At 44.2% G+C, this 71,665-nt stretch overlaps 2 protein-coding genes and 2 non-coding genes across 4 annotated transcripts; all 4 read right to left on the reverse strand.

Moving 5' to 3' along the window:
• Window positions 1-6,383: 6,383 nt before the first annotated feature.
• On the reverse strand, window positions 6,384-9,287 carry RASL11A (RAS like family 11 member A). The gene is made up of 4 exons (XM_054015576.1): window positions 9,019-9,287; window positions 8,438-8,494; window positions 8,239-8,318; window positions 6,384-7,226 (listed from the first exon to the last, which is right to left on the reverse strand). Exons 1-4 carry the CDS (start codon window positions 9,140-9,142, stop codon window positions 6,774-6,776), a joined length of 714 nt encoding a protein of 237 aa, XP_053871551.1. The 5' UTR covers window positions 9,143-9,287; the 3' UTR covers window positions 6,384-6,773.
• A 17,439-nt stretch (window positions 9,288-26,726) lies between these two features.
• Window positions 26,727-31,245, reverse strand: RPL21 (ribosomal protein L21). Its single transcript, XM_054015391.1, has 6 exons — window positions 31,216-31,245; window positions 30,324-30,402; window positions 29,388-29,449; window positions 28,269-28,381; window positions 27,609-27,759; window positions 26,727-27,019 (listed from the first exon to the last, which is right to left on the reverse strand). The coding sequence occupies exons 2-6, from the start codon at window positions 30,388-30,390 to the stop codon at window positions 26,930-26,932; spliced, it is 483 nt and encodes a 160-aa protein (XP_053871366.1). The 5' UTR covers window positions 30,391-30,402; window positions 31,216-31,245; the 3' UTR covers window positions 26,727-26,929.
• LOC128830687 (small nucleolar RNA SNORA27) lies at window positions 28,081-28,210 on the reverse strand. Its single transcript, XR_008443646.1, has one exon. It is a non-coding gene; the product is annotated as a small nucleolar RNA SNORA27 (small nucleolar RNA).
• LOC128830729 (small nucleolar RNA SNORD102) lies at window positions 28,577-28,653 on the reverse strand. The gene has a single exon (XR_008443670.1). It is a non-coding gene; the product is annotated as a small nucleolar RNA SNORD102 (small nucleolar RNA).
• Window positions 31,246-71,665: the final 40,420 nt, after the last annotated feature.

Raw genomic sequence — 71,665 nt, forward strand, 5'->3', positions numbered from 1 at the left:
CATCCGCCAACTCCTTTAGCACCCTCGGATGCAGCACATCCAGCCCCATGGACTTGTGCTCGTCCAGCTTTTCTAAATAGTCCCGAACCACTTCTTTCTCCACAGAGGGCTGGTCACCTCCTCCCCATACTGTGCTGCCCAGCGCAGTAGTCTGGGAGCTGACCTTGTTCGTGAAGACAGAGGCAAAAAAAGCATTGAGTACATTAGCTTTTTCCACATCCTCTGTCACTAGGTTGCCTCCCTCATTCAGTAAGGGGCCCACACTTTCCTTGACTTTCTTCTTGTTGCTAACATACCTGACGAAACCCTTCTTGTTACTCTTAACATCCCTTGCTAGCTGCAACTCCAAGTGTGATTTGGCCTTCCTGATTTCATGCATGCATGCCTGAGCAATATTTTTATACTCCTCCCTGGTCATTTGTCCAATCTTCTACTTCTTGTAAGCTTCTTTTTTGTTTAAGATCCGCAAGGATTTTACTGTTAAGCCAAGCTGGTCGCCTGCCATATTAACTATTCTTTCTACACATCAGGATGGTTTGTTCCTGCAACCTCAATAAGGATTCTTTAAAATACAGCCAGCTCTCCTGGACTCCTTTCCCCCTCATGTTATTCTCCCAGGGGATCCTGCCCATCAGTTCCCTGAGGGAGTCAAAGTCTGTTTTTCTGAAGTCCAGGGTCCGTATTCTGCTGCTCTCCTTTCTTCCTTGTGTCAGGATCCTGAACTCAACCATCTCATGGTCACTGCCTCCCAGGTTCCCATCCACTTTTGCTCCCCCTACTAATTCTTCCCGGTTTGTGAGAGCAGGTCAAGAAGAGCTCTGCCCCCAGTTGGTTCCTCCAGCACTTGCACCAGGAAATTATCCCCTACACTTTCCAAAAACTTCCTGGATTGTCTGTACATCACTATATTGCTCTTCCAGCAGATATCAGGATGATTGAAGTCTCCCATGAGAACCAGGGCTTGTGATCTAGTAACTTCTGTTAGTTGCCGGAAGAAAGCCTCGTCCACCTCATCCCCCTGGTCTGGTTGTCTATAGCAGACTCCCACCATGACATCACCCTTGTTGCTCACACTTCTAAACTTAATACAGAGACTCTCAGGTTTTTCTGCAGTTTCATACCGGAGCTCTGAGCAGTCATATGGCTCTCTTACATACAATGCAACTCCCCCACCTTTTCTGCCCTACCTGTCCTTCCTGAACAGTTTATATCCATTCGTGACAGTACTCCAATCCTGTGAGTTATCCCACCAAGTTATTCCAATCACATCATAGTTCCTTGACTGTGCCAGGACTTCCAATTCTTCCTGCTTGTTTCCCAGGCTTCTTGCATTTTTGTAAAGGCACTTAAGATAACTCGCTGATCGTCCCGCTTTCTCAGTATTAGACAGGAGTCCTCCCCTCTTGCACCCTCCTCCTTGAGTTTCCTCCTGGTATCCCATTTCCCCACTTACCTCAGGGCTTTGGTCTCCTTCCCCTGGTGAACCTAGTTTAAAGCCCTCCTCACTAGGTTAGCCAGCCTGCTTGCAAAGATGCTCTTCCCTGTCTTCGTTAGGTGGAGCCCGTCTCTGCCTAGCACTCCTCCTTCTTGGAACACCATCCCATGGTCAAAGAATCCAAAGCCTTCTCTCTGACACCACCTGCGTAGACATTCGTTGACTTCTACGATTCGACAGTCTCTACCCGGGCCTTTTCCTTCAACAGGGAGGATGGATGAGAACACCATTTGCACCTCAAATTCCTTTATCCTTCTTCCCAGAGCTATGTAGTCTGCAGTGATCTGCTCAAGGTCATTCTTGGCAGTACCATAGGTGCCCACATGGAGAAGCAGGAAGGGGTAACGATCCGAGGGCTTGATGAGTCTCAGCAGTCTCTCCGTCACATCGTGAATCCTAGCTCCTTGCAAGCAGCAGACCTCTTGGTTTTCCCGGTCGGGGCGGCAGATAGATGACTCAGTCCCCCTGAGGAGGGAGTCCCTGACCACCACCACCCGCCTCCTTCTCTTGGGAGAGGTGGTCGTGGAACCCCGCTCCCTTGGACAGTGCATCTCATGCCTTCCAATCGGTGGAGTCTCCTTCTGCTCCCTTCTCTCAGATGTATCATCTAGTCCACTCTCTGCATTAGTACCTGTGGAGAGAACACGAAAACGGTTGCTCACCTGTATCTGCATTGCTGGTACATGGATGCTCCTCTTTCTTCTTCTGGAGGTCACATGCTGCTAAATTTCCTTACCGTCCTTCTGTCCCCATTGCGCAGCCTGCTCTGATTCTTCAGAATGTTGTGCCCGTAGAAGCATATCTTGATGTCTGCAGGGCCGGCGCTTCCATTTAGGTGACCTAGGCGGTTGCTTAGGGTGCCAGAATTTTGGGGGGCGGCAATTCGGCAGCGGGGGGTCCTTCCGCACTCTGGGTCTTCGTTGGCAATTCCGCGGTGGGTCCTTCACTCGCTCCGGGACCCGCCGCCAAAGTGCCCCGAAGACCAGGAGCGCAGAAGGACCCCCCCACCGCAGAATTGCCGACGACGACTGGGAGCGCAGAAGGACCCCCGCCTAGGACGCCAAAAACCCTGGCGCCGCTCCTGGACGTCTGTCCAAGAAATCTTCATTTTCTCTTATGCAACGCAGGGTCTATACTTGTTTCTCCAGACCTCGAACCTTCTCTTCCAATATGGAGACCAGTTTGCACTTTGTACAGACAAAGTCACTTCTGTCCTGTGGAAGAAAGACAAACATAGCACATCCTGTGCAGGTTACAACAGCTGAACGCTCATCATCCATATTTCCTTCCTTCTTCCTCAGCTGTTGCAGTAACTACTCAGAGAAGCCTGCAAGATGAAAGCCTCAGTACGCTCTCCAGAGGCGAACTCCCTCTGTTAGCCTCCGCTGTTCGCTGCTCAGCTGGTTTGCTGCTGACTGACTTTTTATAACAGTCAAGCCCACTCAAGGCCCACCTGGAACAAAGCATTCCCAATTCACACTTTTCAAACAATCAAGCACACTGTCAAACTGACAAACTGTCCCGGCAACAGACACTCAGATACTCACCAACACAGCCCCCCTAATGCAGCACTTAGCGTAACTCCTCTCGGACAGATCCCAGGTAAACTCCCTCTGTTAGCTTCCACTGTTTGCCGCATTATTATTATTAATTAGTGATCCAAATGGATATAATTTTCAGATCAATTATTATCAATTCAGAAATGTCTTTCTATCTTTCTCTGGCTGAGAATACATCTCCTTTGTCTTGCAGTCAATCCAGAATCTGAGATCATGCCTGTTTAAAACTGTCTGATATGTTCCTTTAAAGGTTCTAATTCATTTTACTCAGTACTTTACATACTAGTTGTAAGTGGCTTAGTTCTAAACGTTTTGTTCCATGTAAATACAGCTCACTGAATGACTCCAACAAGTTAGAGATATGTCCTAGACATATTGTCTGTCATTTTATTGTTTGATGCACACGTACAAACTGAATAACAGAAGCAACTTGTTTCAGAGGGGTAGCCGTGTTAGTCTGTATCAGCAAAAACAACAAGGAGTCATTGTGGCACCTTAGAGAGTCTCTAAGGTGCCACAAGAAGCAACTTGTTTAGTTAAACTTTGTGAGGTGTGGATGGGGAGAGAATTTCACAAATCAAATATAGTATACCACAGTGGGGTTCAGTTGTGTTTCCAAAAATAAAGTCAAAGGACTTAAACAACAACAAAACTCTTACTACAACCTTTTCCTCTGAACTATATCTATATTTGTAGTTTGTCTTTCATTGCACTAAAACTATTTACAAACACACAACAGTAGACACTTATAATATACCTTAATAAGGGACTTCCATTTTGGGGACTTTCATATGCATGTCATCATGTGGCATTTATTTTTGTCAGGTTTTTTATAGGGCCTTTCCATAGCTGCTAATTAACCAAAGGTATTTGTGCCCAATTTACAATCCTAGTTCAGGATTACAATGAAGTATGTGGGAGAGGTAGACTGCCATAGGGCCTGCTCCTGCTTCTTTTCAATTCAATTGAAGCTATTTCATTCGCAGGAATAGACATTTAGCAAGCACTGAGGCCAAAGCCAGCCTTGATTTTTTGTTTTAAATGTTCCTTTAATGCCCCTGTGACAGGTATGACAATTTCCTGGACAAACCTTATTGAAGTAAGCTTATTAGGAGTTTATTGTATTAAAAATGCAAATGTTTATGTACTGTTGTATATAATGTCTCTGGGGGGTGGGGGTGGGGGAGGTGGAGACATGACTAATGTAAAGCCTGGGACGTGTTATGAACTTCAGTGGGCTATTTGAAACAACATGCCAGACAACAATGAATGTAGTTAAGTGGTGAGGAGGCTGGTGGCACCTTAAAGACTAACCGATTTATTTGGGCATAAGCTTTCATGGGTAAATAACCCACTTCTTCAGTAACTCCAGGCATCTGAAGAAGTGGGTTTTTTACCCATGAAAGCTTATGCCTAAATAAATCGGTTAGTCTTTAAGGTGGCACCAGACTCCTCGTTGTTTCTCTGGATACAGACGAATATGGTTACCCTTTGGATACTGTAGTTAAGTGGGTTTCCCAGGAACAATCTTGGGGGAGGTGTATGCAGACATACCTCCTCTATTATGCAAGAGCTCTGCTTTTTGAAGCCTCACCCTGAGGAGAGAACCATTGTCTGTTGAGTGCCTGTTACATGAGGACAAGATCAGAAGCCCAAACTGTGTAAAGGAGTGACTCACAGACGTGCTTATTCTCAGCCAAGGCAGTTATGAACTTGTAACCACACAAAACCCCCTTGCTGGGTTTTGAAGCACTGACTCCTACCAGAGCCCTTGCTGGAGATGGGGTGATTTCAGGTAAGCTTATTAGCATGCATGGTTCTTGTTTTAATATGGTTTCTCTATAATGCTTGCACCTTAGCAATAAATGTGCTTGCTTAGAAAAAGTTGTGCAGTACCTTTATAACTGTGGGCAGTTACACTGTTCACAGCCTCTGAGGAAAAAAAGCAAAGCAGGCCTGCTCAGGCAGTCTGAATTGCTGGGGAATTCACACAGTGTAGACAGGGAACTGTGCAGCCTGAAAACACTGCAGTCAGAAGGGGACAGATGCATGTCTCTGCCTAAGAGAGCTGATAGCTACAGAACCAGAAGCCAGGGAGAGGGTGCTTTTGTTGGCCCATAAAAGAGGAACAGTGGTGCAGTTGCCAAAGGGGTTGCAAGGAGTGTATGTTGGATGAATTCAGCCCTGAGTAAAGGCTGCAGGATTTGGGCCCTGTGGGATTTTAAAAATGGCATTCCTTTGCAGAGCATCTCCTCTTACTTAATGCTGTGGTCTATACTCTACCCCAGAGCTACATGTGCAATTCCCTCTGATGTCAATAGGATTTCCATCTATAAATCCTAGTGGGTTGGGGGGGTGGGGAGGGGGGAGAGGAAGCATAGTGTTAAAACTCTGATGAGTCTGATGCCATAACAATGGCTGATATAGACAGAGAATTATGGATTTCATTGTAGCACCAGCAGAGGATAGGTTGTGAAAGTAAAATATTTGTAAAAAATAGGAAGGAGAAGATGGGAGGGGGAAAAACGACCACCTGCATAACAATCTTTGGTCCCAAACCTGCAAACACTGCTAGCTATAACTTCTATTGAAGCCTACCAGGAGTTATGCCTGAGTGAGCATTTTATATAAATAGCTGGGAGAGTATAGCTGTAGCTTGCCAAAATGGTGGCATGCTTTAGAAGCATGTTCCATTAACTAAGACCCTATTTCGTGTTATAATACCCTTTAAAAACAGTTATTACAACCATTCTGATATAGCATAGTTTACACTAGATAAACTGTCACATATAAATCTACTGCCTTGCCTTTGCATACCTGTGAAAAAAGCCTTGAGAAAAAAACAAGTCATTCCTTTAAATACAACCACTTCTCTATAAATAGAATGTATGTCAATCAATTTTGTTCTCAGTAGATCTACTGCTATACTACTCCAAGAGCAATATGACAGCAATGCCTCCCACTTATGGACCTTCACAGAACCTCCAAAACCAGCACTTTGGCCCACAGTGACTTGCAAGGAAACATTCATCCCTGCTGAAAATACATGGAAGCCAATGGATATACACAAATGATTACTTTAGGGCAGAGGATATACACCAGTGATCTCCTAGTGCAAGGTGTGTGGTAATGCTTGTATAATATAATGCATATTGTGAACAGCACAGTATAACAAAAACGACAAGTTAGTCAAAAGGACTTGGTGCCTCTCTACAGATGCTGGCAAAATAACCCAAATTCTAGGCACACTCTCAGGTACCAATTTATCAGCGATGAAGGAGGGAAGGCCTGATAAATGTTCTATTACAAACAGGACTATTGCAACCAAAGAGTTTTATCATTTCACCTTTAATAATACTTTCTACACATGTAAAGCTAGTCAGCCAAGGAACTCACAGCATTTGACAAAAGGTGTGATGTTATCATCCCCATTTTACAGACAGGGAAACGGAGGCACAGACACAGCAATGTAGCCTAGGTTAAACAGAAAGTCACCATCCAAACCAGGACTAGAACCCACGGCTCCTGGCTCAATCCCTTTCTCTAACCACTAGCAAAATCCAGTTTGTTTCAGCACAGTAGTTCTTACAAAAGAAAACAAAAAATTGCATACTTCCACCCACCCATTAGTGGCATGAGTACAAAAATAAATATATTTTTTAAAATTCACAGTTTATAAAAATAAGTCCATTTAGTAGCACATGACTCAGTGTTGGGGTTTATTTGACTTTGGAAGATAATGCCTGTTTGAAACGTCTCTTTAGATCTTGCATGTTGGGAGACTTGGGTCGAGGGATGATGGACGATCTCCTTTTGTCTCCACAGCTGCTGTGGTGTAGTTTGCTAACCTCCTTGCAAAGATACTGAAAAACATCGCACACCCCATGGTAGTTTTCACTAGTGGAGATTTCTAAAAACACAGTGCCCAGTTCATTAGCCAGCTGTATCCCCTCATTGGTCTGTACCTGCCTTGCATGGAGGAGATCCCCTTTGTTTCCCACAATAAGGATGGGTATTTTAGAGTCTGGATGGACTTTGCGTATGTGCTGATAGAGAGGACGAATAGACTGATAGCTACTGTAGTCTGTGATAGAATAGACCAAGAGAAAGCCCTCTGCCCACTTCACACATCTGGAAAGAGAGTCCAACATCTGTACAAAGCCTTCTTGCACCTGTAAAGGAATGATTGGAAGTTAGATAATGGAATGATGAAGCTTAAATTGTACTATTTTCAAACAGATTAATAAAGCAACAAGACATCTGACCACACTGCACAATCTAATGAACTTGATTCCTATTAATTAGGAGGCAGGTCTAACTATTTAAGCAATGGCTCAACTTCTGAGTCTTTATTAAGGACTCGTCTACATTACCCGCAGGATCGATGGGCAGCGTCTATCTAGTCTAGAGGCGATAAATCGACTGCTGAGCGCTGTCCTGTCGACTCTGGTACTCCACTGGAGCGAGAAGCGCAGACAGAGTTGACGGGGGAGCATCAGCAGTTAACTCAGTCGATCTAAGTACGTCGACTTCCGCTAGGTTACTCACGTAGCTGAAGTTGCGTATCTTAGATCAATTCCCCCCCCAGCCTCCCCACCCGTGTAGACCAGGCCTGATAGAGCATAACTACTTAACGCAGACTTAAAGAACAGAATTGTGAAAACTAATGTTTCATCTTGAATCATTTTAAATTAAATCAAATGATTTAATTGCTGTACATTTAGCTTAGTACTTAGGCTGCTAGTATAACATGACTAAAACCAGATTCCCCCCCCCCCCCTGCAGATTTATTAAATATGCTAGAGTAGCTTGCTTGCTTGAAAAACGTGTGCTAGTGATTTATGTTGTCTAAGTACATTATCATGCACGTTCTAGTAGGTCTTAAATTTAGTATTTTAAATAAAGTTTTTTTTAAACTGTCTGTTAATAAACTTTCAACATAATAAGTTTGATATAACTGCATTCCAAACAGCCATTACAGATTCTTTTGTACAGGCTTAAATCCATTCTATTTATGGAAATGTTTGCTAATGTACCTTTAATCACAGCTATTAGTCATAAAATAACTGTAGGCAGTGATGCATGAATGGTTCTAATGATTAGGAAAGAAAGACTGCATTTCTACTGACTTTCAGTGGAGTTTGGATCAAGTCCCCCATTGCTAGCTCAGAAGCATTTCTGTACCTGAATACATCCTGGCGTGTCTTGGATCTGTATGGAAACTTGGTCTCCCTCTACATGAACAAGTCTTGAATACAAGTTTCCTGAGAAATAAATAAAGATAATTAAAACTGTTGCTTTGGGGCAGGGGGAAGAAATTCTAAAGAAACATGGTAGCTAGCATGTAGATTCTGAAAACAGGCATTAAAAAATAAATCCTCACCTGTATTGGGTTCATAGTCTCCAATAAACCTCTTTGTTAGGAATCGAACAATCATAGCTGAAAAGAACCAGATGCTTTTATTAATAGCCGCATGGCAAAACACAGTACAATCACACTCTAACCCCTCTGGCACTCCCAGGTATGTACATCTACAGGTTTATCAACGGATGTTAATGCAGAAAGAGCCTTAAAAAAAATCATTGTCATATTTGGATTGGAGGGGTGTACAGCTAGATCAAAGCCAGTCAAACAAACAAGAATTGGACAATAGGCTTGGCCTGCCTGGCTACTGGAAAAACTCTGTGGCTATGAAGGAATTCGCCAGCTAAGCCAAGAAGCATCTCTGACTTCGGCGCTTCTCTCCTGACCAAGTGCCACAAACAACCCAGACAGACTCAGCCAACATCCCTCTGTTTTCAGGAATATTCCTTCCTTCGCCTCCGGGATCTCTCCACGTGCGATGGAGCCCAGGCTGTCTCTCGCTCCCCAGCCCCAGCTACGGCCCCTGGATCGCGGCTCCCACCCCCCGCGCCTCGGCAGGCGGGAGCCCCCCAGGCAGCGGCGCGCCCAGCTGAACTCACCGCTTTTGCCCACGCTGCCGGCCCCCAGCACCGCCAGCTTGATGTCCCGGCTCTGGAAGAAGTCCGAGGGGCACTCCAGGATGGGCGCGAGCAGGAAGTTAGTGGACATGGTCGGCAGGCGCATGGAAAGGGAGGGGTAGATCCGGGCTGGGAACAGCAGCGTGTGCCCCACAAGTACCGACACAACGGAGGGAGCCCCGCCGGCGGCGCGAGGGCAGCTGTTGCAGCTGCTGAAGGAGGAGAAGATGGAGATGGAGATGATGTTGCAGCTGCAGTGCCGCTGCCTGAGCGCCTCTGAAGCCCGAGCTTTTAAAGGGATCCCGGCAACCGCTAGGAGCCGCCTCCTCCCCTCGCAGCCCAGCCCCAGCCCGGCGGCCGTCGCTACGTACGCACATGGCGGGGTGTGCGCACACAGCGCACACGCCACTGGCCGGCCGGCTGCAGCAGCGGGGGCCCTCCCCCGGGCTGGCTGGGGCGCGCCCCGCGTGCCTGGGGCGCAGCTGTCCGCGGTTTCGCGCCTTTCTTTTCAGACGCCTGCTGCCCGGGGCCGCTGGTCGGGGGGCTTGGGGTGACCCATTGTCCCCAACGGGGAACGTGCACCAGCAAAAGATGAACCAGTTCAAGCCCGGATCCTGCAAACTCTTCTGCCCCCTGACTGCCGGGGGCTGCTCATGTGCGAGTTTGCAGGTGGGGGTAAATGTACCTTTGCTTATACTGCTAAAAAGACACCAAAGTGAGCTTAGAGAACTAGACATATAAGGCTGGAACTGGGACCTCAAAGGGCCTCAAGTCCAGCCCCCTGGGCTGTGGCAGGACCAAGTAAACCTAGAGATCATTCCTGACAGGTGCTTGTCCAACCTGTTCTTAAAAAAACCTGGATGCTGGGGACTCCATAGCCTCCTTTGGAAGCCTATTGCTGAGCTTAACTACACTATTAATTAGAATTTTGTTCCTAATATCCACCCTCCATCTCCCTTGCTGCGGACTAAGCCAATTCCATCTTGTCCTGCCTTCAGGGGCTATGAAAAATAATTGATCACCTCCCCTTTCTAACAGCCCTGAACATATTTGAAGACTATCAGGTCCCCCCCATCTTCTTTTCTCAAGACTAAACATGCCCATTTTTTTTAACCTTTCCTGGTGGGTCAGGTTTTTTAAACCCATCATTTTGTTGCTCTTCTTCCAGCACTCTCCAATTTGTCCACATTTTCCCTAAAGCGTGGCACTTGGAACTGGACACAATATTCCACCTGAGGCCTCACTAGTGCCAAGTAGAGCTAGACAATGACCTCCCGTGCATCTTACCTACCACACTCCACATTTCCACAGGACAAGCGATGCAGGAGGTGTGGCGATGCAGGAAGTGTGGCTATGCCAATGAGATATTATCCCACGTCCTGTGTAGCTGCAAGCCCCATTCCAGAGCCTGGCAGCTGCGACACAATGCCATCCAAGATTGCCTGGGCAGAGCCATCCCCAGGGCCGTCCTTACCCATATGCATACGCAAAGTACACAGCTCCGTTCTTCCCCAGAGTCCCCGCCCCTGCTCCACCCTGCCTCGCCTCTTCCCACCCCTGCCCTGCCCCCACTCCTTGAGGACTCTAGAAGTGGTCGGGCCTGCACTCATCGGTAAGTAGAGTGACCCAGCCCCAGCCTGGTCCGCTCCCCTGGCTTCCAGCCGCAGCGCCGGCGAGTGCTGGGGGGCGGTTCCCCCTTCCCCCCAAGCCTGGGAGCCAGGGAAGCGGAGCAGACTGGGGCCGGGTCACTCCACTGAAGTGGCCTAAAGCTCCCCTACCCCCGTCCCCCAGGGAGGCCTGGGGCGGGGCCCCACACAGCCCCCCGCGGACGCCTGGGGCCAGCCCCCCCGCCACTCCTCCCCACGGGGGGGCTGCATAGGGCACCAAAATAGCTAGGGACAGCCCTGGCCATCCCGCCACCTGTGGGGAAGGTAGCCATGAACTCCGTCATCCCCGGAACCAACAGCCAACTGCGACCAGATATCATCATCATTAACAGGGACCGGAAGAAGATCATCATGGTGGACATCATAGTGCCCTTCGAAAACAGGACTCCAACTTTCCATGATGCCCAATCTCGAAAGCTGGAGAAATACGCCCCTCTGGCTGACACCCGGAGAGCTAGGGGCTACGAGGTCCAAACTCACGTGCTGATTGTCGGAGCCCTGGATGCATGGGACCCCGGTAACGAACGAGTGCTGAGAGAATGTGGAGTCAGTCAACGATACGCTTGGCTGATGTGGCAACTCATGGTGGCAGATGCCATCAGGTGGTCAAGGGACATCTACATAGAACACATCACCGGACATCAGCAATACCAGGAGGGATGAGCTGAAGTGCCCATGAGAAGCGCAGTCAGGAAAGTAACTCAAATACTTTTCTGATGGACTGTTTTTTTTCTCTAAATGGACAACCTATCCTAAATTCTCAATTACGGAGGGACAATCTTCAGTCATTGATATATTTTGCTTTCCGCCACCAACTCTCTGTAAAACTTTTTTCATGAGTAATATACCTGAATGCATGGATGCTAGATATCTAAACTATTATTAAATTGATTCACCTAAATTTTGATTATTGCTGATTATGCACTATATGTATCTTACGACTTTAAAAATAAACTTTGTATTTGTGGGTAATCTAAGCACTATACCCAGATGTACAGACACTCTTTTCTCAACCTATGTATTATATAATTATTTTAACATTAGCTTTAATAAAACATTTAAATCTGTTTCTCTGGGGTCAGAGGCCTGCAGCTGCCTGGCTGGCTAATTAGCCTCATCCACTGCACCTGGGAACAGACCGGCACCTTAACTGGCTAATCCTTAGAAAAGGAGGAGCGGGATATAGAAGAGGGAGCTGTAATACCTGCTAGAGCCTGGAGCAAATTCTGGGAGGAGCAGCTCTAAGAAACAGAAGGGAAACTGGGGAAAGTCCTGTTATCACAAAAAAGGCGCTGAGGTAAGAACTTTTGGGTTGATGAGTTTGTGGGGTGAGGGACAGACTTGGGAGAAAGGGACTTAACCTATACAGACTGTGTGGAGAGGTTACAAAGTGTTGATTCTGATTTCTGTTATGAGGATTTGAAATAAAACCCACAGCAATTAATCTGACTGGAAACTACCTTCCCTGGATTCTGTGAGAAGGCCCCAGGGATGGAGCTGGCTCTGCAGGCACTAGCCTGGGTCCAGCTGGAAGAGAGTGTTGTAGAAGGCCCCGGTCTTTTACAGCACCTCAGAATGATTTTAGCCTTTTTCACAACTGTATCACATTGTTGACTTATATTCAGTGAGATCCACTATAAACCTCTGAACCTTTTAGCAGTACTACCACCAAGCCAGTTATTCCCCATTTTGTATTGTACACTTGATTTTTTGCTTCCTAAGTGAAGTACTTTGTATTTGTCCTTATTGAATTTAATGTTGTTGAATTCAGACCAAGTCTCCAATTTGTCAAGGTCATATTGAATTCTAATCCTGTCCTCTGAAGTGCTTGCAACTCATCTCCGCTTTGTGTCCTCTGCAAATTTTATAAGCACACTCTCCACTCCATTATCAAAGTTATTATTGAAAATATTGAATAGTACTGACCCCTGGGGGATCCTAATAGATAAACTGGAAGAGTGTAACAGTGAATCATTGATGATTACTCTTTGAACACAGTTGTGCACCCACCTTATAGTAATTTCATGTAGACCAGGGGTTCTCAACCTTCTTCTTTTTTTTTTTCTGAGGCCCTCCCCCCCAAAATGTGCTGTAAAAATACCAGGGCCCAGCAGGTCAACCCTATGTCACTCCCAGCTTCAGCCCCGTGATGGGTTGCTGGGGTTTGGAGTTTCAGCTGTGGGGCCTTGTGGCCCCCCTGCAAGCGCTCATGGATCCCTAGTTGAGAACTGCCAATCTAAACCATATTTCCCTAGTTTGCTTATGAGAATGTAAAGTAGGACAGTGTCAAACCCCTTACTCTATTGTGATACATGCTTTATTTTAGTAATTAGGAGTAAATCATACTTTTTCATTTTTTTATATAAAGTTATAAACAATTCATTTTGTGTTACTTTTATTTTTCATATCCAGATAAATCATTCAATAACCAATATTGGAAATCCAGGCTCACATTAATTAAGGTTCACCTGGGTGGAATTTGAAAGTGCTCAAAAAAAGGGGGGGGAGAGGGGGCTTAATTTAGACTTTTTAAAAAGTGAGGCAAATATTGAAAATGAAATGCTTCTATTACTAGAAATAAATAACACAATTACTGTCACACTCAAGCCCCAATCCTGCAAGCAATTGTGCACCTGCTCATTTTTATTCATGTGAGTAGTTGCACTGGCTTCAATGAAATTACTTATGCATGTTCAGCAGGTGAGAGTTTGCTGATCTGGGCCTTAAAGAATTCATAAAAGGGTGAATATATATTTTTTTAACATTAAGGAGTATGACACAAACCAGCAAAAGCTGACCTGTAGAACTAAAATGTTAGAAGGTAGTCTGTCAGAACATGATTTTTTAAAAGGTAGTAAATTTAAAAAATCAAGTTGATAGTATCCCTTTAAGTTTGTGTCTTTGTTCACCTATAGGTTGTGTTTGATACAGCTATTACATTACAAGAGAGGGATCAAAGTAAGACTTATCAACCCCCTAGACCGTGACTTCATAGTTAAAGTTCAGGGCAACTGCATCTGCACTCCCCCTCTATGATCCATTGTCAGGCTTCCGGCTCCCCAGCTGTCATGTCTCCTGGGTGGAGACATGTTTCTCTTCCTCCTGACCAGGGTATTCCAGGTTGCACAGCTCCCTGCCTATACTGATATCCCAAGAAAATTAGAGCGCCTAAACAGGCCAGTGTCTGTGCTTTGCTTTCTCTTCAGAGACCATAAACAGCATAATTGCCCATTGTTAAGGAACTACACAGCTCTTTCTAAGCAAGCACCTTTATTCTTAAGGTGAAAGCAGGGGAGCTGGAAGAATTTGTATAATGGGGTGTGTGGAGAGCTACTGAACCCAACTGTTAACCCTGTATATGATGGAAAAAGCCCACTCCATGCAATTGGGGTTCATCTATAGATTTTTCCCTTCCAGAAGTAGGTATATCCTCCTTTCTCCTCCCTCACCTGTCTTTCAGCTCTTCTAGTTTCGGACAAAGCAGCAATATTGATGTTGAACCGACTCAATTCACAAGCAATAATGGCTGTATGTCGCTCTGGTCGGTCGCCGTTTAAGTTGTCCATCAGGGTATGTACGTTCCAAAATTGAAAAGTTTCTTACATTTTCGACCACTGAGGTGGTGATCCTGCTGGATGTGGCTATCCAGCCAGAAAAAACAAAGGCAAGACTATTTTTAGAGTACCTTTTCTAACCCCTTACCATGTGGGGTGAGCAGAGTGGATCCTAAAAAGAACTGCTCAGTTGTGAGTGCAGCTGCTGAGATGCTCAACCCGCCTCAATCCTTGAGCAAGACTGTATCACAAACCCACTGTCTGTGTCGGTCTGTGACTAGGAACTTCTGGATTTCACTGTCCTGTTCCCGTTACTGATTGCCACCAGACTTTTGACTTGTGCAAATGTTGTTTTTCCCCAAAAAAACTGGAAGATGTCTATCTGTGCAGGACTTCTTTTAAAGTGGGGAGACTGGTGCACAACAGTCCCCCCACTATCCTTGACAGATAGAGGACTTGAAACCAATGGCACGGATACCATGATGATTGGCGATCCTCTATCTGCTGCAGCCTTCATCCACCTTCACAGCCGTTGTAACATTACATAACAGTTTCTCCTCCATTGTGCAGTTATCCTCTATCTGCTCTGTTGTTAGGGACTTCTTGGCTCACACTTTGTCTGGAACCTCGCCCTTGACCGTTCTGCCATGGATAGCCCTAAGGGAGTACATGACTCCAGGCAGCATTGCTTTCGGGGTCATTGAGACACGCAAGCCTCTCCACCATTACAAGGTTCCAGTTGGCAACAATGAGCGGTTTATGACTCTTTGAGGCACACCAAAAATCAACAGGTAACTATTGTGAGCGCCTATGCATCAACACTGGATCCCAATGAGAATATAAAGGAAGACTTTTATTCTTAGTTGGAAACCATTTTATTGGAGACCCCTACAGAAGACAAGATCATCCTTCTGGGGGATTTCAATGCACGTGGTGGACGAGACTCAGACCTGTGGAAAGGAACAATCGGGAAAGAAGGAGTTGGCAAAAGCAATTCAAATGGAATTCTGCTCCTGACCAAGTGTGCTGAACATGAACTTATTACGAACACTCTTTTTTTTTTTTTTTTTTTTTTTTCCTGACAAAAGGAAAAGTTCAAAACATCTTGGAGACACTCACAGTCAAAGCACTGGCATCTTCTCGACTACGTCATAGTTCGTGCCCGAGATCATAGTGACCTACTTCTCACAAGAGCAATGACAAGTGCTGATGACTGATCATCGCCTTATTCGATCCACAATGAAAATTAAGATCGCTCCCAAATGGAGGCTGCAAAAGAAGCAGGTCAGGCGCAAGTTGAAGGTTCAAGATTTGAAGGACCCTGTTAAGCGTGACCACTTCCAAACAATCTTAGAAGAAAAGTTCCCATCAGAATTTCCAGAAGAAATTGAGGAACATTGGAGCCAGCTGAAAGCAGTAATCATCAATGCCTGTGAGGAAACCATAGGCTACCAAACCAGAAAACATCAGGACTGGTTTTGACAAGAATGATTCTGAAATTGAGAAACTCATCAATGAAAAGAAAATGGCATTTCATGCTTGGCAGAATGACATAAATTGTAATATAAAGAGTGAAGCCAATGCCAAGGCAAGGGCCATAGGTGCCAACTTTCCCGGCATCAGTCTTTTTATCTGTCTTCCTGCCTGCTGGTTACTTGTTATAATAGGTCCCCCTCTCGGGGTGAAGCTTTAAAAGGCTGAGTTCTTGCATAACCGGAGTAAGTGTGTTTGCATAACGTGTCCCCAAGATTTTCTGGGAAACCTACTGTGATGAAGGGTGGATTTTCTGTAATATTTTTATGATTTGTATGTGTGCTTCAGCTTCCTGCTTTACTTTGCAATGTTACTCAATGATTGGAAAATGGTTAAATCTGCTTTTAGGGCACAGCAAGAGACATGAGGTGTTGAGTCACATAGCTGTCTGGGATAGAATGAATGGATCATTAAAGGACCGGCTGAAACCAACCCATATGAATGGAGAATCTGCAAAGACAATGGGAACCCCAGTAACCAGGACATTCATACCTGGCAACCAATCTGAGAAAGGCAAGGAAGCAGAGCAAGGGCTCCAGCTCAAGAACAAAGGGGAAAGGTATCAGGTGGCTGGAGGAAAGGGTTGGCTTTTGGACGAGACAGCAGCTCTCACATGGGACTGACAGAGAGATGGAGGGCCAGAGCCAGAAATAGATTTCATAGCAACTTGGCTGGCTAACTGAACTAGCTTGGCCAGAATGAAATATGTCTTTACCTTTGTTTCTGTTTACCTAAGGACTTCCTGATGCTGTGTCCCAGTTGACACACATCCTACTCTATTTTGAAAAGGCAGCCTGGTGTCACTGCAAATACTTGCTGAGGAGCATTGGTCCCTGAAGATTGTAGAAGTCTCTGACCAGGAGTCTAGCTTAGTTGGACTTGCTGGGCAGAGCTCACCATGTGAAGCAGGTAGGCTTGAGCTGAGAGGCTCAGGGCTTGTCTACACTGCCAGCTGGATCGACGGGCAGCGATCGATCCAGCGGGGGTCAATTTATCATGTCTAGTATAGATGCAATAAATCAACTGCCAATCGCTCTAGCGTCAACTCTGGTACTCCACCTCAATGAGATGCACAAGGGGAATCGACGGGAGAGTGTCTCCTGTCAACACACCACAGTGAAGACACTGTGGTAAGTAGATCTAAGTATGTCGACTTCAGCTATGTTATTTACATAGCTGAAGTTGTGTAACTTAGATTTTTTTTCCCCCTTCTCTCTCCCTCCCCCTCCCCCCCCCCCCCCCGGTAGTGTAGACCAGCCCTCAGTCTTGGTATCGAGACCAAATGGCCTATCTTTTAAGGAAGAGTGAAACCACTTGGGAAGGAGGGATGCCACACAGAAGGTGTTCCTCTAAGGGACTATTTAAAGGCTGGAGCATAGTACAGATCCTGTGGGTCTGTGACACCTTCTTAACTTGAAAAGTTCATTCTTGACCCACTTCTTCAAATAGTCCTTTGACGCTCATGACACTTCCCATGGTTTTAGACGTTGAATACGATCCCACAATAATACATAGACATTTGCATTATTAATACAATGAACTCCTAAGATACTTAAACTTAATTCAAGGTTTGTCTAGGATATTGCAGGAAATTCTGTCACAACTATATAGCCTTGTCACACAGTGTAAATCTTTCTTCTCTGTGCAAATGTCAGGTCAAAGCATTTCATCTGTTTGCCATCTCAAGGCAAAGTATTTATGAATACTACTATTTTATTACAAAATTGGAGATTGGTCCAAGATCCAATCTGGATGTATACATTCCCAGAGTTCAGGAGTGTTGAGATGCAAGGTTTTGGTTCATGCTCCTGTATCTCCATTATTATTTTATCTTTAGCCTTCCACTCATAGCCATACAAGTATATACTTGTATAGCTTGTATCTTTTTTTTATTTATACATTGACTCATTCCTTGATACTTTTGAATGAGATACATTATGGAAGTGTATTGAACTGTATTGCTTTGTTGAAATAAACCAGGAGTCTCAAACATGTGGCCTGCAGAGTTATTTCCTGCGGCCCACCATAGCTCCTCTCACCCCCTGCCCTCCCGAGCGCACCACGTCCCCGCTCCCCCACCTACCTCCCAGCGCTTAGGACTTTCCAGGGGGGGAGGAGCAGGGATGTGGCATGCTCAGGGGAGGAGGTGGAGAAGAGGTGGGGCAGGGGTGGGGATTTGGGGAAGGGGTTGGAATGGGGGCAGGGAAGGGGTGGGAAGAAGCGGGGCAGGGGTAGGGCCTCATGGAAGGAGTGGAGTGGGGGTAGGGGCAGAGGAGGAGGCTCTTGTATCTTTGTATGAAAAGGTGTCAGTGATGTGGCCCTCAGGCCAATGTACTAGTCCTCATGTGGCCCTCATGGCGATTTGAATTTGAGGTCCCTGAAATAAACACATTACAGAAACACCACACTGCGTAACCAATTTACATTTTGTTGTAGAACGAGATTAAAAAAAATTATATTTCTCTCTTGCCAATACCACATCTTTGAGTTGCCTCTTCGCCTTGCTGGCTGTAGAAAATATGTCCACCTGTTTTGTAGGAAAGTGGACTGGAGGAATGACAAGAAGGACCATAAAGACAGGCGAAGTGATATCCAACAAGACTCCCACACTGAATGGTACTTTTAGAAGTTAAAAGAGAACCCTATTAACTTATCTAGTCTCTCCCTATGTCAGAGCAGGATTATTCTCTAAACTATATGTTCTCATCCTTTACCTGGGCTAGTTTTAAATGTCTTAAGACATGGGGCTTTTATTGCTTTGCTTGGGAGACTTTCACAGTCTGTTCCACTGTTGAGAAGATTATCTTTATTCAGGACAAATTTTCCCTTTCTTCATAACATCCCATTACTCCTAGTTATTCCTCTTTTGAGGTCAATAACATTACTTGAATGAGTAATAACTTTGTGTGCAACTAAGGGTGTGCAAAAAGTCAGACCCTGGCTAAGCCAGGCTAATGACCCACAATGTGGTGGAAAGTCAATTGGCGATAAAGCTAATACATATCAAAATTCAGTCAACCCCATTACATCAGAAAAGGCAGATACTTTAAAAGAGCATCTTCTGGGACTCTCAATTAATTTTGCTTCTAATTTGCACTGTCTATTTAAATTATAAACTTCTTGGGGTGAGGGGAGGGTAGCACTGTATCATTCTGTCTTGTACAATGCCCAGCGTATTGTTGCCACTTAACAAAAATATAATATACCAATAATAGGCCTAGCGGTTGCAGTGATGACAATGTTACAAATGCAGTGGCAGTCAGACACGATTAATATTGCAGTTCTTGAACAAAGGGTTGTTCGACTCCCAGCAGTGAGTAGACAAACTGACTTTTAATCTAACCAAAATATGCCAAGAACCCAATTGGATGGATCCAGAATAGAACTAATTTTAAATTTAAACTAGTATGGGAAGTCTGATCAGTGTCAGCTGAGTTGCATGGAGATTCTCGGAGAATGGAAGAGCATGAAGGGTGCATGAACTCATGTTTGCTCTCTACCCTTTCTCTCCATCCAAGAGTTCAGATGCACAGAGGTGTAGAGGAGGCTTCAGAGGGGCCATGGCCACGGTCCTCAGGAGTGGTGGGGGAACTTAATACCATTCAACCAATGGAAAGTTCTCCTACAATCGATTTAACAAAGCAGTGGAAGATTCCCTATGTAGGAGAATGCTCAGGCACTGTAGGGTCAGGGCTGGGCTGCTGTTCTCTAACTACTCCCCAGGGGATGCATGGTACCCGAAAGGGGCAGGGTGGGGAAGAGTTGGCAGAGCCCTGGCTATGTGTCCATGCTCCAACCAGCAGAATTTGTCAGCTGCGCACGGATGAGGATTCTACACCCCTTCAAGGGTATCTGTTTGTGTTCCTCCTGTACCCTGACAGCTCTCGGAGGCTTTGTGTGTCTGTCAGGTTGCCTCCATTGTTCCACACTGCCCCCCCCCCCCCCCCCCCCCAGTGCAGAGCCATTTCCTCAAGGCAGCGGTAGTCAATTATTTTTGATCAAGGTCCAAATTTCTTGGTCAAGGTCCAGACTCCAGAGAAAAATAACAATAATGATAAGTAAAGATTTCAGGGTCCGTTCAAAAGCATCTGGCAGTACAGATTTGGCCTGTGGTCCACCTATTGATTACTGCTACCTCAAGGTATAATCCAGTCCATTTTAATTAACATTGCACGAATTGGCACAAAGTTAAATTAGGCTGCCTAAGAAATATAATAGGGAATCAACTATTCAGCTATTTCCAAAGTAGCAGAATGATAGTGTCTATTTTTAATTTGAAATGTCAACAAAGCTTTACCATCACCCGAGCAGACCTTTTCCTTTTGTACCAAGATTTCTGTTCTATTGCTAAAGCTTTTTAGTTATTTTCCAGTAATTCATGTTATCCACTTCTATTGTCATATTCCATCTTTTGTCTTTGGCCTTGCACATAGTGCAAACAAATGCTATTTTTCTATAACCTCCTTTAAGTGTGCTATTTAAGGTGTTCATGCAAAGTGCCCCTTGACAGAACATTATCAAAACGTGTCCATTCCATGCCTGATAAATAGGAGAGTTAATAAATTGCAGCCCCAGGACTTCGACTCCCCTTGTTTTATACCAACCAGGGGAGTTTGTATTGCTGTGTTGAGCTAGTCATCCTTTCTCAGTTTCTATCTACAGAGGCATTCTATGAAAGAGAAGTAACGTTGACCTCTTAGAGAGAGCTTCACCTAGCCTAAATAGGAAACCCTGTTAGCTCTAAATGCCTGTCATGGCTGTTAAATGATACAGCAATGGTTCCCGAACTGTGGCTTGTGGCCCACTGGAGGTCCATAGACAGACAGCTGATTAGGTGGTGTGAGCTTTTGTTTCCAGACTCAGAGGTTCAAGAAGCTGAAGGTGAGGCAGAGGCAGTTGAATGTTGAACTATTTTTTATTACAGACTGCTGTCACTTAAGAATAGAGGAAACAGAAGTCTCCTCAGTGACTGGAGTCATTGGGACTGGAGCTGCCAGCCACCTGCAGAAGAGGAATGGATTGTAGTTGTAGCTGTGTCAGTCCCAGTCCCCTTGCCTCTCAGGAGGAATGAGGCAGTCTGACAGCATGTACAAGGGAGCAGTTATATCCAGGAAGGAGAGGAGGGAAACAAGAAGCAGGCAAGTATGTGCAGGAGGGACACAATTGTTGCAATAGCTGAGTGTCTCTCAAGCCTTAATCTTGCAAGTATTTGCAAGCTGTGTCAGGGTGAGCACGGTTGCTGCACTCAGGATGTTTTGCACCCTAGGCGAAACTTCCACCTTGCGCCCTCCCTGAGCCCTGCGGCAGCTCTCCACCCCCCCTCCACCCTGCGGCGTGCCCCTCCCTGGCAGCTTCCTCCTCCCCCCCGCCTGGGGAGCCGTACGGCAGCTCCCCCCCCCGCGCCTCCCCCCTCAGCTCACCTCTGCTCCGCCTCCTCCCCGAGCACGCCGTCGCTGCTCCACTTCTCCCGCCTCCCAGGCTTGCGGCGCCAATCAGCCGTTTGGCGCTGCAAGCCTGGGAGGGAGAGAAGCAGAGCGGGGCGGTGTGCTCAGGGGAGAAGGCGGAGCAGAGGTGAGCTGGGGCGGGGAGTTCCCCTGCGTGCCACGCCCCCCCTCCCCTTACTTGCTGCAGGCGGCCCTCCCTGCCCCAACTCCCTTCGCCGAAATGCCGATGACAACCGGGGTGGCCGAAGATCCGGCCGCCGTGGTCACCGCCAAAGAAAATGCCGCCCCCCCAAATGCTAGCGCCCTAGGCGACTGCCTAGGTCACACCAGCCCTGGCTGCACTCCAGCACAAAGATAAGCACAGGCTGGGGGGGGGGGGGGGGGGGCAGGCAAGGTTAAACATTAGACATAATCTTCTGCACTGAGCAAAACGTGTTAACTCCGTTATGTGTCTTCTCCCTTCTCAATATCATGAGGTAAAAAAGGAGCAGAATATGGGGAAATGTTCAAATCTGAGTGAGCAGTTATAGGTTTAAATGCTATTCTCAGATTGCAAATGAGGTTTTTATTTAGGCATTCCCATCAATGGCTGTACTCCTACTATTAGTCTGCACTAACTTTATGGCCATACTGCAGCATTCTCTATGCAGAATCAGGTTGTCCTGATTATCACTTTAGTTCATATATTTCTTTAACTTCCTGTTATAGTGGATTCCTACAGGCAAAAACCCATCTTTCCTTTTGCACATATTTTAGTTTCACACAACTACACCATTACCTGTTCAATTCACATTGGTCACAAACATATATAATCTTCATTATAGAGAGGAAAATTCCATACACAAGACTGATATGAACAGACATAAGATTGTGTACTTCCTGAAGCATGTTGCTGCTTTTAATGGACTATAGTTAAAGCACAACAGCATGCTCAAGGTATTTTTGTATATAGAAAAAGAGAGCTCTTGAGCAAACCTTCACCTCTTTTGACTTAGCAGAAATGGTCCGTTTACAATCTTAGCTTTTAAGACTCCGTATCTATCTAGAGCTGAGTATACTCTGGGGGATATTGGGTCTGAATTTTAAGGACTTCTTTTCATGCTCAGTTCAGGATCTGAGGATTCTTATCAAAACAATCTATTACTGTTGTGATGTAAGTGAAGATAATTGTCAGTATTTCTTATTTTCTTCCTTTCAAAATGTATTCCTCCTCATGTTCCACCTCTCTGCAGTGCCTACAAAACCCTGCCAATTGGCGTTCTCCCTAGTCATGGGTCCATTTTTTTTTTTTTTTTTTTTTAAATTGAGTTAAGTTGCTGAATAACATGTTATTTTACTGATGTTAGCCCTTTTTCCCCCTAGTCTTGTTCACCCCACTATGCCACGTTCAAAATTAGCATGCAAGCTCCTTTGAGCCAGAGATCTTCTTTCTGCTGCTGTTCTAACTCTTAAGACTTTTTAAATACAAAGTAAATGTTAATAGTGTTTATAAATGAGTCAAAATGATTTAAGCAAGATGTGTTCTCTTCACATTGTTTAGTGAACACTGCACTATTTTGTACCAAATGAACAGGTGCAATATGCTGCTAAAGAATTCATTTCCTTATGTTAAAACTAAAACAATAACCTGATTATCGCTAATCAATTTTCAGAGTGCAGTGGTTCCCAAACTGTGGTACCACTATTCCAGATGCTTGGTTTCCCTTCCTTATCTCCATCTATTAAACTGCTTACATGGAAAAGTAAATTTAAGAAAGTATTTCACATAGTATTTAGCAGCTGTCTTTTAATGCAATCACTGCAGTTGCCTTGGGACTGTTTGGTCCCCAAAGGGAGATGACTGACTCCATGCAAATGAGAATGGGAAGGGAGGCATCTATGAGGCAATTACTTTTAACATGTGATCTGCACTACTTTAAAAAAAAAAAAAAAAAAAAAAAGTGAGGGCAAAAGGGCTTTAACCCACCTAACTTATTCGTATTGTATTTTGTCTATTTCAAGGATAAGATGCTTATGGGACCTATCAGAGGCAAACTGGAGTTAGCTTTCCAGACCAATGCCAACTATTACTAGTACCACAGGTACAATAAGCCGGTTCTGTTGCAATACTATGATATATCTCACAAGACAAGGGCACATGGTGGAAAAGGATGATCAACTTGTTCATAAATAGAAGTTTAGCACATGTAGAAAATACAATCTTCTGACCACTACAGCTTGGGTAATATCTAAACTTCCTGGGCTGGGGATGTTCAGATTTGTGGGTTTGGTTAGTCCTATTAGAGTTAGGAACCAGCACTATCAGAGAAAACTACATAGGTTAATATTTGGCTATCATATGCCTATAAAGTATACTTATCTAACAAGTTGTCCATTATACTGCTAAAGTTATGTCACCTACTAGCAAAAGCTTAAAGGTATGTATATATTTTTGTTCATTCTTTCAAATGGAGTACTAGCACTTTTTATTGTCTTTGATACCTAATTAACACTGTCTCGATATTTAGCTGACATAAAATTTGAGGAATATATATTCCTCAATGTCCTAATTATAAAGAAAAATGTCAGTGATCAGCATTCCCTTTAATGGGCCAAATTCTACTTATTTACAACTGTTAATTTCTTTGATGTTAATGCTATGGTACAAAGGAGGGGAGAAACTAGGACCATGAACATTTGTTACAGGTGCTGACACATGCATAACAATATAATCAAGTCATACTCCACTCTCCACTGGCTTGGAAGTGAGACTTTTATAGTTGCATTTGATTACAAATATAATCAAAATACTGTACTTATGCTGGCATGCATTGATATTTTAAGATCTGGGTCTTTCCACCAGAGCATGATGCACATTTTGTAATCTTTTTTTATAAATAGGTATATCTCCATATATTTATCTCAGAGCTGGAAGGGACCTTGAAAGGTCATCAAGTCCAGCCCCCTGCCTTCACTAGCAGGACCAAGTACTGATTTTGCCCCAGATCCCTAAGTGGTCCTCTCCAGGATTGAACTAACAACCCTGGCTTTAGCAGGCCAATGCTCAAACCACTGAGCTAGCCCTCCCTCCCTTTTTATTGAAAGTGAGGTGATGTATCTAGACAAGTGGAGACCAGAAAATAGAAGCATGGCTTAAAAGAAGCCCTTGTCAGCCTTGAGCTTTGAAATCTATAAGCTAGATTTAAAACAAAAAAAAAATCTACAGACCTGGATGGAATTAACATATGCACTACACAACTGTATAATACTTAAAGAGGGGTTATCAAACTTCATTGCACCATAACCCCCTTCTGACAAAAACTAGTTCATGACCTCAGGATGGGGGACCAAAGCCTGAGCCCCACTGACCTGGGGGTGGGGACAAAGCTGAAGCTCAAGGGCTTCAGCCCCTGGCAGGGGGCCTGTAACCAGAGTCCCAGCATGCAGGGCTGAATCCTCAGGCTTTGGCCCTAAGCCACAGCAAGACTAAGCCAGCCAACCCTGGTGCCCCCATTAAAATGGGGTTGGGACCCACTTTGGGGTTCTGACCCCCAGTTTGAGAACCTCTATCACTATATTTTGAGCCAAGTGATGTGTACTTAGTCAGTGGATGGAGACAAATGTGGCAGAGGAAAAAGGAAGAATGATTGGGGGGAAAAGGGATGCAGGGAGAGGAAGATGAGGTAAGAGGGCAGATGGGTTGGGGGCAAAGGTGGAGAAGAGGTTGAAAAGGAGATGGAAAAGAGATGGGAATTTGAACAAAGTGGGGGAAAAAAGCAGAAGCTGAGCTGGTAGGGACAAGGGGGGGACCAAGAGAGTATTGTATGACTAGGGGGAAACAAGGCTGTGAATAGTGTAGGTAAAGGCACTGACAAGATCTGGAAGGAAGCAAGCAAGCAGATGAAGAGTTGGGTGTGGGGAGACAAAAGGATTGAAGGTGAGCTGTTCCAGAGGCCAATTCCATTCTTCAGAAACTTCTTGTTTCTCCAATGTTTTGCCTAGTAGGCACTGCTTCAGCATGGGGATGATATGGTGCTAGTTGTACAATTGTGATTCCTCTGTGCAACCCCTGCAGCGCAAATCATTAAGTTGGTGTGGAAGACAGCAGGACCATCACCATTCACCCCATAAGGAAATATGCTACAGCCCCTGGAGGCATGGGGGCATACTGCCTGAGAACCAGAGAGCTTCAGGATACTCTTGAGTCCTCAGTATAGAATTCCTCCAGTACTTTTGTTGAAGCAGTATAGATCTAACATCAGGGCTGATCCCACCAGAAGCAGATTGCCAAAGCTGCTATTTTTAGTTGAATTTAATGTCTACTACAGCAGCACAGCTGTAGCACTGCAGGTGCACTACCATAGTGTAGATGCTTACTAAATCAATGCTATCAAAGTAATTAATCCACTTCTCTAACTACATGAAGAATTTCTCCATCAACCTGGTTAGTATGAACCACTAATCTAACTACCTCACACAGCATGAAATCTTTCACTGCCAAATGACATAGCTAGCTCAATCTAAGTGTAGACCACGTACAAGTATTAGATTGACTCAAGGGAAGCTTTAGTAATGGATGAATTAGGCTGCAAGTAATAGTGGAGCTGTGCTATGACACTTGTAAGTATGTAAGAGCACAAGGAAAAGGGGGGATAAAAGGTAGGTTACAGATATCTAAAGTCCGCTATCAAAACTGAAAGCTGGCTTGCAGGAGAAAATTGGGGGCTGGTTACTTGGGAAGATTTTTAGGTGCTAGGCCTATTTCCTATACAAATTTCATTTCAATTTCACTAGCTCCTGGGGACCTTAAGTATGGTAGGAATCTTCAGTACTGTGGATCTGATGAGCACAGGAACAAAATCTATTCCTACATCTTAATATATCTGAATACCATATACAACCTTCCCTGAGAACACTGAAGTCCACTAAAGCAGGGACTCTGGAGCACCTAAGTTTTTGAGTAACGGCAGATATCACCACACTTAAGGTCTACAGGAGGGATTTGCTCTTGGACCCACCTTTTGGATATGCATACAGCTTTGCTTTTTACAAATCTTGTTTTGAGAATTATAATGTTGAAACACTAAGTTTACACACAACTCAATAGATTGATGTCCATAAGTCAGCTAAATACACCTAAACTGGTTTCTCTCTACTAAGACTCATACAACTGAGTCACTTTCAGCTAACAATCAAGTAAGAGACCTGAAGCTGTTTTAATTAAACTAAAGATTGTAATATGACATTAAATACTGCTTGCTGTATTCTGTTTGAGTGCCTAATAAGGCAATATGAGAATGCAATCAAAGGAGAATAATCATTGGTAAGGATACAGAGGTCACCATGTCAGACTTTAACAGACCTTTGGCTGAGGCCCTGGCAGGGCCCCTGATTTTTAGTAAAAGTCACGGACATGTCATGGGCTTCCAGGAATTTGTGTGTTGCTTGCAGCCTGACTTATTAAAAATACCCAGGACAAAATCTTAACCTTAATCATTGGCATAAGCAAAGCATAGTGGTTAAGGTACAAGTGTTTAATAGTACATGTGATGTACAGAATGTGTTTCCTTTGTTACCCAAAACTGATCATTAAATTACACTTTGGATTATAGAAGATTAATTTTCTAAAGCATATGTTCAGAAAGCAGCCTTGAAAGCAATCAACCATCACTTGCATTTTGTCCTAAAGAGACTCCTTTATTTTTTTTAAGTTACACTATGCCATGAATTCATAGGGGATTGGCTCCAGCAACTCTGGCTCTTTGCCATTGGTTCTCACAAAGTGTGCTTCTCTGGGTGGAGCAGGCTGTAAGCAAAAATAGCAATAATCATTAATGTGACAAACACTCAAAGTAAACCTGACATACATTTTTTAAAACATTTATTTTGCAGTTACATTAGCAATGTGTAAACCAATTCTATCATGTGTAATGTGAAGTTTGTCTTTTCATAGGATTCTATTAAGCTAAATGTATTTCCAATCTGACTGCTTTAACAAAATAGTCTGTGCTACCAAGTAGTTATGGGAGGGGCTCCTCCATTGTAGAGAGAGGGAGTAGCCAAGTCAACAGAAGAATTCTTCTGTCAATCTACTGGTGTCTACACTGGGCATTAGGTCACCTTATCACCACCACTCAGGGGCTTATGGATTTTTTCATCTCAGAGAAATGCAGCTGGGTTAACCTAATTTTTTCCAGTACAGACCTACCTTAAACAAATATTCAGTGTTTATCTACTCTATTTCTCCCACTTAGGCCTGGTCTAGTATCGACACAAACCATTAGTTGATTGGCCCCCTCCTTCATTAGTGTCTGAGGAACAAACATTCATTTACATGGTCAAGCAGTTTGAGTCTTAAGTATCATGGGTGTATCATTAGTTCAGTTAATAAATACCTGGCGTTTCAGTTCAAACCAAGTGCCTTTTTCCTTTGCTTCCTTTTTCTTCTTTTCATTTTCTGTCACACGCTGCAGGAAGCTGTCTCTGCTCTTAGAATGCTTAATATGCTCAATACGCACATTAATTCTCTTGGCGAGAATCTTGCCCCTGAGGGAAGAAGCCTGTTTTGAATCTATTGTACTTGCACATGGTTAAGTGTTATATCATCTCAGGACTAATACTCTTGAAGACAAATGATTCTCTCCTCTGTAATACAGGGACAAATAGTTGTATCATCTACCACTATTACAGTTCAATCCAGTCAGTAGGTCCAGGGATAAATAGGCTATGTACCTTGTTGTAGTGACTACACTATATTATGCACAGCTGAGTAAAATTAAGACCACATGACCTTTGAAAAAATATTTAGTATAAATATGCTAGCCAGCTGAACTCTTCATAATCTTGTTTAGAGTGCCACTCAGAGTCCAGTGTTTCCCCTGACAGGATCCAAGCCAAACAATCATTGTTTGCTTGGGTTTTAAAAGGACTTATTTTACCCCAACTGAATGACCAAGGAAGACAAGAAATGTCTACTTGGCAAAGTGAAAGAGGGGGTGTCACTAGTTATTTTCAAAAATCAAATTTCTCACACAGAGGAAAGTTAAGACACTTACTTAACCTGTTTGTTTACGATAATGCCAACAGCATGCTGAGTAATGTTAAATACCCTTCCAGTCTTGCCATGGTAACACTTGTGGGGCATACCTTGTTGAACAGTACCCATGCCCTGTTAAAAACATATTAGAGTAAGACCATTAAAATAAAGTGAAACCATTCTACTCAGCTTTAATATGGAGAATAGAGAATAAATTTGACATTCTTAATTTTATGGATATTTTGGAAAATGTTTACAGGTTTGCTTTGAGCTACTCAAATGGTCACAAGATATCTGAAATCTATTAAACTTCTGACAATCCTGGCTTGCTTTCAGTGCCGGTGAAATGATTTGCTCATTTTGCTATTACCAAAGCAATCACATGAGACAGTCATCATCAAGCTCCAGAATGTCAAGAAGCTTAGACTTTTGCATCCTTAGCTTTCTCAAACAGGCAAATCTTCTCAAAAGTTTGCATATTGGAAGATAAAAGTAGAATTCTTCTATGAATAAATCAATATCCAGTGCAAAAGCTAATATAAAGCAACACTACAGTTGATTCTGGAGCACAAGTTCAGAAAATACGTTATGGTACTCACTGCAACTGAAACTGTCACATTGCACCTATTATATATGCAATCAAGTACATCCCTTAGTTTATTTCCCATATTTTAAAATGTGTTTACTGCTTCCATCTCTGTGCATATACTTTTAATATAGACTCCCCAAGCAACTCTACCTGCATCTAGGATTTTAGGTAGGAGCTAAGACAGATCCCCTTTGCACAATACCCTAGAAGTAAAATTTTGGCTGTTAGGCCAATAGAGAGTTGCAGACTGAGTTATTACTGCTATTTGTGTATCAACATCCAGGGGATGCCCAATCATGAACCTGGGTCCACTGCGTCAGGCACTGTACAAAGAGTAAAATCTCCTCAAGATGTCCAGCTGCCAGACATCAATTCCCAGTGAACATGCAGGATGGAAGAGACAGCTGTTACAGCAACCAAAACCGTCCCTTAATTAGTATTTACAGTTTCAGCCATGTTTTTAAAATGTATACTACATTGTTTTGGCACTGAATTTGTTTTAGACCACCTTATTTCATCTTTAAATTATGCTATACTATTAGAAGATACCTTGATGTCCACAATATCACCCTTCTTGTAGATTCGCATATAGGTGGCCAGAGGGACAACTCCTGGGGGAGGAAATAAAGTGATTTCATAAGAGAATCATTTTTACTAAAAAGTAGTATTTCTCAAACTCATCTGAAAAAAGCTTAAGTGACTAGAAATGGAGAAGCCATCCATCTTTTCACATTTAAAAAAGTGCAATTTAAGACACTATGGCTTATTCAAGTTCAGTTTTAACCTGATCAGTGTAGCAGTTACAAGACAATCGTAAGATTATTTTTTTCATTGTCAGCTGTGTAATTGCTGTTGCCATTGCCTTTTGGTAAGAGCAGTATGAACTTGTTGATTAATGCTATAGTTTTAAGCCAGTGCTCCCAATACTTATAACTATTTCTCACTTCCCCCTTCAAAGCAGTTCTTATCCCATCTTTACTAAAAATGATAAGTACTGTATTCATACTATATCCTATTTTCAAGCAGTCAAAAGATTAGCTAATCAAAATCTGAGGAAGTACAAGATAAAGACAGGTACCACATGGGGAAAAAAACATTTACTCTATAAAAGCAGTGGACAGCATTTTGTTCTGCATTTTTAGTTGTCTCCTTAAATACGTTGTTCTTAATAGACCTCTACCCGGCTATAACACGGTCATGGGGAGCCAAAAATCCCTACCACATTATAGCTGAAACCCCATTATATCGGGGTAGGGGCGGCAGGGCTCCGGCAGTGATTTAAAGGGCCCGGGGCTCTCCGCAACAGCCGGAGCCCTGCTACTACCGCACTATACGTGAACCCATGTTATATTGGGTCATGTTATAGCGGGGTAGAGGTGTACAATGCTGATGAGAAATGGTTAACAATACTTAAATGTCTTATTAGGAATGGCTAAACTCATTAGTGCTATGAATGCAGGTATCCCTAACACAAGCTGTACTTACCATGTTTGCGAAATGGCCTCGAGAACATATAACGTGTCCCTCTCCTTTTCCCCTTTGTGTTTGTCATTTTGGCAAATGGCTATTAAGAAAAGAGACAACTCAGATTATCCACATGTATTCGCCCCCACTGCTAGTCAGGTCTTGCAGCATGCGTGGAGCTAGTATTAGTTTCAGAGCATACTCCAAATGACTGTAGAAACCCCTGACAAAATCCTGCTTGTTGCTTAATACTGCCAATAAGAGCTTCATAAAAGTCAGTAGGGAAAATATGACAGCTTTGCTTAATAGGTCAGAAAAAATATTTTAAACTAAGCACAAAGGTGGTAGGGGGATAGGTATGTTCGCTGGCAGATCAGTTAGAGATCTCACACAGTGCAGACAGGCAGCTTGCCCTGGCGTCACGTTAACACTTGGATGAAGTGACTGTACAGGTACGTAGCCCCTTAGCAGACAAGCCCGGGGCAGACCTACTAGGACGCAGGCTGGAGACCTACCCGGCCCCTCCGAGAACGGGCCGCCTGAACAGCCGCCGCAGGAGGAGGCAATACTCGCTCCCTGGCCCCAGCCCGCCCTCCAGCCCACCGCCGCAGGCAGCTCCCCGCACCTCAACTTGGGGGCCCCCGTGCCCCCTCCCAGGCCTGTGCAGCGGCCTCCCCTTTCTCGCGCCAACTCCCCCCCACCCCGGGCCCGTGCAGCCGCCTCCCTTTTCTGTCCCGGCTCGTGCGAGCACATGCAGCCCCCTCCCCGCGCTGCTGCCGCCGCCTCCCAGACCCGGCCCGGCCCCACCAGGCCTCCATCCGCTGCCCTCCCCACCACCCAGCGGTACCGCAGCCGCGGAGTTCCCTAGCCGGCGTTATAGCAGCGTGACAAGAGCACTACCTCGCACACATACCTACAAAATGGCGGCTCAGGCCGAAAGGAAGGAGGCGGGGCCTCCCGGGCTTTCTTAACGGGGGACCTCAGGGGCTGCCCGCGAATTGCCTGACTATAAAGCAATCGAGGGCGGCGGCGTGGGGGGGCAGAAATCAACAGCAGCTAGCAGTTCACCGAGTGGGTCCCTGTGTGACACACTGGCCATACAGCGCCCGACTGTGGGCCTCGCCATCGATTGAAAACAGGCAACTGTGTGGACAGCCCAGGAAGTGGGCTTTGGGTGGGGCACGTGACATGGTGGAGCGGTTGGGCGGAGGGGGTCCTAGTCCTTCAGCTGGGGGAGAGCTCGATCTGTTGCTGTTAGACGCCTGGCGCTCTAGCGCCCGTGGGAGAAAACAACGTGCTCGTGTCGCCCTGTTCGTTATTAGTCTATGTTAAAAGTCAGGACAGGCTCTGCGCTCTATAAACCTTGTCAGGGTGGCTCCAGTGAAGCCTGTGAGTCATGTCACCAAGTGGAAAAGCCTCGATTTAAATAATCAATTTTAATCAACTTTTCCATTTATATTTCACATCTTTAAAGTGTAATCTCATTAGTTGATCTAACCATTAAAATGTATTGATTTACAATTAAATAGAGCCTCTACATGAGATTTGGTATGTCTTTTTGCTAGCTAGAAGGGTACACTATATACAATTAAATAAATGCATAGCTTAATATTTGTAAAAAGCAACAGAGAGTCCTGTGGCACCTTTATAGACCGGGGTCGGCAACCTTTCAGAAGTGGTGTGCTCAGTCTTTGTTTATTCACTCTAACTTATGGTTTCGCATGCCAGTAATATTTTAACCTTTTTAGAAGGTCTCTTTCTATATGTCTATAATATATAACTAAACTATTGTATGTAAAGTAACTAAGGTTTCAAAATGTTTAAGATGCTTCATTTAAAATTAAATTAAAATGCAGAGCCCTCCCCCCCCTCCCCCAACCGGTGGCCAGGACCTGGGCAGTGTGAGTGCCACTGAAAGTCAGCTCATGTGCCATAGGTTGCCTACCCCTGTTATAGACTAACAGACGTATTGGAGCATAAGCTTTCATGGGTGAATACCCACTTCGTCAGACGCATGTGTATTCACCCACAAAAAAGCTTATGCTCCAATATGTCTGTTAGTCTATAAGGTTCCACAGGACTCTTTGTTGCTTTTTACAGATCCAGACTAACACGGCTACCCCTCTGATACTTAATATTTGTAGATTATTATCGTATATTTTTAGTATATTAGAGAATGGTAAATGATATTGCTTATTTACTAAATAATTAACATTTTGCTCATGAGTTGTGTCAAGCTGCATGAGGATGGTAACTTTGAATTTAATTAAATATTCATAACAGTATGTAAAACTCATGTTTTTTAAACAAAGCAACCTTAAATGTTTTGTGTACATAAACTTCTCTTATCAAGACATGTTTCCTATTTACAGCTAAAAGATTTATTAAATAGATGGATTAACTGTAGTCAGAATTAAAAAGATTATTTCAGGTTAGCCTGAGAAAATTTTCAAATATGCCAAAGTGAAAGTGGCTAGAGTTTAAGGCTGCACTTGCTTATGGGCTTGTCTAAGCCACTGTAGTGCTTCTTGCTTCAGTGTAGATTCACTACAGCAATGGGGAGGGGTTCTCCCATCAGTAGCTAATCTACCTTTCCAAGAGGTCATAGGTAGATCAACAGAAGAATTCTATCAATCTAATGCTATCTGCACCAGGAGTGAGATTGGCTTAACTATGTTGCTCAGGGATGTGGATTTTTCAACCTCTGAGCAACATAGCTGGGTTGATTTAACTTGTGAATGTAGATCCTGGCCCAAGTCTCTTGCAAATGAGACAATCTGCTAAATTATTATGCTGTCCTTCAAATTTTAAAAACTAGTAGATTTCATCTCCTCCTTCTGTGTTTTTTATCATAGACTGGAAGAGTAAGACAAGTCTATCTGCTTTTTACAACTCTCAGTCAATTTCTCAGCTTTGAATTAATTAGTCAAAATAAAGAAAATATTCTTTCTGTGCCTGTGGAAGAGGCTACTGCTTTCAAAAGCTGGTTTGGCACTTTAACAAACTCTGGTCCCCAGGTGCTTAGCTAGTGATTTCCACCAGTTCAGTGGTGTGAATTTCTTTAAAACATTATCAGCAAACATATTCTTTGAATGCTTCACCTCCAGCCCTGAAATTTATTACGGTTGGCATGAAGGATGGGTGATTATTAGACATCCAAGTCATAGCAGCAGCATCTTCAGCAGTTAGGCATCTATTCTGGAACTTTAGGTTGAGAATAAGGTGGAGTAAGTGCTTGATCCATATGCTTCTTTACTGCCTACAGTTTAACTCTGTAGGCAGAAAGCATTCTTTCTTCAATGTCTCTTGAAGTTCTTTCCAAATTTAAACAGCTTGCTACTGTATTGTTGAATCTCCCAAAGTTTGTCAAAGGCTATAAAAAGAGGTTTCATTATATTTAGCATATCTTCTATGTTTCTCTTTAGTCCAGTGTTGAATACTTTGGCTCATAGGCGCTGACTCCGTGGGTGCTCCGTGGCTTGAGCACCCCTGGGGAAAAAAATAGTGGGTGCTTGGTACATACTGGCAGCCCTGCTGATCAGCTCCTCCTCCGCCGCCGCCCAGCACCTCCTACCTGCCGGTGATCCACTGTTCAGTGGTGTGCAGGGGGCACTGGGGGAAAGGTGGAGGAAGAGGCAGAGAGAGGGCAGGGTGCTCGGAAGAGGGGGCGGAGCAGGGGTGGGAAGAGGCAGGGTGGAGCCTTGGGGGAAAGGGGTGGAGAGGGGGCAGGGCCTGGAGTGTACCAGGGGTTGAGTGCCCCCAGGGAAACCAGAAAGTTGACACCTCTGCTTTGGCTATGATAGTTCCATCTACAGACAGTCCTCGACTTTACAACGTTCGAATTATGCCAAATGGCACTTAAGAACATAAGAACTTACGACGTTTTTGAATTGACACCCTGTTTCGACTTAAGACAATTGGTTTCGACTTTACAACGCTCGGTCCCACAATGGAGTGGATTGCCGTTCTGAGTTATGATGTTTCGACTTACAGCACAGTGTGAAAGTGAAATGAATTATACTAAAGAAATAGAAGGAATTAAAGAATGCTGTATGTACCTTTAAGTAGAAATTAGAAATGCTGAAAGCCAGGTGTGCAGGAAAGCAGACATTAACTGCTTAACTTGCCACTTAAGGGCAATTGGTGAAGCATTAGTCTTAGATTGATAAGAGTTAACAAGGAAGCAGGATATGCATATTGTGCTCCATGCATATTTTACAATTTTGCTCTCTCTGTCCTTTTGTTTAGTTTGCACCCTTTTATCTGTATAAATAAGACTGTTTGAATCTTGCATGGAGGCTCACATTATCTGATTGTATTAGCAGAGCGCTGTGCTAATAAACAGAGTGGTCTTGACAAAATTGTGAGTCCTGATTCTAACTTTGACAATTTGGAGGTTCCACCGAGATGGCAACCGTCTTCACTGGGGCTGTGTGATTTCTGACCGTTTTTGTAGGACGACCGTGGTAGCCGGCACCTAGGCATTTGGCCCGAGCGGTCCTCCTCCTGAACGGAAGGGCACACAACCACAGTGAGGTCTACGCCATTGAACCTGTTGGTTCCCACTCTGTTCTGGTAGGGATCCCAGGATCTGGCATCAGGAAGCTGGTCAGGTAATTATTTCTGTGTTTTGTCCGGACTGAGGACTGTCCTGTCTCTGTGTCTATCTGTCCTCCTGTGGAGTGTTTGAGTCTGGGTGCCATCTCCATCCGGGGATCGGCCGACCAAGGGGTTCCTGTCCCCACGGTCTGAGTGAGTGAAATCTGCACAATCGCAGCCGCACCACACCTTGGGTAAAACCTTTGGTGTGAAAGCAAGGGCGATTGAGGCAGTAGCCTGTGGGCTCCTTTTGTGTGTTGCACTGGGCATCGCTCTGACGAACCCGAATTTCCTCCTTGTGTGATTGGTGTGTGTGTAAAGTCCTCCTGTATGGGTAACCAGACGTCTAAGTCGGGACAGTTCCCTAAAGGAACGCCGGCTCATTTTATGTATTTTAGGAAGGGTCTGGGCTCCTGTAAATTTCTGGAAAAATGGTCTAGGCTAACTCAGGGAGATCCCAAAACTCAGTGGCCACTGTTAGGATCTTGGGACAAGGACTGAGTAGACGTCTTAAAAGACAAACTCGGCCAATCTAAAACTAAATTGGCCAGAGGAGAGGTTGATTGTTTCATGCAGTGGTGGGAAGAGGCAAATCGTAGGTGGACAGAATCGAAACTCGCCTCTCTCAAAGATTCAAATGATAAGTTAAAAGCTTTATTGAAAACCTCCTCTCCCACCACCAGACCGAGCGCTCCCCTTTTCCCCGTTCTCCGAGCAGATCCCCCTTCATACTCCTGTCTCTCTGTGAAAAAAGATGAAGAAAACTCCTTGTTAGATTCTGGGGATGATGATGAGGAAGACGCATTAATTGGCTTGGCAGCCTTGCGTCGGATCAATAGACTGTCACCAGATTCCCCAGCTCAGGAACAACTGTCACCAGATTCCCCAGCTCAGGAACAATTTCCAGAGACCTCCAGTTCAGACCCATCTGGATCGTCCGATACCACCCAGGCCCATTCCTCTGATCCCGCTCTGCCCCGTAAAAGCTTACGCTTGGGCCTTAAAAATATCCAGGCTCCCCTCCGAATCCTGCATACTGGGGGCCAAGACAGGGGTCCCACTTGGAGCTATAAACCCTGGACTCGTACAGAACTCCTTTCAGTTGTAAAAGGCTTTCCAAAGCCCCAGGAAAATCCTACCAAATTCGCAGAGGAATTTTTGTTCGTATGTGACACCTATGAACCCTCTGAGGCAGACCTCCTGCAGCTGTGCAAGCTACTTACCCCTAGTGAGCATGAAAAATGGCTCACAGCAGCAAATTGGCTCGCAGCTGACCGCCACTCTACTTTACCAGACACTGGTCCTAATGCTGAATACCGGAAAAGGTGTAAGGAGCGAGCTAAAAATCTATTTGAAGCCATCCCTCGGGTATGGACTCCTAAAACTAACTGGACGGCCATAAACGGCTGTAAGCAACGACAGGGAGAAAACCCGGGTGACTATCGCTCCCGGTTAACTGACATTTTTCTGCAACATTCTGGTATACAGCAACCGGATAAAAATGGACAGGGCGCCCTGGCTAATGCATTTGTTAATGGCCTCCTACCTGCTGTTGGTAATATGCTAAAACGAATAAGTGTTGGGTGGGAGACCGAAACCATGGACAAACTGCAAACAGTGGCAGAGCACTGCCAACGTACTTTAAAAGGAAAGGAGGAACAATCAGCTCAACAGTTAATGGCCCTGCAAATACAGCATTATTCAGGACAGGGCAAACAGTACCGGGGACGGGGAAAATACCAGGGACGGGGACGTGGTCGAGGGAGGGGCCGAGGAACTGGATTTTCGGGTTATGGGGATGTTTGTAATTACTGTAAGCAGCCCGGACATTGGAAGAACGAATGTCCGAGCAGGCCTAATAACTCTGTAAATAACCAGCTAGACCCCCTGCCGGCACAGCCAGTCAGTCCCCAGCCTTACTTTGTCCCACAGCAATGACGGGATGCCAGGGAACCTCAGGAAATTTTAGCTCCTTTACTACCCCTCACTCCCATGGGTGAATGTGTGTTAACTATCAATGATTTCTCTCTCCCTTTCCTTGTTGATACGGGAGCTTTGCTCTCTGCAGTTCGTACTACTGACCTGCCTGCGGTTCCCTGCTCCGGAAAAACTGTGTCTGCTGTGGGCATTTCGGGAATCCCAACCCCTTATCCCCTTTCAAAACCTCTACCAGTCCAGGTTGGTCCCCTATCTGCAGATCATGCCTTTCTTCTCTCTGACTCCACTCCAGTAAACCTTTTGGGTCGGGATCTGTTATGTAAACTTGGCTGCACCATATACTGTTCCCCGGATGGTGTCTATTTGCAAATTCCCCAGTCCTCTCTGAGTGATTCTGTGGCCTCCCTGCTGTCTGAGACCCCCCTTTCCACCCCAGTCCCTTGTTGCACACTGGTCCCGTCCCTTGAACACCTAATTTCGCAGGTCCCATCCTCTCTGTGGCCAACCCATCCCTCTGAGGTGGGTCACCTAAATACTGACCCCGTCTGCATTACTGTTGACTCCTCCAAACCTCTGCCTCGCCTGTCTCAATACCCTTTAAACCCCGAAGCCGAGGCTGGCATTGCTCCGGTCATGACCGCCCTGCGGGAGCAAGGCATTATTGTTCCCTGCTCCAGTCCCTGTAACACCCCTATCCTCCCAGTTCGAAAAGCTGATGGCAAATCATGGCGATTTGTTCAGGACCTTCGAGCCATTAATCGTATTGTCATACCTGCCTTTCCTGTTGTCCCTAACCCAGCAACAATTCTGGCTTCTATCCCACCAGAGGCAACTCATTTTACTGTTGTTGATTTGTGTTCTGCTTTCTTTTCTGTTCCAGTTCACCCTGACTCCCAGTACCTCTTTGCCTTTTCTTACAAGGGACAGCAATATACATGGACTACGCTTCCCCAGGGGTATACTGAAAGCCCATCTTACTTTTCCCAGGCACTAGCCCGAGACCTAGCTGACCTTGTTTTCCCATCCGGGTCCACTCTAGTCCAATATGTAGATGATCTACTCCTCTGTTCCCCCTCATTATCTGCCTCAAAAACTGACTCTTTAGTGCTCCTTACTGCCCTAGCAAAAAAAGGTCACAAGGCTTCTCGCTCAAAACTACAGCTCTGTCAAGCCTCTGTCACATACCTTGGTTTTCTCCTCTCCCAGGGTTCCCGTACACTTTCTCCCGCCCGCGTCCAGGCTATCCTTAGCTTTCCCCGACCCCGCTCCCCACGCCAGGTCCGAAAGTTTTTGGGCATGGCTGGATTTTGCAGGCAATGGATTCCCCAGTATGCCTCCCTTGCAAAACCTCTCCAGGAACTCACTCGACTCTCTGTGCCTGACCCCATGCCATGGCCCCCTGAAGCAGACTCTGCCTTTGTTTCCCTCAAACAGGGTTTGGCTTCTGCCCCTGCTTTAGGGCTGCCTGACTACTCTAAGCCCTTTACCCTTTTCTGCCATGAACAATCTGGGTGTGCACTTGGAGTTCTCACTCAGGTGCACGGAGGCAAGAACCGCCCAGTGGCTTACTTCTCTGCCACTTTGGACCCTGTGGCCCAAGGCTTACCCCCCTGTCTGCGTGCTGTGGCTGCCGCAGCGCGCCTAGTTGAAATGTCCGAATCCCTTGTCCTTCGCTCTCCCCTTACCCTCATGGTCCCTCACTCTGTGGAAACCCTGCTGTTACAACGTAACACAGGCCACCTCTCCTCCGCTCGCCTTACTAGGTATGAACTTTTACTGCTGTCAGCTTCGTATATTACTGTGAAGCGTTGTTCTCAGTTAAACCCTGCCACTCTCCTTCCTTTGTCTGATGACGGTGATCCCCACGACTGCCTTGCAACTGTTTCTGCTGTCACCGTACCGCGCCCTGACCTCTCTGATGCCCCTCTCCCTAACTCTGACCTTGTTTTGTTTACTGATGGTTCCTGTTTTCGAGACAACCAAGGTCGTCTCCTTGCAGGGTACGCTGTAGTGTCACTCGCTGAGACCCTAGAAGCTGCGCCTTTACCTTCTGTAACCTCAGCACAAGTTGCCGAATTGGTTGCCCTCACCCGTGCCTGCTTTTTGGCAGAGGGACGCTCCGCCACTATTTACACTGACTCTCGCTATGCTTTTGGGGTTGTACATGACTTTGGCACCCTCTGGCAAGCTAGGGGTTTCCTTACTTCTGTCGGTACCCCTATTAAGAATGGCCCCTACATCGCTGCCCTCTTGTATGCAGTTTTACTTCCGTCTGCCCTAGCTATTGTTAAGTGCCCTGGCCACTCGATGGCAGATACTGATGTTGCTAAGGGTAACGCATTTGCTGACGCCTCTGCTAAACATGCTGCTGCCATAGAACCTTCCCCAGATGCATTTCTAGGTTCCCTTTCTGTTTCTATACCACCGCCGTCCCTCACTAACCTCACCCTGCTCCAAGACTCTGCCCCAGAAGTCGAAAAAGACTCCTGGATTGCCCAGGGTTGCTCTCTATATCCTGATTCCCTTTGGCGTTCGCCTACTGGTGCCTTTGTGGCCCCCTTTTCACTCTATCCATTGCTGGCCGACCTGCTACACGGTGTTTCGCATGTCGGAAAGGAGGGGATGGTCTCTGCTGTAACTAAGGCAGGATGGTGGGCCCCGCATTTCAGCTCCTTTGCAGCCCGCCACTGTGCTGCCTGTACCACTTGCCAAAGCCACAATATTGGTAAACCTGTAAAAGTGGCTCAGGGGTTCCGGGGCCTGCCCCAGGCACCATTCTTGCATTGGCAACTTGATTTTGTACAAATGCCTAAGTGTCAACGATATGAATTTATTTTGGTTATGGTATGTTTATTTTCTGGTTGGATTGAAGCCTTTCCTTGTCACAAGGCTGATTCACTGTCTGTTGCTAAATGTTTGTTAAATCATATTATGCCTGCCAAGGGAATTCCTGCCACTCTGTCCAGTGACCGGGGTACACATTTTACCGGACAAATTGTTCAACACCTGGATCGTATATTACATATCACACACCTGCTGCACTGTCCCTACCATCCACAAAGTGCAGGTGCTGTGGAAAGGCGAAATGGTGTACTTAAGAATAAGCTTGCTAAGATTTGTGACTCCACAGGGTTAAGCTGGCCAGCAGCTTTACCACTAGCCCTTATGGAAATGCGATCCACTCCATCCCAAAGGCATAAATTGAGTCCCTTTGAAATTGTTATGGGACGCTCCATGCGAGCTATGGCTACCATTACTCCAGTCCCAGACTTGAACTTGACTCACAGTACGCTCCTTCAATATTGCAAGGGATTAATGCAAGCTGTAAGTCACTTCCATTCACAGGTTCGAGCCGCCTGGCCAACAGAACCCACCTCTGACGCTTGCCACAACCTCGAGCCAGGTGACTGGGTCTACGTACGGCACCATCATCGAAAACACGCCTTGGAACCCCGGTGGAAGGGTCCTCATCAGGTACTGCTTACTACCCAGACAGCTGTTAAACTATCTGGCATTGCAGCGTGGATACATGCTTCGCAGTGTAAGAAGACACCCTCCCCGGCGAACCAATCATCACCTCAGGACTGCGCAGAGTCAATTTTTACTCCGGAAAAAGACGTAGAGGAACAGCCTGCAATACCTTACAATCTACGCTCTCGTAAGGGTTGCCAGAAGCAGACGACGACCTAAAGCAAGGCCCGAGAAGGAGAAGTAGCGAGCCTAGCGCCTGCTGCCTGGTGGACGTGAAACCGTAACTACGGTTCCCTCAGTTGAGGTTGTCAGAACCAGAAGGGCCTTGCCTCCAACATGCACCTCTGGTGGCGCCTGTTCCTTGGCTGCTGGTGTCTTAAGGTCTGGGGAGCCCACAATGACAATTCTTTTATCCAGCAGCAAGTGTGGATAGCTCAGACTCTTAATCTTTCTAATTGCTGGGTCTGCAGCCACATCCCAGCTCACTCTCAAGCTGGTGTTCCTGTCCTGGCAATCCCACTCAATTCCCCAGAGCTCACTGGGGGACTTCGTCCATTTAACAAAATATGGAACAGCAATGACACTTGGGAAGCAGTGGGAATAAATGTATCTAAATGGATAAGTGTGGTGGAGGGAAAAGGTCATTGGTGTTGGGTGTGTAATGGGACAGGGCTGGATCTGGGAAAAAGTCGTTGCCTTCAGCATATTGTGGCAAATGGTGTATGGGATTATTCGAACAAAACTAAAGAGTGGCGGGCTGGGTATGGGGATATGAATTTTTTCTCAACCTGGGATCAAACAGAAAAATCAATTTCATGTTCCCCCTACAGTAATCTTAGTGGAAACAATACAATCTTCCAATGCCATGCAAATAACACCACTCCTCGTAAGGAGAATTACCCTGTGCCCTTCGGAGGATATTACTCCTCCTTTGTAGGCACCTATGTGACAAATGGGTGCAACCAACCCTTCCCAGCCTTAATAGGCCATCATTGGGTTTGTGGGACCAAAGCTTATACTGTGTTACCAGCTAACTGGTCAGGTATCTGTTATCCCGCTCGACTCTTCCCACAATTCCGAGTGCTGGGGTCCTTCCCACGAGAACGCCTGCGTAATTTCAGGCGAAGAAGAAGGGACTTATCAGATGCCCAATGGTATGTAAATAACATAAGCCCCTTGACCTGGGAAGAGGCCATTGGCAGTTCCCTTATCCCACTTGGGGGAGTAATACACCATGCAAAAAGGCTCCTAAGGTTACAAGCAGTAGTTGAAATAATGGCAAATGAAACCGGAGAGAGTTTAAAGACCCTGGCCAAAGAAACAGGGGCGATCCGACAGATGGCCCTCCAAAACCGTCAGGCATTGGACATAGTGCTGGCGGCCAAAGGAGGGACCTGTGCTCTCATTGGAAAGAATGTTGTGTGTTCATACCTGACGACACCAATGAGGTAATAGATCACGCTAGTCACTTAGAACAAATTGCATCTCTTCCCCATGAAGAGCCAAGTTCTTTATGGAAGTGGCTAAGTAACCTATTCAATTTCTCTGGCATAGGAAACTGGTTGTTTCAGGGAGCCCTGACTATCCTGTGTGGAATCCTAATGATTTTTGTATGTTTTCAGTTAATCTCCTGTTGTATCCAGAATTGTGTAAGGTATGCCACTCAGGTGACTATCCCAAAACAGAGTGCTAATATGATGATGTTAAATATCACTGATGAACGAAGAGATAAAGAACTATTAATATGTGGAACCCAGTAATTGTTGGTCTTTGCGTAAGCTTGACCAAAAGGAGGGATTGTGAAAGTGAAATGAATTATACTAAAGAAATAGAAGGAATTAAAGAATGCTGTATGTACCTTTAAGTAGAAATTAGAAATGCTGAAAGCCAGGTGTGCAGGAAAGCAGACATTAACTGCTTAACTTGCCACTTAAGGGCAATTGGTGAAGCATTAGTCTTAGATTGATAAGAGTTAACAAGGAAGCAGGATATGCATATTGTGCTCCATGCATATTTTACAATTTTGCTCTCTCTGTCCTTTTGTTTAGTTTGCACCCTTTTATCTGTATAAATAAGACTGTTTGAATCTTGCATGGAGGCTCACATTATCTGATTGTATTAGCAGAGCGCTGTGCTAATAAACAGAGTGGTCTTGACAAAATTGTGAGTCCTGATTCTAACTTTGACAACAGTTTTCAGGAACCAATTGTGTCATAAGTCCAAGGACTGCCTGTATTTTGTCATGATTTTCTTCACAAATTATCAGAACAGGGCAGTTCTAAGTAAATATTTCAAAACAGTCAACTGCTGAATTCCATCGTTCATCTTGAGGGAGAATTAGTTTGGATCCTCCTGCTCTCTTCAGTGAAGCTGAATCAAAGTGATTGTTATGGCAGCATTTTTCAATTTCATTTTTTTGCTTTATTCCTGGGGTAGCACTTAAGTCTTTGGTTAAAACATTCATCAAATGAGCACTTTACCCATATGTTGTAAGTTTCAGGTTCCCTTCCTTATCTCCTAGATTTCTTCTCCTCTTTACTACATTTGCAGCTTTGCCCGTAACAAAGCTATGCACTTGACACTTGAATTTTTGTTCATGTTTTGTTACAGCTTTTACTGCTACTTCTTTTAAGTATTCTGTTGTATGGGCATTTTCTGATGTATCAGTTGTTTCTGTAAAATAAACAACCCCATCTTCTGTTGTCACAGGAGCACACATTACTGGATCATTGTGTACATTGCACTAGCTATCAAGACACAGATTAATGGATTTCTTGTCAATGAGGTTGGTGGTTATTTTGCACACTGTTCAATTTCCTTCTCATATGTGGTATCTACCAACCTTCCAGCAATGTCCACTCTGCTGGGTGGAGTGTAGCCTGTATCAATGAAATGTTTGTTCTGAAAAAGATGAAATGGGAAATTTGTTGCACAAATGATCCAAGCAATCTTTTGATCTTTAGAATCTTGCAGGAATTTGCTGGTCCTGATTACAAACTCATTGTTTTACTGGATAAAGAAGAAAGTCTGTTTAGTTTTTGTTTTTCGATACAGGTAATTTACTTTATAATGTATGTTAGTTGCAGCACTGCCGGTGGTACTAGCAGATGACTCTGAAGTTGTAGACATTGCAAATGATGGATGTTCAAAACTCCTTATGTCTAAGCTGGACTCTGAAACAAAATGGTTAAAAAAGTCACTCTCTAACTCACTGACTGTTACTCGTGCACTGCTTTAAAAAAAAAAAAAAAAAAAAAAAAAAAAGAGATTGTTAATGAAATATTCCTCCTGATGCTGCTGTTTTTACCACTATTTAAATGACAATTATTCTAAACCTAATTTTATAGGAAAAATAATCATAAGGATTATCTAAATCTAAACCCTTGTCTCTAGTGCCATACCAAACAGATTGTAAACAAAATCACTTTTTAAATGTACAAGTTCATAAATGCTTAATAAAATTTTACTTTTAAACAGGAAATCTTCACCTAGGATTTTTGATAATATTTAGCAATAAAAAATAATCTCAGAAGTCCAGCAGTAACAGTAAAAATGTAATTGATAAATACTCTCTCAACAAAATAAAATACCAATTATATTTTGATCACAAACATTTTCACATTCCTAAGTAATCCACCCAAACAACTTAGATTATTGTCATAAATTTGTGATCATTTACTAGCATAGTAAAACATGGTAGGCAGCCTATAAGAAAGGTGCAAAAATAAGTTTACTAACCAGTTGATCCAAATTGTTTAGACAGGGCCACTCCTTCTCCATTTTTACATAACTTTCTCTGCTATCCTCAGAAAAACAAAAGAACTAAGAGTACAAGACTTCTGCTCATGTCACGCACATGTCGTTTGCACTGCAGTAATTTATTTGTTTGGAGACAGAGGGAGGCAGTTGAGGAATTAATGGATTTCTGTTTATTTTAATCTCTGTCTGTGTACACACGCAAGGAGACAGAGCAAGGTCATTTACTTTAAGTGCCTGGAAGCAAGGACTGGTAGATACTGTGCAGATCAATGTTTTTCTATGAGCTAGGAGAGTAAGTTTCCATGGTGGGTGGAGCCAACAATATTCATAATTTGAGAACTGAGCCAATTAGAGCTCAGGTAGGGAGAAGTTATAAAATAGGAGTATGAGACCTCCCCAGATAGCTCAGTGGATGATCCTGATGAGATAGGTGATCCATTGGGACTAGAAGTAACCTGAATATTACTGAGATGATTGCCTTATAACAAACATCAACAAAAACATAAGAACGGCCACACTGGGTCAGACCAAAGGTCCGTCTAGCCCAGTATCCTGTCTTCCGACAGTGGACAATGCCAGTTGCTTCAGAAGGAATGAACAGAATAGGTAATCATCAAGTGATCCATCCCAACTTCTGGCAAACAGAGGCTAGGGATGGATACCATCCCTGCCCATCTTGCCTAATAGCCATTGATGGACCTATCCTCCATGAATTTATCTAGTTCTTTTTTGAACTCTGTTGTAGTCTTAGCCTTCACAACATTCTCTGGCAAAGACTTCCACAGGTTGACTGTGTATTGTGTGAAGAAATACTTCCTTTTGTTTGTTTTCAACCAGATGCCTATTAATTTCATTTGGTGACCCCTAGTTCTTGTGTTATGAGAAGGAGTAATTAACATTTCCTTATTTACTTTCTCCACACCAGTCACAATTTTATAGACTTCCATCGTATCCCTCCTTATCCATCTCTTTTGCAAGCTGAAAAGTCCCAGTCTGTCAAAGCTGATTCTCCACTCTGGCACTTTGAGTGCAGAAGGTGGGGGCCCCCAAAGATTCTAAAAATTAATACTGGCCACTCCAGGCTTGTATTAAACTCCCAAGGTTACAGCTTTTCTCTGACCTTGGATGGGTAGATGCTGCCACCACCAAAGTGCAAGAAACCTCTTGGGAATTCCTTCCTGTGGGGTACCCTTAGGCCCTTTCGCATGCATGCACGCCCCGGGGAAGAGCTGAGAAAGAAAACAAAGGAAATCAGCTGTTGCCACCAGCTAATTAAACAACATGTGCACAAACCTCTTAGGACACAAAAATCCAATCCTGTTCTTAAAAAAAAAAAAAAAAAAAAAAAAAAAAAAGGTAAATTTTATTAAAAACAGAAAGAAAGGAAATACATTTGGAACTTAGGCTTTTGGCTAGATTTAAAAAAAAAATTACAAAAATTAAGCATCAAGACAGCTCTCTTGAGGTCCAGCTTAAAGGTCACAAGCAAAACAAAAGCACCTGGGGTTAGCATAGAGGAGTCCACAAGCCATAAAGAAATAAGACCTAATCGCGTCTTCCTAGACATTTCCTGATCTACTTACATATCTGGGGTTTCAAATGAGTGGTTTCTAGGTATGATCTAATGATTTTCATACCTGGCACAAGCTTTTACAGCATAGTTCCAGCCCTCTCCCTGCTTTCTAACAAAGGGAAAGTTTTTTCCCCAATTTTAAAAAGTTCTAGCCTTCCCATTGGCTCTTTTGGTCAGGTGCCCACTCCCTTCCTTTTACATTGTACTTAGATTTCCAGAAAGCCTTTGACAAGGTCCCTCACCAAAGGCTCTTATGTAAATTAAGTTGTCATGGGATAAGAGGGAAGGTCCTTTCATGGATTGAGAACTGGTTAAAAGACAGGGAACAAAGGGTAGGAATTAATGGTAAATTCTCAGAATGGAGAGGGGTAACTAGTGGTGTTCCCCAAGGATCAGTCCTAGGACCAATCCTATTCAACTTATTCATAAATGATCTGGAGAAAGGGGTAAAAAGTGAGCTGGCAAAGTTTGCAGATGATACTAAACTGCTCAAGATAGTTAAGACCAAAGCAGACAGTGAAGAACTTCAAAAAGATCTCACAAAACTAAGTGATTGGGCAACAAAATGGCAAATGAAATTGAATGTGGATAAATGTAAAGTAATGCACATTGGAAAAAATAACCCCAACTATACATACAATATGATGGGGGCTAATTTAGCTACTACAAATCAGGAAAGAGATCTTGGAGTTATCGTGGATAGTTCTCTGAAGATGTCCACGCAGTGTGCAGAGGTGGTCAAAAAGCAAACAGGATGTTAGGAATCATTAAAAAGGGGATAGAGAATAAGATGGAGAATATATTATTGCCCTTATATAAATCAATGGTACACCCACATCTTGAATACTGCGTACAGATATGGTCTCCTCATCTCAAAAAAGATATAGTGGCACTAGAAAAGCTTCAGAGAAGGGCAACTAAAATGATTAGGGGTTTGGAGAGGGTCCCATATGAGGAGAGATTAAAGAGGCTAGGACTTTTCAGCTTGGAAAAGAGGAGACTAAGGGGGGATATGATAGAGGTATATAAAATTATGAGTGATGCGGAGAAAGTAGATAAGGAAAAGTTATTTACTTATTCCCATAATACAAGAACTAGGGGTCACCAAATGAAATTAATAGGTAGCAGGTTTAAAACAAATAAAAGGAAGTTCTTCTTCACACAGCCCACAGTCAACTTGTGGAACTCCTTGCCTGAGGAGGTTGTGAAGGCTAGGACTATAACAGAGTTTAAAAGAGAACTGGATAAATTCATGGAGGTTAAGTCCATTAATGGCTATTAGCCACGATGGGTAAGGAATGGTGTCCCTAGACTCTGTCAGAGGGTGGAGATGGATGGCAGGAGAGAGATCACTTGATCATTAACTGTTAGGTTCACTCCCTCTGGGGCACCTGGCATTGGCCACTGTCGGTAGACAGGATACTGGGCTAGATGGACCTTTGGTCTGACCCAGTATGGCCGTTCTTATGTACCTATGGACTTTTTAACCTTCACAGGTAAAGCAAGTAGACAACAGCTACTAACGGATTTTATAACTAACTGGCTGGCTGGGTGTCCATAAAAGAGAGCTACCCTCCTCCCTTCATTTATCACACAGTCTTATTAATCTCTCCTCATATGGAAGCTGTTCCATACACCCCTGATCATGGGCGTATTATAGGCTCAGGGGAGGCTGTGCCTCCCCAAACAGCCTGGTATGGCCCTTCCCACATTCTGCCCCCAAGCCCACTCCAAGGCCTGCAGTTTCCAGGGCTCTGCCTGGACTCGGGGCGGCTGGCGCTGGGGCCGCGCTGCCCGCCTAGTGCTCGGACTGTGCCGGCCGGCGCACTGGGGCTGAGGGCGCTGCGGCTGTGCCTCCTGCCACCTGGGGCACCAGGAGTGCTGGCGGCTGCCTGGCACACCGGAGCTGGGAGCACTGTGCCCGTGCTGCCCGGCTGCTCAGGGTTGGGGGTGGCCACCCAGCACACTGGGGCTGGCAACCTGGCATACTGGGGCTCGGGGCGCTGTGACCACACTGCTGGGGATTCTGCAGCTGTGCTGCCCAGCGCTGGGGCCGGGGCCCTAGGGGGGGTGCTCTGCACTCCTGCGGTGGAGGGGCATTAGATGGGAGGGCAGGGAAGCAGCCTCAGGCACAAGGGGAGGGGCCAAGGGCTAGTCTTCCCCAACCGCTGGGTCACTGGACCCCCATGTCCCTATTCATTTTTGTTGCCCTGTTGCCCTTTTCTGAACCTTTTCCAATTCCAATATATATTTTTTGAGATGGGGTGACCACATCCAGGGTCGGCTTTAAGCCGATTTGGCCGATTCCCTGGAATGGGGCCTCATGCCTAAGAGGTCCCTGCAACGTCCGGGGCTGCCGGCGGAGCGGGGAAAAAAAAAAAACAAAAAAAAGCCGCGTCCTGTTTCTCCCCCCTCCCTCCAGCGCTTGTGCCGCCATACAGCTGATCAGCACAAGCCTGGGAGGGAGGGGTTAGGAGGAGGAATGCGGCGTGCTTGGGGAAGATGTGGGGCCAAGGCAGGGATTTGGGGAGGGATCCAATGGGCCAGGGAGGGGGCGGAGTCGGGGCGGAGTTGGGATGGGGGGGCGCGAGACAATTCGTGTCCCGGCGTGGGGCCCCGCACCTGCTAAAGCCGGCCCTGACCACATCTGCATGCAGTACTCAAGATGTGGGCATACCATAGATTTATACAGAAGCAATATGATATTTTCTGTCTTATTATCTATTCCTTTGTAATGATTCCCAACATTCTGTTAGCTTTTTTGACTGCCGCTGCACATTGAGTGGATGTATTCAGAGAACTATCCACAATTACTCCAAGATCGCTTTCTTGAGTGGTAACAGCTACTTTAGACCCCATCATTGTATATGTATAGTTGGGATTATGTTTTCCAAAGTGCATTACTTTGCATTTATCAACATTGAATTTTGTAGCCCAGTCACCCAGTTTGTGAGATCCTTTTGTAGCTCTTCGCAGTCTGCTTTGGGCTTAACTATCTTGAGCAGTTTTGTATCATCTGCAAATTTTGCCACCTCACTGTTTACCCCTTTTTCCAGATCATTTATGAATATGTTGAATAGGACTGGTCCCAGAACAGACCCCCTGGGGGACACCACTATTTACCTCTCTCCATTCTGTAAACTGACCATTTATTCCAACCACAGGCGCCGACTCAGTGGGTGTTCCGGGGTTGGAGCACCCATGGAAAAAAATTAGTGGGTGCTCTGCACCCACCGGCAGCCAAGCTCCCCACCCTGCCCCCCCCCGCCTTGCCTCCTCCCAGCATGCTGCGTCTCTGCTCCTCCCTCCCTTTCCTCCCAGTGCTTGCTGCTGCCAAACAGCTGTAGCAAGCGCTGGGAGGGAGGGGGGAGGAGTGGGAACATGGCATGCTCAGGGGAGGAGGTGGGGCCAGGGCAGGGATTTGGGGAAGGAGTCCAATAGGGGCAAGGAGGGGGCGGAGTTGGGGCAGGGACTTTGGGGACGGGGTTGGAATGGGGGTTGGGGGGTGGAGTCGGGGCGGGGCCGGAGCAGAGGGGGGTTGAGCACCCACCAGGACCAGAAGAAGTTGGCGCCTATGATTCCTACCCTTTCTTTCCAATCTTTTAACCAGTTACCAGTCCATGAGAGGATCTTCCCTCTTATCCTATGACAGTTTATTTTGCTTACTTTGCAATCACAGAATCAAGATTGGATCTATCTTACTCCCTAGGCAAACGTCCAAGGGGACTGTTTGTGACTCCATGGTAAGATTGTTCTAGAGCTTTAGCAGTTCACACTTGTTACTGGTTTGGTAAAATCTAATTATAGGTCATATAACCAGTTGGGGGTTTCTCCCTTGCTTGTGGACATTCTGCCCTGAGATTGGCACTCTTGTTTGTGAACCACTTTCAGGCTTCTAGCTCCCTAGCAGTTTCTTGGGTGGAGACTCATGTGTCTCTTCCTCCTGGCCAGGGTATCTCTAGGCTAAACAGTTCCCTGCCTTCACTGTGTTATTCCCAGAAAAAGACAAGCTACCTAGGCAAGCTTCTCTTGCCTTCTCTTCAGATACTAACAACAGAGTGATTGCCAACAGTTGTAAATTACCACAGCACTTCCTATACAATCCTATTTTAGTCTGAAGGAAAAAGCACTATAGAGAAAACATTTAAAACAACAAAAGAATCTACACACATGCTAATAAGCATACCAGAGATCACCCAGCCCTAACATGGGCTCTGGTAGGAGCAGTCCTTCATAACCCTACCCAGTAGGTCTGCTTGTGGTTTCAAGATCATTACAGCTTCATCTCAGAACAAGCACACACATGGCATGTTTAGTCCACCCTTTATGTAGTTCAGGGGCCTTTGATCTGGAATTTCCAGGAGCAGGTAATTAGGAGACAATGGGTCTCTCCCCAGGGTATAAGTTCAAAAGGCCTCCCAAGTACCTCCTAGTTAAGGGGTTCTCAGACTGGGGGTCAGGACCTCTCAGGGGGTCACGAGGTTATTACCTGGGGGGAGGGTCAGGAGCTGTCAGCATCCACCCCAAACTCCGCTTTGCCTCCAGCATTTATAATGGTGTTAAATATATAAAAAAGTGTTTTTAATTTATAAGGGGGGGGTCGCACTCAGAGGCTTGTTACATGAAAGGGGTCACCAGTATAAAAGTTTAATAACCACTGTCCTAGGTGCTCTTGCTGAAGTTGAATGGCTTGCTCACCTTGCACCAGAGGTTAATCAGAATTTTGTTAGGTTTCAGAGTAGCAGCCGTGTTAGTCTGTATCCGCAAAAAGAACAGGAGTACTTGTGGCACCATACATTTGTTAGTCTCTAAGGTGCCACAAGTACTCCTGTTCTTTTTGCAGAATTTTGTTGTGTTCCTCTGGCCAGCTAGGCACACACTTGATGCAGGACTTCTTAGTGCTGGTCATATTAATACACATGAGGGTTAACTGTGATTCCAGTTGAGCAGTCTCCATGGACATGAAGGGGTAAATGCTGAGCAGCTGCATTTGAACCAGGAAATTGCTTCTGGTTCCTGGGAAGTGAATGGGAAGTTTTGGGATGGAAGGACTTGGAAACAAAGCCCAGGGAATTGTGAGATAATGTTACTGGACTTGCCAGTCCTGAGTCTGGTGACCCAAACTTGAGATGCATCCATGTTGCAAAATGCCTGGGCTTTTACCTGCATCATATAAGAACGTAAACATAAGAATGACCATACTGGGTAAGACCAATGGTTCATCTAGCCCAATATCCTGTCTTCTGACTGGCTAATGTCAGGTGCTTCAGAGGGAATGAACAGAACAGGCAGTCATTGAGTGATCCATCCCCTATTATCCACTCCCAGCTTCTTGGCAGTCAGAGGCTAGGGACACCCAGAGCATGGGGTTGTATCCTTGACCATCTTGGCTAACAACCGTTGATGGACCTATCCTCCATGAATTTATCTAGTTCTTTTTTGAACCCCGTTATACTTTTGGCCTTCACAACATCCCCTGGCAATGAGTTCCACAGATTGATTGTGCATTGTGTGAAAAAGTACTTCCTTTTATTTGTTTTAAACCTGCTGCCTATTAATTTCATTGGGTAACCCCTGGTTCTTGTGTTATGTGAAGGGGTAAATAACACTCCCTTATTCACTTTCTCCACACCATTCATGATTTTATATACCTCTATCATATCTCCTTTTAGTCGTCTCTTTTCCAAGCTGAAAAGTCCCAGTCTTTTTAAACTCTGCTCATATGGACACTGTTCTATACCCTTAATTATTTTTGTTGCCTTTCTCTGTACCTTTTCCAATTCTAATGTATCTTTTTTGAGATGGGGTGACCTGAACTGTACACAGTATTCAAGATGTGGGTGTACCATGGATTTATATAGCGGCATTATGATATTTTCTGTTTTATCTATCCCTTTCCTAATAGTTCCTAACATTGTTAGTTTTTTTGACTGCCACTGCACATTGAGCAGATGTTTTCAGAGAACTACCCACATTATCTCTTTCTTGAGTGGTAACAGCTAATTAGCCCCCATTATTTTGTATGTATAGTTGGGATTATGTTTTCCAGTGTGCATTACTCTGCAGTCACAGCTGGATTCCAGCTCTGACCCACACCCCTACCAGGGTTTGCAGACCTGAGTCCTTAGGGATTCCTAATTCAAATCAAATTTACTTGTGTGTGGACAAATAGGAGGGCTTGGACTTAAACCTGAGTAAGAGCCTGGGCTTAATGTACTATGCTGACATACCTTTATGCAGACATAGTCCAGAGTCCCACCTTCCAAAACAAAGGGTGACTTTTGGTCTCTGAAGCTATACTCAGTATTGACAACTTGAATTATTAAAAGATCATAAACCAGATTTCAAAATATCATAAGATTGGCTTTACAATACTTATATCTTAAAATAGATTGAGTTCTTTTTATTTGTCTTCTAGTTTTTTGAAACCTTAGGGTGTGGTCAGACTAAATTTTCAAGCTTTGGACTGCAACAATGTGATCTAGAAACTTATTTTAAAAAATGAATGAAAGATGAAATTCTCAAATAATAATCACTTGTATCTAGTAACTGGGGCCTTAAGTAAAACATCAGTTATCAGAAGACTTGCAATAAAACAGTGAGAATTGGCCGCACTCTGACATGCCACTTCTTTTCGCTACGACAATTGCTCTACACAAAGATGTAGGGCTGAGAGAGAGAGAGAAAGTAATAATGGTGGATTAAAAAGAAGTAAAAGTGAAAAGCAATAAAGGACAGTGATCTGTCCCTTGAGCCCTGTGTGCCTCAGTTTTTCTATCTGTGAAACGGGGATGATAATGCTCGCTTACCTCACTGGCAGTTGTAATTCATTAATTCTTCAGTGCTTACAAAGTGCTGTGAAATCCTTTAATGGAAGGCATTCTAATGTAAATGTTAATACTATGAAATTTCTGTCCCAAATCCCGAGGTCCTCACACCACATTCTCATTAACAGTATTGCTAATCCCAAGTCTTTAAAAATCAAGAGTCCGGTCACTAGAAACCATGAGACTGGCTTAAAAATCATGTTTGTTTGTTTGTTTTAAATAATGTGTGGGTTCTTTCTTTGTTTGTTTTGTTTTCTAGTGTCATTGCCTTCAGGGTTCACATTTTCAAGCTTTTCTCAGCAACCAGGAGGGCTAGAAGCATATTTGTGTTTTTTTTTAATTAAAGTGGAGATTCTCAAATAATTCTAAGAATTAAACTGGAGGCGTTAAGAAAAGCAACAAATATTGAGACTGGTAAGAAAATCGTAAGAGCTGGCATCATGACTTTGGTCTAAATAAGGACTCAATAAAACCTAAGCAAGAATTTCAAGATTTGCCCCTTCTCTCACACATGAGCCCTGGGTCTCAGCAACTCTGTTCTCAGTGAATTCACTCCTTAGTGGTGAGTTCATAGTTATTATCAGATGTATGTGGCTTTTTCAAAAAAACAAAATTATATGTATAACCAGATGGGGCTATTAAACCAGCTGACCATCTGCAAGTACATCAGGGAAGCTACTAATTTTCCAGGGTAGAAATCTTCCAAAAGAGTGAATCAAAATGATTGTACTTTTTTGTTGACAACAAAGACAGCAGTGTTTAAGAACTGATTGCCACCCGCACATGAACAATAGCTTTACAATCAGACAAAGAACAAAATATTGCTAATAGTGACATATGTTTCAATCACAGCAAAAATAATAAACATTAGCACCGTGTGAGACATATCAGAATCAATGGTAAGCATTCTTTAATTACGTTACTTGCAAAGTTCTTTCCAATATTTTCTATGCTCCCATTGATCAATTTACCAATATATAAATGCTTACTATTTTGCACGGCACTTTGCTAATTTCTATTCTGCTTCCTTTAGACCTAACTGTTGTAGGGAACTGGTTGCCCCAAGGGACTGGAATAGTGTAAAAAACATTTTTCATGTAGGTTGCCAGTTCAAATGTAATGACTGGAAATTATTACATGATAGGTGTTTGGTAGCCTATTGGAAATGATCTGTTACTCTAGTTCTTACAGAGCAGAACCTACACCACAAAAACCATTACAATTGACACCCTTGTTTGCTGTTCTGGAAGGAAGCAAAAGGAACAAATAGTCCTGGGCTTCATCATCCCTTCCCCCCCCCCCCCCCATTCCTCCCCAGCAGCAGTTCTTCTCAATTCATTGGAAGGATTTGAGTGGAAAAGATGTTCCTGAAGTTCATTGGAAGGATTTGAGCGGAAAATATGTCCTGTCACTGGCTTCTGCTATGCTTGTTCTGAGGATAAACAGAGGATGTTGGTCTCCAGAGCTGTTAAACTGACACCCTTAATAAAGACCAAATTCCCTTCATAAAACACAAGAGGGTATTGTAACTGAAACTGGTGCTTTTAATACTTTAGGTAGACAACATTATTTACTATGTACCTAGGGTCCTCTTCTTCCAATGAGCTCTGCACAAGCCCCTGCACCTGTGCAGACCAGAACCACGTTAAAGAAAACTGGGCTCCACAGGGAGGCAAGGTCCATTCATGTAGAGATCATTGCAAGATCAGGGCCTGGGTTTTTATATTGTTCTTATCACTGTAGTATATGAGCACCTCTTTTCATAATGATATCCATTCTTATGCGCATACACTGACTCCCTCAAGAAATATGATCTCCTTCGTAGCCAGCTCTCCATCTTCTTTTAGCTGTCTAAGGACAAAAAGCAGTAATGATTTAAAAATCTATTGTTCTGTTATTCTCAACTCCAAGTTCCTATTTTCATTTTTTATTGGACATATTTTCTCTTTAGCCTTTTGTCTACTGCTGATATATTTGACAAAAAATTGTTAGCTGAAATACTCTTTGCAGTTCAATATTCAGTAACCTTTTTCTCTCAGGACCCATATGTAAATCTGTGTTAGAGATCATTCTCAAATCGAGGGATCGCCAATCTATCACATGAGGACAGAACAAAAGGGAAGTTCCTTATTAACTGTTTACCAGTTGAGAATTACCTTAAATAAATGCTTCAGGTAGTATAAGAGAGTCTGTAAAAATCCATTAACTGATATCATTTTTTTCAATCATCAAATAACCTAACTATGTATACCCTGGTTCACAATGGGATAAGATAAAGTAGCGCAATTACAGGATTCAGAGAGGGTTATTGAAGATAGTGAGATGACATTTCTTAAATGCCAACTGAGAACTCTTAAACAAGAGAAGGAGTAACAGGTTTTTAACAATGGGACTCTTACAGATTCCAAAGTATAGGAAAGAAGAAAGGCTCTTATCCTCTAAACACAGAGACTACACTAAAAACATCTTTGCTAAAATCTCATCTAGTTTTTCTTTATTTGGCAAAGGATCTGGTTATTTCCCCCTTGCTCCTATAACTACTGTAAATATTTATAAACTATTTTAATTTTCTTCTCCTTCAGGTACTAACATTATGAAGATAAAACTGACTTAGTATTGTACTTCAATGACTCCTGATGAATTACAAGCTAGGTACAAAGTTGCTGCCTTTAGACTAATCCCAATGTACTATATATAAAATGATAACACAAAAATACTGTGCTTGGTGTCAGTTAAAGTAGATTTACCAATAATATACTTAACACAGAACCTAAAAAGCAAAGAAATTAAAATTTAAGGAAACTCACAGTATATATACCTCTACCCCGATATAACGCTGTCTTCGGGAGCCAAAAAAATCTTACCGCGTTATATCGGGGTAGAGGTGTACCCTCTGTTCCTCCACCCAAGGACACACACCTGACCAATAGCGCAATGATCATACAACACAAATGCACCCCCACCTTTGCCTATGTCTTCACTGCCAAAAGAGATGTGTTTTTTACAGTGAGATAGCTAATGCATGTTAGTTATCTTGCTGTAAAATCCTAGTGGAGATAAGGCTCTATATATTTTACTGCAATGTGGGTAGACAAGGTCAACCACAGTTGGAAGGTATGGTGTTGACCTTGCCTAGCAGTCAAAACTTGTCTTCAGTGGGCAGGGCATGTTGTTAGAATGATGAAAGACAGACGAGCTAAGTGTCTTTTGGATAGACATCCTTATGATGCTTGACCTTGTGGTTGACCAAGCAGAAGATGGAGGGATAATACTGAGCACAGCTGAAGAGGTCTTAATGTGAATTACTATCAGTGGGGAAAATATGCTCTTGACAGAAAGAGGTGGGGGCAAATTGTGAGAATAGGCAAGGATCTCTATGATCTATAGAGCCAGTGAAGAGTACATAAGAACAGCCATACTGGGTCAGACCAAAGGTCCATCAAGCCCAGTATCCTGTCTTTCGACAGTGGTTAATGCCAGGTGCTTCAGAGGTAATGAACAGAACAGGTACTCATCAAATGATCCATCAAGTAGTTAATATTATGGAGTGCTCACAACTCCAAAATTAAGGTTGCAACAAATTGTGCTATTATAATGCTCATTTTGAACATACACCTCTGTCCCCCAATTTTTAGTTGAAAGAGCTATTGAGCTGCATTTTTCTGGGTCTAATGTTAGTGTTTAGTAGGATTCCTCTAATGACCTTCAGAAGTGAAGAATCACAATTGTTTATATAGTAAAGACTCAAAAATCTATGGTTTTCACAGTGGAAAAAAAAACTCTTATGAGTTTTGGCCACCTGTTTCTAAACACTGTTTATTTATGTATTTATTAAAATGTGCTCAGCACTTTCCAGATGTGTAGGAAGAGACAGTCACTGCCTCAAAGACATTGTAATCTAAAAGCACAAAGGATGGAGGAAAGGGAGTCTCATATAAAGTGATTAAGATGAATGGACACAGGTCTTGTTAGTTCTAGTTCTAGATTCGTTGTTTGAAAAATACAGTAACTCCTCGCTTAATGTTGTAGTTATGTTCCTGAAAAATGTGACTTTAAGCGAAACGATGTTAAGCAAATCCAATTTCCCCATAAGAATTAATGTAAATAGGGGGGGTTAGGTTCCAGGGAAATTTTTTTCACCAGACAAAAAACTATATATATATATATATATATATATATATATATATATATACACACACACACGCAGTATAAGTTTTAAACAATTTAATACTGTACACAGCAATGATGATTGTGAAGCTTCGTTGAGGTGGTGAAGTTAGAGGGTGGAAGAGGATGGGCTACTTCCCAGGGAATGTCTTACTGCTAAATGATGAACTAGCACTCTGCTGAGCCCTCAGGGGTCAACAGATTATTGTTAACATAGCCTCACTCTACAAGGCAGCATGAATGGAGGGAGGGGAGACAGCATGGCAGACAGAGACACACACCCTGTGTATGGGGGAGAGAGAGAGAGATGCGCATTGCCCCTTTAAGTATGCTGACATCACTTTAAGTACATTGCCTTTAAAAAGATCAGGAAGTTGAGATAGCAGCTGTGTCCAGCAAGCTCTCTCCATCCTGAGCCCTGTCCTGTCCCTACCTGCTCTATATGGAGAAGGGATAAGCGGGGGTCAGGAGCAGGGGGGAGGGGGACACCCTGACATTATCCCTCCTCCCCTGCACAGCAAGCAGGAGGCTCCCAGGAGCAGCTCCAAGGCAGAGGGCAGGAGCTGCACATGGCAGTGGGGGGAGGGACAGCTGAACTGCCGGAAATTGATAGCCTTCTGGGCGGCTGCTGCACAGGGAACTTAGGGGAGCGGGGAGCTGATAAGGGAGCAGATGGGGGGCTGCCGGTCCACCCTGGTTCCAAGCCCCCACCAGCTAGCTGCAACGGGCTGCTCTTCCTGCAAGCAGCAGACAAAGCAGGAGGCTGCCAAAGGAGCACTGGGGAACTTTAAACGAGCATATTCCCTAATTGATCAGCAATGTAACAACGTTAACCAGGACGACTTTAAGTGAGGAGTCTGCCTGCCCACTTAAAAAAATACAATAAAAACATTTCATTAAAAATCCCTTCTCCCCTTGTCTTTTCATCATCCCAACAATCAATCAATTTCCTCAGCATGAACGGCAAATTCAAAACTGATCAAAGGAAATACAATTAGCCTGTGGAAATCCTGTGTCCTGATAAATGACTCTTTTAATGCTGAAATCAGTGTCAGGATCGGGCCCTGAAGCTTGTTGCAGCATCATCTGCCTCAGGCTTTTTGTCCTGCAGATGCAGACTCCACCTCCAAGTAGGGATGCCAACCCTCCAGGATTGGCCTGGAGTCTCCAGGAATTAAAGATTATGTCATGTGATGAAATCTTCAGGAATACATCCAACTGAAATTGGCAACCCTACCTCCAGGAGAGGTGGTGGTGGTTTGAAAATTTGTACAGATACATGTCTGTGAATGAACACAAGGGGGGCTGATCTACCCTGTGTTACTCCAGCGTAGTGGTTTTCAACCAGTGGTCCAGGGACCCCAGGGGACCTGCAGACTATGCTTGAGATTTCCAAAAGGGTCTGCACCTCCATTTGAAATTTTTTAGGGGTCTGCACATGAAAAAAGGTTGAAAACTAGTGCTATTGTAACGCTGACAGACCCCGGTCATCGGTGGGTGGGAAGAAACCAGGGACCTCCGGAGCTTAGTGCATAAACCTCTACTGCAGGGGTGGCCAACCTGAGCCTGAGAAGGAGCCAGAATTTACCAATGTACATTACCAAAGAGCCACAGTAATATGTCAGCAGCCCCCCCATCATAGAATCATAGAATATCAGGGTTGGAAGAGACCTCAGGAGGTCATCTAGTTCAACCCCCCACCCTAGTCCCACCCACCAGCAGCGCCACCCTGCACCTCCCAATCAGCTTTTTCATGGTGTGCAGGAAACTCGGGGTGGGGGGGAGAGGAGTGAGGACACTTCAGGCTCAAGGGAGGACTGGGGGTAGGGCCTGTGGCAGAGCCAGGGGTTGAGCAGTGAGCACCCCCTGGCACATTGGAAAGTTGGTGCCTGTAGCTCCAGCCCTGGAGTCTGTGCCAATACAAGGAGCTGCATATTAACTTCTGAAGAGCCACAGGTTGGCCCCCCTGCTCTACTGCATGAGCTAAAAGCCAACTGGCTGTTAGCTAAGGCTGTAGAGCAGACTCATTTAACTCTCTCTAAGTGGTCTTGGTGCCACTAGATGGGACAGAATACCACACCCAGGAGGTGTGCAGGTTACATATTTCCCCTAGCTGAGGAAGTGTGTTCAGAGCTTCAGAGTCTTCCCAGTGGAAATCCCAGACAAGCCCCCACTTGTAACACCAACAGACCCTGGTCGTGGACGGGCAGGATCAAACCAAGGTCCTTTGGAGCTTAGTGCATGAGCCTCTACTCATGAGCTAAAAGCCAAGTGGCTGTTAGCTAAGGCTGTAGAGCAAACTCATTTTCTCTCTCTAGGTGGTCTCAGGGTATGTCTATACTGCCCATCGGATCAGCGGGCAGCAATCGATTCATGGGGGTCTATTTATCCCGTCTAGTCTAGACGGGATAAATTGACCCGACTGCTCTCCCGTTGACTCCTGTACTCCACCGGCACCAGAGGTGCAGGCGGAGTCGATGGGGGAGTGGCAGCCGTCGACTTACCGCAGTGAAGACTCTGTGGTGAGTAGATCTAAGTACATTGACTTCAACTACGTTATTCACGTAGCTGAAGTTGCGTAACTTAGATCGATTACCCCCCCCAGTGTAGACCAAGCCTTAGTGCCACGAGATGGGACAGAACACTACACCCAGGAGGTGTGTGGATTACACTATGCAGGTGTAACCCCATCCAGGTCAACGGCGGGCGTTACAGCTGTTTAACTCTGAACTAAGTAACACAGTGGCAAATCAGGCTCCTGTTTGTGAATGGTACCACAATGTCTTACCAGTTCTGGAGCTTTGCGACTGTTTAATAGTGGCAGGGCAGGGCCATGGAACTGACTTCCCAGCTCGCCTGACTGTCTGCGCTTTGGGGTGTTGTTCTCAACAGTGGGGCTCCAGGGTTTGCCTACCACTCTCCCCTGTGAGGAGAATAAAGTTTCTGCCCCCCTCAAGCAACGAAGAGGCGGCAAACAGCAAGAGCCCGCCACTGGTCAGGCTCCACGGGCCCCTGCTTTGTAAGCCAGGCATATGGTGCCTGACTTCGGCCAGATGCGGCAGGTCACTGCTGCCATATGCTGCGCTGCCACCCTGCGCGTGGGTCCATCCCCTTCAGGCGCGGGTGGTGGAGGGCCCCACATGCCGGCAGTGCTCCAGGGGCAGCCGGGCTGGTGGGGAGGGGACTGCATGGCACACTAGAGCTAGGGCCCGGAGAGAGCCGACGTGGCGCCGCTACGGCCCGGGCGAGCCAATGTGTGGCGGCGCTACAGCCCGGTGCTGGGAGCCGCTTAGAGCGGGCGGCGCAAAGGCCCGAGAGGAAGCAGAGGGCAGGCATTGGGCGGCGCTAAGGGCGGGAGCGGCGCTAGGGCCCAGAGGGAGCCGGCGTAAGGCGGGGGTGGGCTCGCGATCTGTGCCCGCGCGCGGGGCAGGAGGGTGAGGGTCTCGCGCTCTAGACTCTGCCTCTCTTAGAGCCGCGCGCCCGGCGGTTGGGGCGGCGGGTCTGGCGCGCGGGGTACGTGTCCCGCTGCAGCGGCTGGTGGGGGCGGCGGGGGCTGCCCCCTCCCCGGCTCGGCGCTGTGAGTGGGCGGAAGATGGCGCTGGGCGGATGGAAATCCTAATGACGGTCTCCAAAATCGCCTCTATCTGTACCATGGTGAGAGAGGGGGCCGGCCGGGCACCCGCGGGGCCTGTGGGGGCGGGCGGTGATATAAGGGGGCCGGGCGCCGGGTGTGAGGGGGAGCCTCCTGGCGAGGCGGGCTCGAGGGGGCGGGTTCTGGGGCGCCTGTGCATGCTTCGCGGGGGGGGGGGGTGAGCCAGGCACTGAATCGGGGGGTGGGTTTGGAATTGGGACGGAAGGTAGCGCGTGCGCTGCGGGGGCCCTGCAGCATCGCGCGTGGGTGTGTGTGTTGGGAAAGGGCGTGAGGGGGGCGCTTCCTTCCCTTGCAAACAGGTGACACGGGTTATGCTGGGTTCGAAAACCAAACTCCTCGGAGCGGTGCTTCCTCTCTGTCTGGGTTTTGTGTGTGCATGTAGAAGAGTGTGCCACTCGCCGTGGGAGGGAGCGAGGGTGGGAATCAAAAACTGGGTGTAGTTAATCGGCTTTAGAGAATGCAGCATTGAGGCAAGCATTAATGGCAATGGGGGTGGGGAAGCGTAATATGGACATATGGTGAAACTTGATTTAAATAACCACACAGGAAACTAGGAATCATTAGTTAACCAGTAGAAAGAAGTCTTTTTCAAAATTGTACTGGAAATCTTGCAGATCCTTTAAAATATTTGCTCAAGCTGGTTTTTATTGAGTATAGGCTTTCTAGAGATCTTGACTCTACCCCCCCTCCACCCTCAACTCCGCATCATATTTTTTTTGTCATCGGTAGTTAGTACATAATGCCTCACTAATGTTGTGTGGGCTTGGTTGTCATGTCACAGTGGCAGTCTGGTGCACCCTTGGTTACCCTTAAAAGCTGCATTAGCATCCAGTGTAGTTAGTCTTGTGCAATATGGCACACATACTGGTATGTAGTCTGAACTGTTTGCATCGGTCCAAGTCCTGATGGGAACACATCTTTCAGTGTTTATTTTTAATTTGACTTCATCCTTAATTATTTTTGAAGAAAGAGTTATGAGCACACTAATTGGTGTAATAGAACTTTTCTATCTCTAACTAAAAAAAATTATGAATTTAGTGCTTTTTGAGAGTGCTGAACTTTGAGACCAAGCTATCCTCTAACCTGTAGAAATAATCTCTCCTCAGAAATGAGGCACTTTGGCAGACCATTGTAGGAAATCTTGCATTCCACTCTTCTGTAAAACTGTACTATGAATGAAGGAGCTATGTACACATCTCCTTTTGAGAGCACAAAAATGTGAATTTAGAAGTTAGAGACTGCAGAAGTTGGGAGAGACCTATTGGATCATTCCCTACAGTATTTCTCTGGGCTTTTTTCTCTGTCTAGTTATAAACTTCTCAAGCAGTGGGGCTTCCTCCACTTCCCATGGGAGACTGTTCTGCAGTTTTTATGAATTTCTGTATTATTGTCTTAATATATCAAGCAAAAGTTTCAAAGGAGGCCCAAACTATTCTAAATGAATTACTTTCTATAGCTATGTCAGCTAAAATTGCCAGTAATGGTTGCTAGTCTACTGTAGTGACAGATGTTTGTGGTATGAGAGAGCACACAAAGTACTTTCAGTTAAGCTATTAAACAGTCATCAGGTATGGGTTGGAGCTGAACAAGTGATGTAGGAGAGGACTCTACATTCTGTGTTGTCACCTAAACCATTTTGTTTCAGTTAAATCTCGCGATGAACTAAAATATATGTCTATACATAACTAAGACATTTTTACATCGGGTACATATGTTCAGTCGTATGGTTTATTAACTCATGATGTGCTTTGGGATAAAGTCATTATAAAATTTAAAATGAATTTTGAAATGTCTGTGCTTTATTAGGATCTTGGGATAGGACCACTAGATGAAGATACCCGTTTTAAAGCTGCTGTGTTTAAATTTACTAGGTAATCTAGGATCTTATTTACAATCATAGTGTAAATTAATGCACACATTATACTGAAGCTGGTCCCAACAGTATAGTTATAATGCTGAGATAAAAGTTCTTAGTTTAAGTGGTGTTTTAAATCTTTATTTTGTAAAAAAAAAAAAAATAAATAAATAAAAATAAAAAAAAAAGTATTCAAAATTTACATTTACAATTTGATTCTTTCATGGTGGCTTGATGAAAATTGGGTTGATACAGAGAGAATAAGGGATAAAGGAGTTAAGGAGAGCTGGCTGTTTCTCAATGGGACAGTAGTGAAGGCATAATTGCAAACTATTCTGATGCGGAGGTAAAATAGGAAGAATAGGAAAAACAACAAGGAGTCCTTGTGGCACCTTAGAGACTAACAAATTTATTTGGGCATAGGCTTTCGTGGGCTAAACCCCACTTCATCAGATACATGGAGTGGAACATACAGTAGGAAGGTGTAAATACGCAGCATATGAAAAGATGGGAGTTGCCTTACCAAGTGGGGGATCAGTGCTAACGAGCCAATTCAATTAAGTTGGAAGTTGCCTATTCTCAACAGTTAACAAGAAAGAATGGAAATCACTTTTTTAGTGCTAATGAGGCCAATGTAAACAAGATGGCCCATTTCAAACAGTTGAAAAGAAGGTGTGAGTATTTAGCAAGGGGAAATAAGTTTTTGTAAAAACAATGAGGAGTATTTGTGGCACTTAGAGATTAACAAACTTATTTAGTTTTTGTAGTGACCCATCCACTCCCAGTCTTTATTCAGGCCTAATTTGATGGTGTCCGGTTTGCAAATTATTCCAGTTCTGCAGTTTCTTGTTGGAATCTGTTTTTGAAGTTTTTGTTGTTGAAGAATTGGCACTTTTAAGTCTGTTATTGAGTGACCAGGGAGACTGAAGTGTTCTCCTACTGGTTTTTGGTTATTATAATTCCTGATGTCAGATTTGTTTCCATTTATTCTTTTGCGTAGAGATTGTTCGGTTTGGCCAATGTATGTGGCAGAGGTGCATTGCTGGCACATATCACATTAGTAGATGTGCAGGTGAATGAGGCCCTGATGGTGTGGCTGATGTGGTTAGGTTCTATGATGGTGTCCCTTGAATAGATATACGGACAGAGTTGGCACTGGGGTTTGTTGCAGGGTTTGGTGCCTGGGTTAGTGTTTTTGTTGTGTGGTGTGTAGGTCCTGGTGTATATTTGCTTCAGGTTGGGGTTGCAGGTCTGTAAGCGAGGACTGGCCTGTCTCCCAAGGTCTGTGAGAGTGAGGGATCGTCCTTCAGGATAGGTTGTAGATCCTTGACGATGCGCTGGAGAGGTTTTAGTTGGGGGCTGTAGGTGACGGCTAGTGGCGTTCTGTTACTTTCTTTGTTGGGCCTGTCTTGTAGTAGGTGACTTCTGGGTACTCTTCTGGCTCTGTCAGTCTGATTCTTCACTTCATCAGGTGGATATTGCAGTTTTAAGAATGATTGAGAGAGATCCTGTAGGTGTTTGTCTCTGTATGAGGGATTGGAGCAAATGCGGTTGTATCTTAGAGCTTGGCTGTAGAAAATGGATTGTGTGATGTGATCTGGATGAAAGCTGGAGGCATGTAGGTAAATATAGCAGTCAGTGGGTTTCTGGTATAGGGTGGTGTTTGTGACCATCACTTATTAGTACTGTAGTGTCTAGGAAGTGGATCTCTTGTGTGGACTGGTCCAGGGTGAGGTTGATGGTGAGGTGGAAATTGTTGCAATCCTGGTGGAATTCAGGATTAAGGGCACAAAATGAATTACACCTAGCAAAGGACATAAAAAGCAATAAGAATAGGTTCCTTAAATACATTAGGATTGAAAGAGAGACAAAGGAAAGTGTAGGTACTCTACTTTCTGGGGACGGCACGCTAATAACTATGACAGCAAGAAGGCTGAGGTGTTTACTGAGCTTAGCAAAATAAGCATTAATCTTCACTAGAAAATTAAGGGTGACTGGATACTCAGCACAATATTAACAAGGGGAAAGGAACACGTTCCAAAATAGGGAAAAACTAGGTTAAAGAATGTTTAGATAAGTTAGGTATATTCAAGTCAGCAGGGCCTAATGAAATTCACTCTACAGCAGTGGTTCTCAATCTAGGGCCGCCGCTTGTTCAGGGAAAGCCCCTGGTGGGCCGGTTTGTTTACCTGCTGCGTCCGCAGGTTCGGCCCATCGCGGCTCTCACTGGCCGCGATTCGCTGTTCCAGGCCAATGGGGGCTGCAGGAAGGGCGGCTAGCAAGTCCCTCGGCCCACGCCGCTTCCCTGCTCTAGAGTACCTAAGGATCTAGCCAAAGCAATCATGGAACTGTTAGTGATTATCTTTGAGAACTCAGAGGACAGGTGAGATCCCAGAGGACTGGAAAAGGGCAAATCTACTACCTATCTTTAAAAAGGGAGACAAAGAGAACCTGGGGAATCATAAATCAGTCAACTTAACTTCAATACATGGAAAGATAGAGGATTAAATATTAATCAGTTTGTAAGCACCTAGAGGATAATAGGATTATAAGGAATAGTCAATATGGATTTGTCAAGAACAGAGTCACAAACCTAGTGGATGGGGGAAAGCAATAGACATGATATATCCTGATTTTAGTAAGGCTTTTGACACAGTTCCACATGACATTCTCATAAGATGACTAGGGAAATCTGGTCTAGATAAAATTACTAGAAGGTGGGTGCACAACTGGTTGAAAAATTGTACTCAAAGAGTAGTTATCAATGGTTCGTTGTCTAATTGGGAGGGCTTATCTAATGGGGTCCAACAGGGGTCAACCCTCAGTGTGGTACTGTGATGCTTCCCAAGAGCATCCAAAATTATGAGGCACCTTGCTTCCACCTGCCCTTAGCAAGAGGAAGTCTTGTCTGTGCCTGCTGTGGATCAGCTCCCTGACTCCAACATCCTCTAGCAACATGAGCACTAACTTCCATGCCTCAGCAGGCCTGTCTCTGTCTGTGAAGGTTAACGATAGGCACACCAAGCATCCCTTTTGAGCACCCAGGCCCTGGTCCACTGAACACTCTCAGAAGTCTCAGATTTGCTGCTACTCAAAGGAATAGTAACACAAGTTTATTAGTTTTAATTCAGGATTGACACTTTTCTTAACAAACACTTAAACTTATTCTTGTTTTCACTATAAATATATCTATTACCAAAGCACAGAGATTTAGATGATAGAAAGTAAGAATATTGGAAACAAATGGTTACATATAAAACAAAATCATAGCTCTCTTTGTAGAGTTGAAATTTAACTCACAAAACATTCCTGTCTCCAACAAGATAGCTTACCTTATGTCCTTTCCTCAGCATTTTCAACCAGGATGGCTGAGAACCCCGTTTGATAAGATCAAACCTGCTGGCACTTGTCTTGGTAGATTGAAGGATGCCAGGGCATCTCTCTGCACCCCAGATAGACCAGACCAGATCTTTTATCTTCACATGAAAGCAGGGTCTTCTCTCCCCCCTAACCCTAAACCCCCCTCCCTCCCGCTGTTTACTTCTTCCTGTTAGTTTCCTTTTGAAGTCTCTGCAAGCTCTTCATTAGCATTTGACTCAGTATGCTAATAGATTTCTATAATAAGAAACACAATACACAATGGTCCACCAGGGAGATAAATGTCTTCCACCTCCTGTCTGGACAAGTTTGTCTCAAATCACCCAAAAGTAGCATGCCCTGTCTTTACAAGGCCTACAGAATATAATTTTCAGCATGTATACAGCATATATACTTCTTGCACATTTTCCATATCTACATATCATAAGAGACCTTACATGACCCCTTTTGGTGAATCCAAGGAATTCAAGTTCCCCTATGTATCTCTGTGCCCTCTGCCAGTTGGCAGCAAGAAGTTCATACGTACTGTTCAGTAGTGTTTCATTAATTACTTGAATAATGGAGTGGAGAGTATGATTATAAAATTTGTGGATGATACCAAGCTGGGTGGGGTCACATGGATTTTAGAAGAAAGGATTAGAATTCAGAATGACATTGGCGAATTGGTCTGAAATCAACAAGATGAAATTTAGTAAGGACAAGTACAGCACTTAGCTATGCATTTGACTTTTCCTTCCTAACAAAATGGGGAAAGCTGGCTAGGTGGTAGTACTGCTGAGAAGGATGTGGGGGTTATAGTGGAACACACATTGATTGAGAGCCAACAGCATTAGGCAGCTGTGAAAAAGGCTAATATTCTGGGGTGTATCAACATGAATGTTGTGTGTAAGACACGGGAGGTAATTGTCCTGCTCTGCTCGCCAATGGTGAGGCCTCAGTTGGAGTACTGTGTCCAGCTCTGGGCTTTAGGAAAGATGTGGATACATTTGAGAGAATTGAGAGGAAAGCAACAAAAATGATAAAAGGTTTAGAAAACCTAATCTATGAGGAAAGGTTAAAAAAAACTAAACATGTTTATTCTTGAGAAAAGAAGACCGAGAGGGGGACTGACAAGTCTTCAAATATGTTAACAGCTGTTTGAAAGAGGACAGTGATTAGTTGTTCTCCTTGTCCGTTAGATATTAGGAAAAGCTTTGTAATTTTAAAGTTAGTTAACCACTGGTATAGGCTTCCAAAGGAGGTGATGGAATCCCTATGACTGGAGGTTTTTAAGTACAGGTTAGATAAACACCAGTCATGGGTAGTCTAGGTTTACGTGTCCTGCTTCAGTGCAAGGGACTGGATTTGATGACATATGAGAACATAAGAGCGGCCATACTGGGTCAGACAAAAGGTCCATCTAGCCTGGTATCCTGTCTTCCGACAGTGGCCAATGCCAGGTGTCCCAGAGGGAATGAACAGAACAGGTAATCATCAAGTGATCCCATCCCCTGTCGCTCATTCCCAGCTTCTGGCAAACAGAGGATAGGGACACCATCGCTACCCATCCTGACTAATAGCCATTGATAGACTTATCTTCCATGAATTTTTCTAGTGGTTTTTTTTTTTTTTTTTTTTTGAACCCTGTTATAGTCTTGGCCTCTTGAGGTCCCTTCCAGCCATACTTTTTTTATGGCTCTATAATAAGACTTCTAAAATCTCCCCTTTTTGATTCCCTGCCCCCCCCACAAGATTCTCCCCTTTTTTCAGATCCTTGTAGCGAGCATTCTGGATATGTGCTTTGCTTCTTGTGTGCTGATTACCACAAGATTAGTTATTTATAACTGATCTTGTCCTATGCAGCTGCGTACTTTGCATATGGGTAGGGACAGCCCTGTCCTTACAGATAAAGCATAAGATGGGATGCTAGTTGGTGTCTGCTACAGACCACCAAATCACAGAGTGACTGGCTCTTTACACTCCTATCTATAATGTGTAGGGAAAAAACTGTATGATCAGGGGAGAGTTCAATTTTAATGACTTGTGCTGGAGATCTCATGGTGCCAGTACTAAAACCATCCTTGGAATTTCTAAACATAGTAGATGACAATTTCCTAACTCAAAAAGTGTTGCAGCCAAGATGGGAAATTCTATATTAGATGTTGCCCTAATAGATAGAGGAACTAAAAGTTAAGGATAACTTAGGTATAAGTGATCATGACTTAATCATATTTATAGATCAGAATAAAATCCAGGCCAAATCAGCTGGGAGGAAGAATTTAATCACAATATGTAAATGATAAGTGGGAATCACTGAAGAACACCTTACTAGGTGCCCAAAAAGCCACAATTGAGAAAGAAAGCTATGCTGTTTAAAAAACTGAACTGATTTAGAAGGGAAGTGAAGGCAGCTTATGTATATATATATATATATAAGCAGAAGAAAGGGGAAGTTGATAGTAATGAATATATATCAGAAGTTAAGAATCGTAAAAGTTTGATAAGAGAAACCAAGGGACACAAGGAGAAATCTATGGCCAGCAGAGTTAAGGACAATAAAGAGTTTATTAAATATATTAAGAACAAAAATAACCTAGACAATGGTATTGGTCCATTACTAGATGGAAATGGTAGATTTATTAATAACAATGCAGAAATGCCAGAGATTTTCAATAAATATTTCTGTTCTATGTTTGGGGAAAAAACAAATGATGCAGTCTCATCATGTGGTGATGATAACGCTCTTTCCATTCAACTAGTATCTCTGGAAGATGGTAAACAGAAGCTTTTAAAGTTAGATTTTAAAAAAAATTGATTTTTAAATCAGCAGGTCCAGATAACTTGCATCCAAGAGTTTTAAAAGAACTGGCTTAGGTGCTCACTGGTCCGCTAATGATGATTTTCAATAAGTCTTGGAGCACTGGGGAAGTTTCAGAATACTGGAAGAGAGATAATGTTGTGCCAATTTTTTAAATGGGTAAATGGGATGATCTGGGTAATTATAGGTCTATCAGCCTGACATCGATCCCAGGCAAGATAATGGAGTGGCAACAGGACTTGATTAATAATGAACTAAAGGATGGTAACATAATTAATGCAAATCAACCTGGGTTTATGGAAAATAGATCCTGTCAAACTAACTTGATATCTTTTTTTATGAGATCACAAGTTTGGTAGAAAACGTAATAGTGTTGATGTGATATACTTAGACTTCTGTAAGGCATTTGACTTGGGGCTGCATGGCATTTTGATTACAAAATTAGAATGCTATAAAATTAACATGTCATATATAAAATGGATTAAAAACTGGCCAACTGATAGGTCTCAAAATGAAACTGAACAGGGAATTATCATTGAGCAAGGCTGTTTCAAGAGGGGATCCCAGGGGGATCAGTTCTAGGCCCTATACTATTTAACATTTTTATCACTGACCTGGAAGAAAACATAAAATCATCACTTATAAAGTTTGGAGATGACACAAAAATTGGGGAAGTGGTAAATAATGAAGAGGACAGGTCATTGATACAGAATGATCTGGATCACTTGGTAAACTGGGTGCAAACGAACAATAAGCATTTTAATATGGCTAAATGTAAATGTATACACATGGAAACAGAGAATGTGGGCCAAATTTACAAGACAGGGGACTCTATCCTGGGAAGCAGTGACTCTGAAAATAATTTGGGGCTTGTGGTGGATAATCAGCTGAACATGAGCTCCTAGTTCAACGCTGTGGCCAAAAGAGTTAATGCAATCCTAGGATGCATAAACGGGAATCTTGAGTAGCAACAGAGATGTTATTTTACCTCTGTATTTGGCACTGGTACAACCACTGCTGGAATACTGTGTCCTGTTCTGCTGTCCACAATTCAGGAAGGATATTAATTAATTGGAGACAGTTCAGAGAAGAGCAATAAGAAAATGGTTAAAATATTAGAAAACATTCCTTGAAGTGATAAACTCAAATAATTCAATCTATTTAGCTTAACAAAGAGAAGGTTAAGAAGTGACTTGATTATGGTCTATAAGTACTTACATGGGGAACAGAACAGAACAAGGAGCATTGACAGAACAAGGAGCAATGGTCTCAAGTTGCAGTGGGGGAGGTCCAGGTTGGATATTAGGAAAAACTATTTCACTAGGAGGGTGGTGAAACACTGGAATGCGTTACCTAGGGAGGTGGTGGAGTCTCCATCCTTGGAGGTTTTTAAGGCCCGGCTTGACAAAGCCCTGGCTGGGATGATTTAGTTGGGAATTGGTCCTGCTTTGAGCAGGGGGTTGGACTAGATGACCTCTTGAGGTCCCTTCCAACCCTGATATTCTATGATTCTATTTATAGGTAGTGTTTGTTTGTGTCATGATTTGTGACTCTTTCCCCAAAATGGAAAAGAAATGTGCCAAGATGAACATGCTGTATTTAATAGTGATGATATAAGATAGCTGTTTGGGGAAGGTGTGTGTGTGTGTCTCTCTCACTAACTCTTCACTCCCCCAAAAGATCCTGTAGCCTAGGGGGAAGTTGGGAAAGAGCTGGGGGAGAAGAGACCATACATTCAAATCTGACCTCTATTAGCTGTCTTATATTTCCATGCACTTTGTTATCCTTCTTATTGACGAAGTCTATGAATCCTAGAAAGCAGTCATCCTGTGTGAACTGCCATCCCGTTTTACAGGTACATTAAAAGAGGTTTCATAAGGTCTCTACAAGCACTGTCAGATATAAAACCCAACCACACTGCCTTTCCAATTGAATGTGCTTTGGTCATCCTATGTCTAAGGGTATGTATTCACTTCAGAGTTACCCAGGTTATTGGCACCTATGTTAGCCTAGCCCAGGTGTCAGTGGCCACACTGTAAAGCTCTGCCCTAATTACTGTGTCCTAACTGGTGCTGCACTCTTCTGTGTGTGGTGTTTGGACTTCTGGGGGTCATATTTGTGTTGTAGAAAGCTGAGCTGCTCTGTGAGTCTTTCCCAGTGAATTGTGGGAGAACTTGTCAGTCCTTTTGGGTGTATGTGAATAATTGTGAGAAGGCATTTAAGGACTATATGCACTTAAGTGATTTAACTGGCATCCTTGCTGCCAAGTGGGCAGATTACTAGCCCAAGTGAATGCGTAACCGGGCCTGTAACCCACACCCCCAAGCAGCGCCAGCTAACTTGGACTGAATGCATTACTTAACTCATGTGAGAGGTTTTTGTGTGTGCATGGAAGGGGGCTTCAGGCAACACCTGAGTAAGAATAACATAGGCTAATTCTGTAATGAAGCTACATTATCAGAGCTAGTGATAGAATCAAGGAGTCCTGATTTCCAGCATATTTCTGCTCTTTAGCAAACAGTTTTGTAAGCAACTGGGAAACTGTGTGAAATTCTGTGTGTATTCTGGGATTATTTTCCTTGCTGCACATTGTGGGAAATCTACTGAAAGCATCTGGAATTATGGGTGAAATTAGTATATTCCCATGATTCCTCTTCTGGCATCCCATGATACATCTGTATTTTATGAGGCAGCACCATTTTCAAAATGCTGTTAGGCATCATGCAGGGAATGCTGCTGAATGCCATGATCCTGACAGTCAGTAGTAGCTGTAGTAGTAGTAATCACAGTTCAGGGTAACGGTACCTGTATTCCCCTCTGTAGTCTAGCAAGGGCTCTGGTAGGTGATTAGTTTTTCAAACCCAAAACAGGGTTTTTGCCTGTGGTTACTAGTTCATCACAGTTTCAGCTCAGAACAAGCACATTCATGACTCTGAGAGTCATTCATTTATACAGTTTGGGCCTTTGAAGAGATGGTGAATAGGTAATCAGCCAGACAATGATTTTTCTGCTCAAGGTGAAGCTTCAGAAGGGAGATGGGTCATTTTCATTTCCCTCACCCCGAGTATTTCCTAGGAAATCCATTTCATGTGTATTTTCCCAAAAAGTCCTTTCCTAATGCTGCCCAGAGATTGCATTAGTCACATCTCCTAGAGAAATTACATACAGTTCCACAATAGCACATAAACAATGGCATTTGTAATTCAATTGACTCCTGAAATCCTTAGTTCAATAAGGTTTAACTTAATTCCATAAGGTTTGTGTAGGATATTGCAGGATATTGTTATATCTGTTACAGTAATTAATGCGGTATTTGTAGTCATGCAGTCAGATGGCTTTGGGAGTCA

The sequence above is a fragment of the Malaclemys terrapin genome, chromosome 1, assembly GCF_027887155.1.
Source record: "Malaclemys terrapin pileata isolate rMalTer1 chromosome 1, rMalTer1.hap1, whole genome shotgun sequence".
Taxonomy (NCBI): Eukaryota; Metazoa; Chordata; order Testudines; family Emydidae; genus Malaclemys; species Malaclemys terrapin.

What these genes read in the sequence shown, in the direction of transcription:
- RPL21 (XM_054015391.1), bottom strand. Translation starts at nt 30,390, where the DNA reads ATGACAAACACAAAGGGGAAAAGGAGAGGGACACGTTATATGTTCTCG. An exon ending in GAGGCCATTTCGCAAACATG is followed by an intron (nt 29,450 to 30,323) that starts GTAAGTACAGCT and finishes TTCCTCCCCCAG; the next exon opens with GAGTTGTCCCTCTGGCCACC. An exon ending in GGTTTGAACTGAAACGCCAG is followed by an intron (nt 27,020 to 27,608) that starts GTATTTATTAAC and finishes TTTTGCTTACAG; the next exon opens with CCTGCTCCACCCAGAGAAGC.
- RASL11A (XM_054015576.1), bottom strand. Translation starts at nt 9,142, where the DNA reads ATGCGCCTGCCGACCATGTCCACTAACTTCCTGCTCGCGCCCATCCTG. An exon ending in AGACTATGAACCCAATACAG is followed by an intron (nt 8,319 to 8,437) that starts GTGAGGATTTAT and finishes TTTATTTCTCAG; the next exon opens with GAAACTTGTATTCAAGACTT. An exon ending in ACACGCCAGGATGTATTCAG is followed by an intron (nt 7,227 to 8,238) that starts GTACAGAAATGC and finishes ATTCCTTTACAG; the next exon opens with GTGCAAGAAGGCTTTGTACA.